General features: G+C 42.7%; 2 protein-coding genes, 1 non-coding gene and 1 pseudogene across 3 annotated transcripts; 1 reads left to right on the forward strand and 3 right to left on the reverse strand.

Moving 5' to 3' along the window:
* Positions 1–11,702: 11,702 nt before the first annotated feature.
* On the reverse strand, positions 11,703–12,649 carry LOC138092311 (olfactory receptor 5AN6-like; annotated as a pseudogene).
* A 19,145-nt stretch (positions 12,650–31,794) lies between these two features.
* LOC138092856 (olfactory receptor 5AN6-like) lies at positions 31,795–32,739 on the reverse strand. The gene has a single exon (XM_068988912.1). It carries the CDS (start codon positions 32,737–32,739, stop codon positions 31,795–31,797), a length of 945 nt encoding a protein of 314 aa, XP_068845013.1.
* A 2,462-nt stretch (positions 32,740–35,201) lies between these two features.
* TRNAG-GCC (transfer RNA glycine (anticodon GCC)) lies at positions 35,202–35,274 on the forward strand. Its single transcript has one exon. It is a non-coding gene; the product is annotated as a tRNA-Gly (tRNA).
* A 15,297-nt stretch (positions 35,275–50,571) lies between these two features.
* Positions 50,572–51,513, reverse strand: LOC138092987 (olfactory receptor 5AN1-like). Its single transcript, XM_068989070.1, has one exon. It carries the CDS (start codon positions 51,508–51,510, stop codon positions 50,572–50,574), a length of 939 nt encoding a protein of 312 aa, XP_068845171.1. The 5' UTR covers positions 51,511–51,513.
* Positions 51,514–72,089: the final 20,576 nt, after the last annotated feature.

Here is a 72,089-nt window from a genome sequence, read left to right on the forward strand (position 1 = left end):
AGTGAGCAGCAGCAGTGAGAGGGACAGAGTGGATCTGAATTAGTTGACCTTCTTGGTTCTTTAAAATTTTAAACTCTATGATTTTGTACAATAAGGAGGAAGAGGAAAGAAGACCAACAGGTACTACCATTTCTGGCTGTGTGGATCGCACCTTTCATACCCTTTCTTTTGCAACATCCTCATAGTAGCTCCCAGTGAAAAGCATCCTTAAGGCACTTTCAGATGTGAAGGTGGCATTTGGGAGAAGTGCCTGACAAGGTCTGCGGAGAGGCTGTGGTAGGGCTGGAATCTGCACCGAAGTCTTCCAGAATCCAAAGTCCACGTTCAGCCCTCCACACCCCACGGCTGCGGCCGCCCCCGGCCCATCCGTCCATCCGTCCATGTTCAGCCCTCCACACCCGACGGCTGTGTGCCGCCCCGGGCCCACCCGTCCACGTTCAGCCCTCCACACCCCTGTGCACCACCCCGGGCCCACCCGTCCACGTTCAGCCCTCCACACCCCATGGCTGCGTGCCGCCCCTGCCCCATCCCTGCCCTGCCAACATGAGGACTTGAGAAATGGATGGCAATGGCGAGCATCACTTGATAGACTTCATTTAAAAAAGGGAGTTTCATGCAAAAATAATAGTTTGGTGTTTGACTAAGACCAGACTTCCTTCATGTCCCTGCCTTGTTTATGGTTTATGGAATGTCCCACTTGGAAAGATCTGCAGTCTATTTGTGTGTCTGGTAAAAGAACATGCCAAAAAAAAAAAAAAAAAAACCAGAAGGAAGTGGGTATTGTGCAAACCCATGGGGCCCTGTGGCCTCGTTTGAGGGTTTGGGCAAGATGGCAGCTGCACCCTGTTTTTGCTGGCAGCTCTTCAAGCTGCATCCAGATGAGAAAAATCTGCTCTCTTTTCCTGTCTCCACTCCCAGACCCCACCCACTGCTCTTTTTTCAGGGTCAAAACCTCCCACTGTGAAGTTAAAAAAGAAATCACGCCCCTTCCCGACATTCCCAGCTCTTAGCCTACGACCTACATTCTCGGGGACCCTTCGGGGCTTAATTCTGGGGCAACGCAGTAGTCTGTACGCAGTTACTCTTTTCTAGATTAAAAAGATATGTGAATAAAATCCCCAAACCCCTCTAGCCTTTCACTCCTCGTTGCAGAGTGAAGGGTATAAGGATGAAATACTGGAAGAGTGTGGCGTTTTTAAAAATCCCTGCCTATCTCCCTCCCTCCCTGTCAAGGCAAAATTTCAGAAAGGACTCCTTTTCTTTTTTGATACTTGCAGAATAAGCAGATCATCAATAGAAGCAAATTCTTCTCTCAAGGCATCTCCGTACCAGCCCCTTTGGGTCAGACCATTTGAACCTGACTGTTCATGGTCTACCAAAGTCTTCCAACTGCCTTCTTTTTCCCTTCAGACTCTCTCTAGTTCACCCTTTCCTGCTTAACCTGAAGAAGGGCCTCCCTAAACACAGGTCCAATCATGTCATGCCTTGCCCAAGAATACTCATCAATACTGCTGTTCATTAATAGCCTGATGACATTCAAGTTTCTTAGCCTGATTCTCCCAGTGATGCTTGGGGAACCTGTCCTGGAAGTCAAATAAAAAATATAGATGAAAGGCCTTTGGATGGGGCAAGAAGAAAGTGGTAATCTTCCAAGCACAGTCTCAATAGGAGCCTATCAATCCCAGATGGGGTGTCTAGAGTGGGGTTCCAGAGGGGCTTTGAGTAAAGCCATGTGTGGAAACGAATGAGATCCCAGTTCAGCGGCAAGAGAAGAGAAAGGAATGGGAAAGCAGGAGCCACAGCTGGCAATGTCAAGGGAAAGAATTCTCAAGGTGGAGAAACTGGAATAGATTTGCAGATTGAAGCAAAGACCTTGGAGAGGAATTCTCTGCAGCAGTGGTCCTCAGTCGTGGCTGCTCACAGAACAGCTAGTCATGGGCAGAACCAAAATTTAAGCCTGTGCCTCCAATCATGAGAGACACAGAAAGGCTGGGTGAGAACCACAGAGGCAAGCATGGTGGGAGGAACAGGGGCCCAGAATCAGGAAGGGAGGGACTTAAACAGGGAAGAGGTGGCACAGAGGGCACCATGATAGGACTCTACGTTTTTGCTTAAAACTGGTCTTGTCTGCCTTTGCCCATAACTGTTTTAGCTCATTGAAAATAATATGCATGTGTGCGTGTGGGCCTCCTCAGCTGTGTCCAACTCTTTGCATCCCCATGAACTATAGCCTGCCAGGCTCCTCTGTCCCTGGAAATTTCCAGCTAAGAACACTGGGGCAGGTTCCCATCTCCTTCTCTAGGGTCTCTTCTGGACCCAGGGATTGAGCCTACAGTCTCTTGCATGTCATTCATTGGCAAGCAGGCTCTTTACAGCTGAACTGCCAGGAAGCCCTCAAAATAACATAGAAGTTTATTCTGGGGGGATCCGGGGTAAAGGGAGAAGGTACTCTCTGAAATCCATTTTGCAGTCTTAGAATAGACCTATAAACCAGCATGGTAAAACCTAGACAATAGTTTCCCAACTCCATGTGTCAGGCAGATGTGGCCCTTCAGACACACACAGCGTCTATTGTCTATTCTCTTAGAGGCTCTGATCCTGTTTGGAGCGCTGGCAAGGATGGAGGCTCTTCTGGGAAGCCACATTGCTGTGGTATCCCCTGCTGAGAGAGCCCACCCCCAGACTTCCCTAAAGAAGTTTTTCTGGGATGCAGAATTCACACAAGCATGGAGCCACTAGAAATCACGCATCCGGTTAACTGTGTATTGCCACGTGGAGCTGTCCCTTAAAAACAGAACTTAAAATGACCCAGAGCTGATGTTGCTTGGCAAACGTACAACCTCTCTGAATTTGCTTGAGTTTAAAAGTAGCAGTTTGTCAGTGGGCTGAATTTCAAGGAGCAAAGACAGCTGGGATTGGATTCGGGCAGTCAGGCTGATAGATGTTCTCTGGAGAGGGCTCTCCAGCTGGAGCCCAGATGGTGGGAAAGGCCTTGTCTATGAAGCCATAAAAAACCCAGATGAATAGGGAACATTTTAGGCTACGTGGATGTTGATGGTTTGGAGAGGGAGAGGAAATGAGGAGACAGTGGGACATCGAGCGTCTGTTTATTTTACTGAATCATTCATTGGTCTTGAAAATCTAGAAGTGGTCTTCATTCTCTCTACCAGAACCTAGAGAGCTTATTAAAAAGCAAAGACATCACTTTGCTGACAAAGGTCCATCTAGTCAAAGCTATGGTTTTTCCAGTAGTCGCGAATGGATGTGAGAGGTGGACCCTAAAAAAAGGCTAAGCACCGAAGAACTGATGCCTTCAAACTGTGGTGTTAGAGAAGACTCTTGAGAGTCCCTTGGACTGCAAGGAGATCCAAGCAGTCCATCCTAAAGGAAATAACACCCAAATACTCACTGGAAGGACTGATGCTCTAGCTGAAGCTCCAACACTTTGACCATCTGATGGAAAGAGCTGACTCATTGGAAAAGACCCTGATGCTGGGAAAAATTGAAGGCAGGAGGAGGGGGGAACAACAGAGGATGAGATGGTTGGACGGCATCACTGACTGGATGGACATGAGTTTGAGCAAACTCAGGGAGATAGTGAAGGACAAGGGATTCTGGCGTGCTGCAGTCCATGGGTTTGCAAAGAGTCGGACAGGACTGAGCGACTGGCCTGAGCTGGTCAAGGACAGCCACAAAGATAAGTCAGAAGGTTTTCAGGTTGGTGTCTTGACATTCTCTCGCTGCACTCTGTCTTGACCTCTAGATCTCCACTGACTTCCATCTCGAGGCCACCCCAGCAGCACCGTGTGGCAGCCCCAACCTAGACCTCACCATAATGGGAGACCACTAAGTTTTCTAATCTCAAAGCCTAAATTCCCCTTGACCTAAACGTCCTGCTTTTCTACTGGGCAACTCTCAGCGAGCCTACGCGTGGGGACTTCTTGTTCCTCAAACCCTCCCGGGTTCTTCAGCCCATCGCTGTGGCTCTAAGTGCCCCTACGACCACCCCCGTGATTTTCCTCTATTTCCCCTGTGCTATTCTCAGTCGTGGGGTGCTGATGAGATCAGCTATTTAAATGAGTATCGTTCAGTTCAGTGGCTCAGTTGTGCCCAACTCTTTGTGACCCCGTGGACTGCAGCACCCCAGGCCTCCCCGTCCATCACAACTCCCAGAGTTTACTCAAACTCATGTCCATCGAGTCAGTGATGCCATCCAGCCATCTCATCCTCTGTCGTCCCCTTCTCCTCTGGCCCTCAGTCTCTCCCAGCATCAGGGTCTTTTCCAGTGAGTCAGCTCTTTGCATCAGGTGGCCAAAGTATTGGAGTTTCAGCTTCAGCATCAGTCCTTCCAATGAATATTCAGGACTGATTTTCTTTAGGATGGCCTGGTTGGATCTCTTTGCAGTCCAAGGGACTCTCAAGAGTCTTCTCCAGCACCAGAGTTCAAAAGGTGCCAGCTTTCTTTAATGAGTACAGACGAACCTATTTGCCACGTGGGAATAGAGACTCAGATGTAGAGAACAAACATTTGGAAACAGAGGGGGAGGGGAGGTTGGGACGAGTTGGGAGATTAGGACTGACGTGCGTACACTGCCTTGTTTAATGTGGACAGCTGGTGGGGACCTTCTGAAAAGCTCAGGGAGCTCTGGTCAGTGCTCTGGGATGACCTACAGGGTGGGATGGGGGGTGGTGGGGGGAGGGAAGCCAGGATGTGCAGGAGTATGTACAGCTGACTCACTTCATCGTGCAGCAGAAAGGAACGCAACATTGTAAAGCAATTAGACTCCGATAAAAATAAATCACGACTGAGTGACTTCACTTTCACTTTTCCCTTTCATGCTCTGGAGAAGGAAATGGCAACCCACTCCAGCGTTCTTGCCTGGAAAATCCCAGGGACGGGGGAGGCTGGTGGGCTGCCATCTACGGGGTCGCACAGAGTCAGACACGACTGAAGCGACTTAGCAGAAGCAGCAAAAATAAATCAAATCTAAAAATAAAAAATAAATGAGGTCTACAACCCCACAAAGGTGTTCGCAGCTGCATAGAACCCTTCCCAAGTCTTTTGCTGACCGGCTGTCTTACTCCCCGCAGCCAGCCCCAGGCAGCCTTTCTTGTTACCTTTGCCTGGGTGTGGATTCTCCTTGTGCTAAACTCCCAGAGCTGCTACTTGCTAATCCCGCCTGGCACCCATCGCTTTCTGACTCAGATAACAGCTGCGTGTCTGCCTGTATTACTTCTCTCTGAGGCCCCTTGGGGTTTAAGCCTCCCTGCATCCCAGTGCCAGCGCCAAGCAGATGCTCGGAGACTGTTTTCTGAATTGAAAAGGACAATCTTTCTACACGGGAACTTTTAAAGCTTCATCAGGGTATCAGCTGCAAAGCTGAGAGGTGGGTAGTTTTCCAGAGAAGCAAACTAAAATTGAACGAAGACATTCGTTTCTCATTGTTGTGTAAATGAATTAACACAAACTTAGCAGCTTAAAATTATAGGCCTAGCACATTACCTCTCAGTTCTGTGGGTCAGACCCTGGGCACAGTGTGCCTGGGGTCTTTGCTTATCGTCTTCCTGCTGAACAGGGTGAGAGAAGACATTGTTTTTTTTGTTTTTTTCAGCTCTACCCACCAAATGGCAACCCATTCCAGTATTGTCTAGAGAACCCCCATGGGCAGAGGAGCCTGGTGGGCTAGAGTCTATGGGGTCGCCAAGAGTTGAGCATAACTAAGCAACTGAGCAGGCACACACCTCTTCGAATAGAGTGTCCCCACTTCTTGCATCTTATGAAGGAGGGTGGGAGACGCTTCAACATCCCTTTTGCAGATGAGAGGTAATAGGTTAAAGCTGCTTAGAAAGGTCTTGCTGCTTTGTTCAAGGAGAAATTTTCTCATAGTGAGAGTTTTCTTACCTTCATCCACAGGTGTAAGAGACTGAGAGGCTGTGGACCCTTGGAGTGAAGTGGAAGTATTCAAGAGAAACATAACTGTCTCCTAGACACAAAGCAGAGGCGGATGTGTTTAGCCTGTTTCAGACACGGCGTGCCAAGATATTTGAAGAGATAATTCCAGCTAAAGTGGCAACTATTGGGAGAAACAGTATCCTGTTTGGAGCACTGTGGGAGAAGGGGTAGTATTCTGTCGCCTTGGGTTTATACATATACATATATATACTTAGATGTTCCTGTTTAGAAAGTGAAAGTTGCTCAGTGGTGTCTGACTCTTTGCGACCCCATGGACTATACAGTCAGTGGAATTCTCTAGGCCAGAATATTGGAGTGGGTAGCCATTCCCTTCTCCAGGGGATTTTCCCAGTGCAGGGATCAAACCCAGGTTTCCCACATTGCAGGCGGATTCTCTAACAGCTGAACCAGCTGGGAAGCCGAAGAACACTGGAGTGGTAGCCTATCCCGTCTCCAGATCTTCCCAACCCAGGAATCGAACTGGGGTCTCCTGCATTGCCGGCAGATTCTTTACCAGCTGAGCTACTAGGGAAGCCACATCGGATTCGCGTGGCTGTACAGCAGACGCTAACAAGACATTGCAAAGCAACTATATTCCAGTAAGAATTAATGAAAAGTTCCGTTCCCTTGGATGACGTAGTTGCACACGCATGCCCTGTCCCTCGTCTGTTGCCCCTTTCCTGGCTCATCTTTGCAAACATGTGCTGAGGTCCTGCTTTTTCACCTGTAAAACGAGGGCTTCAAAGCCAAGCTGTCACGAAGACCAAACGTCTGTGGATACAAACTGCAAGCAGTTACACTGATGTCAGCATCCCCACTCTCTGGTCCAGGTCAGTCCGCGGCTCTCCCGGTCTTGCGTTAAGGCCTCCGTGACAGCAGAGTCTTGCGATGGATCGCCCTCTACTGGTTAATGAAAGCCTAACCGGACATCTCCGGGGTGGCTCAAGCAGTGAATCCACCTGCCAATCAATTCGGAAACCGCGGGTTCGATCCCTGAGTAGGGAAGATCCCTTGGCGAAGCCTAGCCCTCCAGGCTCCTCTGTCCATGGGATTCTCCAGACAAGAATTCTGGAGTGGGTAGCCATTTCCCTCTCTAGATCTTACTGACCCAGGAATCGAACCTCAGAAGGGCAATTTCTTTTGTACGGTCGCTTTACTCCGAAACAGAGATAGGTTAGCATTTTGCTTGATTTAAAATTTTTCCTTAGGACCTTTAATTTCCCTGCTCACTCGCTTTTTCTCTTTCGTTACCCACTCTTTAAGGAATACCCACCACCGAAAGAGTGTCTTCCCAAGAATGCCGCCTTCGGTCACGTGTACTTCCCAGCCTCTTTCTTTAAAAAACAAGCAAACAAATGCAGCCTTACTGAGGTCTATTTCCCATATTATAAAATTCATCCATTTAAAGCATTCAGTTCAGTGACTTTCAGTATATCCACCGAGATTCCAACCATCCCCACAATCTAATTTTCATCAAATATTTTCACATATATTCACTAGGATTCACCTCCCATTCCTCTCCATCCCCTTATCCCTAGGCAACCACTGTTTATTATTATTATTATTATTAGATTATTTCCCCATAATCCATTTTCTGTCTTATAGATCTGCTCGTTCCGAAAATTTCACTGAAACAGAACCACCCAGCACATGGTCCGTGGTAGCGGTTCTTTCAACTTGTCACGGTGTTTCCAAGGTTCATCTACGTGGTAGCGAATGTCAGTGCCTCACTCCTTTTTGTGGCCAAATAACATCCCACTGCATGGATATATCAACCCCCTTTCGCTGTTTTTGGAAGCATCATTGACATAACATACTCGTTTTGGTGGTACAGCATAACGATTCAGCGTTTGCATACGTGGTAAAGGGCTCACCCCAGCGCCCAGTTAACATCGAAGACCACATAGCTATAGTTTCATTTTCTTATGATGAAAGCTTTTTTAATGGTTTTAATGCATTTCCCGTTGACTGTCTGGGGTCTTTGCTGCTGGGTGGGCTCCATCCAGCTGCAGCGAGTGGATGCCACTCTCCAGCTGGGGTCCGCCGGCTCCCCCTGCAGCGGCTTCTCTCCTCGCAGAGCAAGCTCCAGGGTGCGTGGGCATCAGTGGCTGTGGCACACGGGCTCCGCTGCCCCGTGGCATGTGCAGTCTTCTCGGACCAGGGGCCAAACCCATGTCTGCTGCGCTGGCAGGTGGATTCTTTACCACTGGACCACCGGGGAAATCTGTGCTGAAAATTTTTAAGATTTATTCTGTTAACAATACTTTAAACATACAGTGCAGTCATATAGTCATTGGGCTGCGCACTCTCTCTCTCTCTCTCTCTCCTCTCTCTCCCCAGCTGCTCAGCCGTGTCCGACCCTTTGCCACCCCATGGACTGTAGCCCGCCAGGCTCCTCTGCCCGTGGGATTCTGCAGGCAAGGACACTGGAGAGGGTTGCCATGCCCTCCTCCAGATGCTGTGCTCTGCACCCCATAATTTATTTATTTTAAAAGTGGAATTTCATACTTTTCAATTCTCTTTACCCGTTTGCCTACTCCCACTCCCCGCCTCAGCAACACCAATCTACTGTCTGTGTCTGCAGACACTTGTTTTTAGAGTCCCCGCAGTGAGACCACATGTGCTTGTCTTTCTCTGACTTCCTCGCTCAGCACGTGCCTTCGTGCTCCTCCCATGTTGCGGCAGATGGCAATCCTCTGCCTTTTAATCCCCCAGCTTTCAGTGCTCAGAGTCACCGGGTGTCTGACCTGTTCTCAGTATTTCTCCCTTTGAAGAGGGACTATCTCTTTTGAGGGGAGATTTCATCTGTGTCTCACCGTGGCTAGTCCTAACTGCCTCATCCTCTTTACCAAGAAGGCCAGTATCTGAAGATGTTGCAGTTCTGTTTATTGGGCTGTAGTCTGCCAGGCTCCTCTGTCCATAAATTTTTCAGGCAAGAGTCCTTAAACATGTTGCCATTTGCTCCTCCAGGGGATCTTCCTGACCCAGGGATCGAACTTGCATCTCTTGCACCTCCCGCATTGACAGCGGATTCTTTCCCACTGCGCCACCTGGGAAGTCTGACTGATACTGAGTCTGTGTTTGGCCATGGCTAGTCCTGCCTGACTTATCCTCTTTACCCATAGTGCCAGCATCTGAGGATCCTGCAGGTCTGTTTTATAGGGACTATTCTCCCCCCGCCAGTTCTCAGTGTTAGGGGTTTGACTCTGTATAGAGGTCTGTGCTTGGGCTTTATTTTCCCCCTGAACTGCTCTCTTTGTTCTTGGACATAACCTGTGGGATCCTTGCCACTTTATCCTGAGGGTGTAGCCTTCCAGTTCACCGTGGACGTGAGCTGAGTCTTCTGAATCCTCAGCAGCCTCGCAGTCTCTGTGGCAGAAGTCAGGGCCAGCTCTTAGTGGGCTCTCCAAGGTGAAAGCTATTTTTAGTGCTTGTTTACTTTCCTGGGTTCCTGGTTTCACTTCATCTGAGGGCTTAGCTTATTCCTCCTTTTCATGAAGTTAACTGGAAGTTCATTTAAAAGATGATTTTATTTCAAATTCAGCATTTCAGTTGTTTTACTTACGAGGGTCATTCTAGTATATAATTCAGCACATTGCCAGATGCAGAAATCCTCAGTTAGCCTCATTCTCCTGATCTTTAAAGATATTTTCAGTTCCCCTTCCTATCCTTGACCAGCCGTCTATAATTTATCTGTGTATTGATACAGTTGCCGTTCCTGACTTCACAGTTTTGACATGACCGACCATTAGGTCTTATTTCTTTGTGTACTTTAAGATTGGTGTGACCTGCTTTTCTTCAGAAAGTTGTTTGGGAGAATTATCTGAGCTTCGGTTTCAGATTTTCTCCTAAGAATCCTGAGAGAATTTGCATTTGCTTTTGATTGGTACTTGGGGGTACTAACAAGCTGAGGTTGCTCTAAAATTAATTCTCAGGTAAGGTTCCTTTATCTACACTGGTTGTGTAAATTCAGACCACAAACTTCCCTGAGAGTGTGTGATTACAAAGCCTCAGAAAGTTAAGATCTCTTTTTCCTGAGATAGGATTTTTTTTTTTTCCCCTTTATTTCCTCTCGTACCAAAGTCTAGTCTGCTGGACTCTCGTATGGATGTCTGGGTCTCCAATTAAATGCTCCCTGAGAGTTTGGGCTTGGTCTCTCTCTCTCTCCCCAAGTCTCTCTTGTGTGCTTATCGAAACACAGGCCAATTTGTAGTGACATGTACTGTCACACTGAATGAAGAAGTATGTCAGACAGAGAAGGAAAAATATCATGTTTCTTACATGCATAATCTAAAAATAAATGATACAAATGAGCATGCGTACAACACAGAAAGAGACTCACAGACTTAGAGAAAGAATTCATGGTTGCCAGGGAAAGGGCGGATGGGGGGAGGGATAGTTAGGGAGCTTGGGATGGACATGTACATACTGGGGTACGTATTTGAAAGGGATAACCCAGGACCTACCGTCTAACGCAGGAAACTGTGCTCCGTGTTATCTGGCAGCCTGGGTGGGAGGAGAGTTTGGAGGAGAATGGACAGATGTGAATGTATGGCTCAGTACGTTGCTGTTCACCTGAAACTATCACAATCTTCTTAACTGGCTGGCTATACGCCAGTAAAAAGTAAAAACAAACAAACAAGCCAAATATCATGAGAGTTCAGCAAATTCCCCAAAGTGAAAGTCATATGCAGGGCTGCCTTCACTCTCAGCATTCCTGATTGTTCTTTATATTTGAAAGTTGGAGATTTCCTTTTCTTTCCTTGCCTGCTCATAAGTGTATTTAAAAATAGTTTCTAAAACCATTCTGTCCGATGTCTTTAGTTGTTTCACAGTGGTGGGTACATCTATACCATTCAATCTGCCATAATAACAGAAATGCAATCTCTTCAATTGGGCTTCCCTCGCAGCTCGGTTGGTAAAGAATCAGCCTGCATGTGGGAAACATGGGTTCAATCCCTGGCTTGGGAGGATTCCCCGGAGAAGGGTAAGGTTATCCACTCCAGTATTCTGGCCTGGAGAATCCCATGGGCTGGATAGTCCATGGGGTCGCAAAGAGTCGGACACAACAGCGACTTTCCCTTTAGAAAGTATATTGAAAAGAATCTTGTCAATGTACTTCAGACTTCAAAAGATCACTTCTTTTCTTTGTATTTTAGCTCTCCTGGGTCAGCATAGTAGCATGGAAATCCCCTTGTTCATTCAACTGTTGACGTTAGGTGCTAAAAACAGTAACCCAGAAAACAAATTCTAGCCTACACTGCTCATGGTGTTTTCCATGGCAGGCAAGTTATGTCAAAGTGTAAAGTTGTGCTTCTCTCCACATCCGTGTTTTCATCACCTGGAATCGCGTAGGCCCCTGGAGAGTTTGTAGGCTGTGACAATGTGGTCATTGTTCTACTTGCAATGTTGTGTATGAGAAAAATTTTTTCCTGACCTTGTATTTACTCCCGCCCCCTCCAGCCTGCAGTCTGAAATTCTGAAAGAGTATGCAAGGGCCAAATACTGAGAAATTGAAGGTTATATGGACATAAAAATTAATACATTAAGTGCTTTGTGAAGTCATTGCTGATGTAAGAAAGGAGAGTCAATGATCAAGACTGAAAGAAACTCCAGGATTTGCACGGCACTGAGCCAGTGTGGATTTAGATGGACTGACTCACTTGAAACCCTGCTGAATAATGTTACATTCATTTCCCTTGCATAGTCTGGAAACTTCTAGTCGACAGGTCATGAGGCTCCCAGACCTTTAGCTAACCATGACAATGGGAAAACGTTCCCTTCTTCTTACACCTTTTAGAGCATCTTTGATTTCCTTGTTCCTCAGACTGTAAATCAAAGGATTCAACTTGGGGATCACCACCGTCCAGAAGACCGAGGCTATCTTGTCATAGCCCAGAGAACTGCCTGCTCTGGGGTGCGTGTAGACGAAGAGGCCTGATCCAAAGAAAAAGGTCGCTGCTCTCAGGTGGGAAGCACAGGTGTTGAAGGCCTTGGCCCTGCGTTCAACAGAGCTGATCTTCAGGATGGTGGCAATGACGTCACTGTAAGATACCATGATGATTAAGACGGAGATCACAGCAAAAATCGCTGCTCTCACGAATTTTATCACTTGTAGCAAGAAGATTTCAGAGCAGGAGAGGACTAATCGTTGAGGCAGGTCACAGAAGAAGTGATGGATAACATTTGGTCCACAGAAATGGAGCTGAAGTAAGGCACACAACTGAACGAGCGAGCCAAGGGATCCAGCTATACACGATCCTGCCACCGTCTGCAGGCAGAGGGAGGGGGACATGGTCGCTGTGCAGAGCAGAGGGCTGCAGATGGCGACGTAGCGAGCATGAACCAGGGCCGCCAGGAGACAGCCAGGCCCAGGCGAGAGAACAAGAGGTGCTGCATGGTGCACCCCGGAAAGGAGGTGAGTGCAGGCTTCCTGAAGAAGTCTGAGAGCATTCTGGGGGTTGTGGAAGTGACAGAGCAGGAATCTAAGAAGGGTCAGTTGCTGAGGAAGATGCACATGGGTGTGTGTAGGTGGGAGTCCGTCCTAATCAGGATGATGAGACCCAGGTTCCGGGCCGCTGTCAAGACGTAAGTCCCCATGAACACGGCACAGAGAGCAATCTTAAACTTGGGAGAATCCGAAAATCCCAAGAGGATAAATTTGGTGACTGTTGTATTGTTCCTTCCTGCAGCCATTGTCTTGAAGTTTCTTGAAACTGTGGAAAGATTCTTGGGTTGTAAAGATTGTCTATTTTAATATCATGAAATCTGTTTGTTTTGGATAAAGTTTCATATTTTTGGACAAAGATTATTCATAGTCAATATAAGAAACTATAAAATTAGTGAAAAAACACATTGAGGATCCCATTTCGCAGCACACTTGATAGTTTGTGATATATTTTTGCAATTTTTTCTGCACATACATGTGTGCACACATAAACACACAGATGTTGCCAAACTGTTGTCCGAAAACTGGTACTGCCGCTGCTGCTGCTAAGTCGCTTCAGTCGTGTCCGACTCTGTGTGATCCCAGAGACAGCAGCCTACCAGGCTCCCCTGTCCATGGGATTTGCCAGGCAAGAGTACTGGAGTGGGTTTCCATTTCCTCCAAAACTGGTACTAGTTTACACAAATTCAAGATTTTATGATAAAATTTTGAGAGAGTCATTTCCTAGGCAGGTTGATAAGAAGTCTAGGAGTCCCCAAGGAGAGAGAGGTCTGGAATTCTCAAGGAGGAAGGAAGGACAAACATTTTTTTCCTTCTCTACATTCCTTAGGATTATATAACAATAATGTATCCTGCCTGAGGACAGTCTCTGGATTAAACCTCCTGTAATTCTGTAAATTATGGGAGTAGACCTGCTCTTGACAAGGATTATATACCAATAACGTATTCTGCCTGAGGACAGTCTCTGGATTAAACCTTCTGGCTAATTCTGTTATCTTAAAATGTAAATCATGGGGGTAGGTCTGGTGAGGTCTTTACAACCTCCAGACACTCTTTGGATTCATTGGAGAGCATATAACTTCATCGCTAACACTAGCTAGGGGGTGCTCTTCTGCCCCCTTCTGATGCCCATGTCAGAAGCTTTCTCTATCTCCTTTATACTTTAGTAACACTTTATTACACAAAAGCTCTGAGAGATCAAGCCTGGGTCTCTGGCCCTGGATTGAATTCTTCTCCTCCAGGGGCCAAGAATCCTGGCATCGTGAGTCAACAACCTTTCAGTATCTTACCGTCCCATTCAACACTGCCCATAATTATTTAGCTTTACTCTTTGACAATCTTGCAGGTTAAAAACATTCTCATTGGTTTTATTTGCTTTTGCTTCTTGACTTGCTTGTATGTATGTTTTACCCTTTTGTTTAGTAGGTTGTTCTTGATTTGCAGGAGCTTTTAACATATCAAGGATCATAATTCTTTCTCCCTCATATATTTTCCTAAATCTTTTCCAAGTGTATCATTTAATATCAATATTTTTTATGTTGGATTTTGCTATATGGATTTCTTTTATTTTTAGGTGCTCAATTGTGGCTCAGACAGTAAAGAATCAGCCTTCAATGCAGGGGATCTGGGTTCAACTTCTTGGTTGGGAAGATCCCCTGGAGGAGGAAATGGCAACCCACTCCAGTAGTCTTGCCAGGAAAATCCCAAGGACGGAGGAGCCTGGTGGGCTACAATTCATGAAATCGCAGAGTCAAACACCACTAAGCGACTAACACTTTCCCTTTTTTCACTCAATTTTCTATGATATTTATGGTACCTGACTTTGGTATTACACACAAAAAAATATTGTTTTACACAATCCAAAAGTCTTTTTAATATTTTCTTTGAATTCACTTGTATTTTTATATTTACATTTAAAACTTCTGGAGTATTTTAGTACACAGTGTCAAGTATAATTATGAGATAATTTTTCTTTTGTTTTTCCAAACTCTCCCAACACAATTAACTGAATGGTTTCTCCACTGATTAAAGTCACTTCCATCATGAAGTTGTTTATAGAGTTGCTGTTCTGCCCAATTTTTAAGCTAATAGTCCATGTACTATGTGTCCAGTCCTGCACATTTTAAAACTGCTTATGACTATATTTTATTTAAAATAATAGAACATTTTGATAAGTGATAAAAAAAATTCCTCACTTTTTCACTCTGAGATCGTTTTGATGGTTTTCATAGTTATGTCTTCAAAAGACCTTTATGATGAACTAAAAAATAAAATGACATTTTTACTGTGTTTCATTATTACATTAACTTGGGAGAAAATAACAGATGATTTTTCTTTGCTAAGCTGTTTCTATAAATAACCAAAGAAACACTGACAATTTTAATAAATATTATAATACTAAGATTATTAAACTTGAGTGAAGCACTTGGGTCACTCCAGGCTCTGCCCCTCCGCTGTCACCGCTTCTCTGTGTCATCAGTTTCCTCATCGTAAAACGAGGTAATTTTAGCTATTCTCCTTATATGATAGGGACCATGCTTTCCAAATAAGGGAGCAGTAGTCATGGTAGAAAAACACTGAAAGAAAAGTAACCTAATATTCTAAGACATTGTTTTTATTCCTGAAAGAGGGTCATTTGAATACTAGGAAAGGGAAAATTGTATTGACTCAATACCGTCCATCAATGTCCCCAGTGAGAGCACAAGATCCAGACTATGTCCCTACAGTCAGACCTGAATCATAAGTTGATGTCTTTAGAACACCTTCAGTAGAGATCGGATGAGTGCGTCAGCTGCATTTATAACATGTTTATATCTCAAGAAGTTAAACAAAGGTTTCTTTGGGAACACTAGTTACTGCGGTATTTCTATGGTTTATGTTGCCATCTTTGTCCTGAAGGGACTGGTACTCTGGAGATCTTGAGGCCATAAGATTATGTTTGAAATTTTAGAAAATACTTTCAGTGAAGTTGATTGTTTTTTTGCTTTGTTTTAGTTTTATTTTTAATTAATTCTCATTGAAGCGTAATTGCTTTACAATGTTGTGTTAATTTGTCCTGTGCAGCAAAGTGAATCAGTCATTCATGTACACACGGCCCCTCTTTTCCTTCCCATGGAGGTCACTCCAGAGCCATGAGTGGCGCTCGCTGCGCTGTGCAGGAGGTTCCCATTAGTTACATGCGCTTTTTGCATAGTGTCAATACCGTACGTATACCAAGCCCAGACTCCCAACTCATCCCATCCCTCCTTTCCCTCGTGGTATCCATACATTCGTTCTGTACATCTGTGTCTCTGTCTCTGCTTTGCAAATAAGATCATCTCTACCATTTTTCTAGATTGCACGTATATGCATTAGTGTAGGGTACTTATTTTTCTCTTTTTGACTTACTTCACTCTGTGTAGTTTTTCATTGTATTATTGATGCATTTTAAATAAAAAGTCTTTTAATGACAAGGTAGAAATGATAAAGTGAAAGTCACTCACTTGTGTCCAACTCTTTGCAGTCCCATGAAATGTAGCCTGCCAGGCTCCTCCATCCATGGGATTCTCCAGGCAAGAACACTGGAGTGGGTTGCCATTCCCTTCTCCAGGGGAATCTTCCCAATCCAGGAAACTCAGGTCTCCCACACCGTAGGCAGATTCTTCACCATCTGAACCACCAGGGAAGCCCAGAAATGATAAAGTATTGTAACCTACATTTTCTAATTTAGTGGCAAGAGAAAACGAAGTAAAGTTTTAGATAATGATGATGATGATAATGATTAAAACTCCCAGAAGCAGAGAAAGCTCACACAACTCGAAAAGTAAGTAGAAACTTCATAGTCATTCCTCAGTTATTTTTATGTCGCTTCCATTTGTTATCTGCATTCTCTCCCCATTGTTAATTCAAGACCAAACATATAGCAATCAGAATCATTGGTTTTGATTAAGAATAAGAGGTTCAGAATAGAATAAATACTGCTTCCTCGCTTACCTTAAAGCATGTGAAATGGGTGGACTGGCCAAGCAGCCCTGGTGCAACCCTGCCACCTGTGACGTCACAGGGTGGCCTTGAGATCAGCAGAGTGAGCCTTTTAAAGGGCAAGCTTACCATTCTTCCAGGATTCTTTTATTATGGAAACTTGCTGCATATACAGTGTTTTCAGAATCCCATATGAAAATAAAATTTATGGGAAAACAGCTTAGAAGTTTGAGAATCAAAGTGGATGAGCAGTCACTCAACATGGAAATGCCATTTCTAAGATTTTGGAGAACAAAGAGCAGAATAAATTACTCATCTGCTTAGTATTAATACACTTACCAAGAGTAGCTTAACATTCAGTCAAGAAACAAAGTCATTCTCGTATTCTTGCTTTCTTTCTCTCTTAATTTGATATAAGAAAATGTTATATTACCAAAATAAAGTTTACATCCCATGAACTAGGTGTTTTTATTTCCTTTTAATAGCAAAGCCCAAATTAATTAACTATTTATAAGTCACAGAAAATGTTTCTCTGTTCGGCAAATAATCTGATGTTGTTGAATATCTAACCACTTCCAGGCGCCAAGTAAAGCCATCATTTGGGAAACAGGTAAAGGAAGATTGAATAAATATTTGAAATGGCTCCTGGGCTGGTTCACTATTGCTTTTCACGTATTTTCAAGGAGGAATGCAAGAAAGTAGGTGATTGAATATGAAGAGGGAAACACACAGTGTAAAAAGGTAAGCATATCTTCCCTGCCTCCCCTGGTAATCTGTCCCTCTTATGAACATGAAGCTCCTTCTTCTATGCTCCCTCAGCCCCTTCACGTTTTTCTAGTTCGGTAAGAATCTCGTTGTCCTTATTTTTACGAGTTTTCCCAATACGCCTTAAACTGTGCTTTTAGGCAAGATGAAATGTATTTTTAATATTCCTTTAACACCTAATACGGACTTCCCTGGTGGCTCAGTGGTAAGAGAATCCACCTGCACTGCAGGAGACGTGGGTTCAATCCCTGGGTCAGGAGGATCTGCTGGAGAAGGAATGGCAACCCACTCCAGTATCCTTGCCCGGGAAGTCCTAGAGACAGGGCAGCCTGGGGGCTACAGTCCGCAGTGCCGCCGAAGGATCAGACAGGACTTACCTACTAAGCAGCAGCAAAAAATATCTAATGTATCAGTTATGCACTGATGTGTAACAAACTGCTTCAAGCTTATTGACTTGAACACCAACAGTTCATCATCTCTCACGTTTTTTCTTGGCGCATCTGTGGGTTTCACTTGGAATTCTAATGTGGCTGCATTCATCAATGGCCGGGATGGTCTGAGATGACCTCACATGTTTTGGGGCTCACCAGGGATGGCTGAATGGTTGAGATGGCTGAGATTCTCTCTCCACCTGCCTTTCACCCTAGACTCTTCTGAGTGTGACCTCAGGATTCCAAGAGAGCCAGTCCCAAGGACAAGCACTCATCAGGCCTCCTCTTGTGTCAAATGTGGTGATGCTGCCTTGATCAAAGTCAGTCACATGGCCAAGCAGTGACTCACTGTGGAAGGGGACTATGCAAGGGCATGGGAATAAGGCATTGTGACTCACTGGTGTCCATTAACGTAACAGTGTACCACCCTGAGGTTTAGTTTAGTGGCTGAACCAAGCAATGTAGCAATAACAAATATTTGTGGACTTGTAATTTATTCAACTATCCCTTCTGAAACTGTGTACAAAAATTGCTTACTCTCTGAAATGGGAATTATATTCTCCAAACAAAAAGCTAGGATGTGCCTTCAGTTAACAGGGAATAAGGAGATGTGTCTAGAGTCTACCAAAAACTCTTAGAACTAATATGCATTCAAAAAGTTTACATGCTATGAGATCAATATGTCAATATGTTATATCAATATATAAATATGCATTTCTATAAACTGGCAGAATACATAAAAATCCAAATTAAAAATAAATACTATATATACATATATATTTGGTTTTCTCCTCATTTTATTTTTGATTCTCTAACTCATTGTAAGTTCGCAAAAGTTGTTTCCTATGATTATATCACAGCAATGTACCTGAAAACACAGCTCCATTATCCTGCATGGATATCATGAGTGGTAGTAGGTCACAGTAAAGATAGCATGAGTTCGTATACCTATAGTTCCCTACACAGTTCTTGGAACAGGGTAGAAAATTGCTTTATTTTGGTTACTAATAAATATTATTATTAAATTATCTTGGACAGAATACTCTTTCAATAAATGTTCCTTTATTTACCTCTTCTCCATGACTCAATTTATATTAAAACTCCAGGAATTTTTTATCTTGCCTTTTTAATGACAAATAGATAACATACAATGATTTCCCAAGCTAGGCTTTAATTTCCTGAAGACCACAGATATTTTCATGCACTTCTGCCCCCTAACCATGAATACTGGTCCCTAGACAACAATGAATGTGCAGAAATTGATGTAGTTGAATTTTTCTATTATTTTATGATATGATGATCACATGTATTTTAAACTCATAAAATGTGCTTAACTATTTCAAATGACTTAGGAATTACCTTTTTTGAAAATGAGGTAAAATCTTATGTGTCCGGCAACAAATATTTCATTTCTATTCTCGCTTCTACTGTTAATTAGATGAGTTTAGAAGTCTCATTCTCTATAGGCATATCCACTGAGAATCAAATGCTCCCAATGAAAATTCACCAGCATTTTCTGAAGTGAATAGGGTTGATGATAACATTTTGTAGCTGTGAAGTCATTGTTCTAAAACCTGTAGACAATCAGTCTATTCCGGAAAAAGAAGTCAATCAAATTAAATATTTGGTATCATTGTAGACTAGTTTTTAATTGAGTAAGCCATTTTATTTTTCAACTAGGCTTTGTAGAATGATTTAGTGAGTCTTGGTAAAAGTTATTATACGTTACTATCATTTAAGTTGATACTGTGGGTTCTTATTATTGTTGTTAATCATAATTAAAATTACTGTTTAAAAAGCCTTTCTTAAAGGCGACGTCACTGACTCGGTGGACGTGAATTTGAGCAAACTCTGGGAGATAGTGAAAGACAAGGAAGCGTGGCATGCTGCAGTTCACGGGGTCGCAAAGAGTCAGACAAGACTTACCAAATGAACAATGACAACAAAGATTTTCTCTTAGAGGAGAAATAAACGTTCCCTGAATACTGTCACTCTCCCTGATATTTTTTTTCATGTTCTAAACAACCAGAAGAAATAAGAAATCATGTAAATGGTTGTTTGAGACACAAGCAAGTTGATCTTGCTAAGCCAGTGTCTTAAGAAATGGTGACTGATCACAAAGTGATCAGTTTCCTCTGTGTGCTAAGGACATGAAGAGGAGGAAAAAACGTTGTCAGATTAGAAACGCAAATAAATTTTTCCAGTTAGAATAGCGATCGGGGATTCTGAAGAAGTAAGAACTGAAAGGGTGCCTAAGCATATCGGAGCCACTCCCGCTGATTATTTCCAAGCATACCATGAATGCTGTGGGCTTGTGGACAGTAGGACTGCACAGCTATCCTCGATGCCAGCGTTTTAGGCAGGACAAGAATAACGCAGGATCGCTGAGAGCTCAGGAGTCTTTCTTTGGGCTAGAAGTACATTACCTCGTGGTGCAGTTGACCTTTTATTATGTTAAATGGACGGGGATTCCAACTCCTGACCTCTGGACCCTAGACTGCCTGCCTGCCTAACCGCTATGCTACCGCGACTCGTTTAAAGCATAAAGGTTAGGAGTCTGAGTGAACTCCGGGAGTTGGTGATGGACAGGGAGGCCTGACGTGCTGCGATTCATGGGGTCGCAAAGAGTCAGACACGACTGAACGACTGAACTGAACTGATGGTAAATGGTCTCTTATCCACTCACACCTCATTTACTCTCACCCAGCCCTCTGGGCCTGTTTCTTTAATACACTTTCGGGAAGACTTGGTGTGGAGAAGCCAAGTAACTTGTCCAAGGTCGGGCAGCTAGTGAGTGGCAGTGCTGTGAATTTGGACCAAGTCTTGTAAACTCTAAAATCCTTGCTACTGAGCTCCAGTGCTAAGGGAATGGGAAATAAACTATCGTTTTAATTATATTACAGTGAAAGTGTCAGTCGCTCAGTCCTGTCCGACTCTTTTCGACCCCGTGGACTGTAGCCCACCAAGCTCCCCTGTCCATGGAATTCTCCAGACACAAATACTGGAGTGGGTTGCCATTCCCTTCTGCAGGGGATCTTCCCAACCCAGGGATCGAACCCAGGCCTAAGTGAATTAATTATTACTTAATACACGCACACAGCTTATTTTTTTGGCCATGCCCTGTGGCACACAGGATTTTAGTTCCCCAGCCAGGGATGGAACTCACACCCCCCCATAGAGAGGCATGGAGTCTTAAACCCTGGACCACCAGGGACATCCTCATGCAGCTCTTGACAAACACCAACTTTTCAAAACATGACATTGGGCATCAGGTAGTAAAAGAAATTACAGTAAACTCTCCATACAACAGCAAGTTCCCAATGCAAGATATTATTCAGTTAGCTGCATAGTCTTGTTTCTGTTAAAATTCTCCATTGAAGGGAAACATATTACTTCCTAGTAGAAAGGACCTGAGCTCTGAGCAAGTTTGAAGCAGAGAGAGAGACAGGCCGATAGTGGAAGACATGGCTTTGTAAAGGAAGAAGGCTTCCAAACCAGGAGTCGGGGTCACTGAGCACCATTACCCTGTGCCCCAGGCTGCCAGTGACCACAATTCCCACCCAGATGTTTGTGAAGAACAGGTGGCCACTGGTGGCTGTTTATTTCACTGGCATCTGGGAAATCTGGCAGAGCTCGCTGCCCCTTCCTGGTCTGGACACTTTCTAAGCCCTAGATTCCTAAGAAAGGCATTGAACACTTATTATCAACCGTCTTCTAAAGGAACATTCCTACGGGAGGACCATCCCCCTCCAGACTTCTTTGTCCGTGCAGTCTCCTGGCCAGCCTTGATAAGAGAGGCACTTTCACCGGGAGTTCTCTTAAATGCCGCCTTAGGATCCAAAGTGGAAAGAGGACGGCTGATTAACCTGTCCAGGTAATTGTTCCCTGGTGCATGTGGCAGTGGAGATCATGGCAGATTCTCCTGCTGATTCCACCTCCTCTTCATGGGTGATTCATGCTTAGAAAGCTTTTTTAGGCCAATGAATCACTAGAATAGGAATGCATCTTACATCACCTTAATCTAAAACCTTTCTTTATGGATGGATTTCTGCTGTCTTTTCTGAATATTGTGTTTTCAGAATATTATATGTATATATATGTCTTACTCAGCTTGTTATAATGCATATTTAAGTGATTTACAATCATCACCGTAAACATAAGTATTGTATAATATTTCTCTTTACTAATTAATTATTGAAATATAATTGATTTACAATATTATTTTAGTTTCAGTTGTACAACATAATAATTTGCTCTTTTAAACACTGCAAAATGATCACCACTATAAGTCTAGTTACCACCTGTCACCATGCGAAGTCATTACAATGTTAATGCCTACATTCCTAATGCTGCACGTTACATAGCATGACACTTATTTTATAGCTGAAAGTTTACACTTCTTAATCTCCCTCATCTATTCGGTTCATCCCCCTCCTATGGAAACCACCAACTTGTTCTCTGTATCTATGAGTCTTTTGTTTGTTTGTTTTCTTACATTTGTTCATTTGGTTTTTTTAGGTTTTATAAATCAGTGAAATTATATAGTATTTGTCTTCCCCTGACTTATTCCACTAAGTGTAATACCCTCTAGGTCCATTCAGGTTGTCGTGAAATGAAAGGTTCATCTTTTTTGTGACTGAGTACTATTCCATTACACATATTTGCATATATATGTCACACTTCTATCCATTATATTTTAGATATATCTAGTATATCCAAATTTGGGGATATATCCAATATATTCAATATATCCTGTATTTTGATGGACTCTTAGCTTGCTTCCGTATCTTGGCTACTGTAAATAATGCTGCCATGAATTTTGAGATACATGCAACATTTTGACTTAATGTTTTTGTTTTCTCATAAAAATGCCCAGAACTGGAATTGCTAGATCTTTTGGTAGATCTGTTTTTAATATTTTGAGGAACCATCATATGTTTTCCATAGTGGATTTCACCAACTTATGTTCCCACCAACAGGGCACAAATGCTCCCTTCTCTCCACATCGTCATCAACACTTGATATTTGTTGCCTTTTTTTATAAGAGCTATTCTGACAGGTGAGCTCACTCAAACTCATGTCCATTGACTCTTGGATTCCATCCAACCATCTCATCCTCTGTCATCCCCTTCTCCTCCTGCCCTCAATCTGTCCCAGCATCGGGGTCTTTTCCAGTGAACCAGCACTTTGCATCATGTGGCCAAAGTATTGGAGTTTCAGCTTCAGCTTCGGCTTCAGTCCTTCCAAAGACTATTCAGGACTGATTTCCTCTAGGATTGACTAGAGGATCAAGTTAAGTTGATCAACCAAGGTCAAGTTGGTTGGCTCTCCTTGCAGTCCAAGGGACCCTCAAGAGTCTTCTCCAACACCACAGTTCAAAAGCATTAATTCTTCAGCACTCAGCTTTCTTTATGACCCAACTCTCACATCCATACATGACTACTGGAAAAACCATAGCCTTGACTAGATGGACCTTTGCTGGCAAAGTAATGTCTGCTTTTTAATATGTTGTCTAGGTTGGTCATAACTTTCCTTCCAAGGAGCAAGGATCTTTTAATTTCATGGCTGCTGTCACTATCTGCAGTGATTTTGGAGCCCCAAAAAATAAAGTCAGCCACTGTTTCCACTGTTTTCCCATCTATTTCCCATGAAGTGATGGGACCGGATGCCATGATCTTCGTTTTCTGAATGTCGAGCTTTAAGCCAAGTTTTTCACTCTCCTCTTTCACTTTCAACAAGAGGCTCTTAAGTTCTTTGCCTTCTGCCATAAGGGTGGTGTCATCTATGTATCTGAGGTTATTGCTATTTTTCCTGGCAGTCTTGATTCTAGCTTGTGCTTCATCCAGCCTGGCAGTTCTCGTGATGTACTCTGCATATAAGTTAAATAAGCAGGGTGACAATATACAGCTTTGACTTTCTCCTTTCCCAATTTGGAACCAATCTGTTGTTCCATGTCCCATTCAAACTGTTACTTCTTGACCTGAATACACATTTCTCAAGAGCCAGGTCAGGTGTTCTGGTATTCCCATCTCTTGAAGAATTTTCCAAAGTTTGTTATGATCTACATAGTCAAAGACTTTGGCATAGTCAATAAAACAGAAGTAGATGTTTTTCTGGAACTCTCTTGCTTTTTCAATGACCCAATGAATGTTGGAAATTCGATCTCTGGTTTCTATGCCTTTTCTAAATCCAGCTTGAACATATGGAAGTTCATGATTTATGTACTGTTGAAGCCTAGCTTGGAAAATGGGTTTTTTTTAATTAATTTATTTTTTTTATTGAAGGATAATAGCTTTACAGAATTTTGATGTTTTCTGTCAAATCTCAACATGAATCAACCATAGGTATACATATATCCCCTCCCTTTTGAAACTCCCTCCTATCTCCCTCCCCATCCTACCCCTGTAAATTGATACAGACACTATGGAAGATGGTATGGATGTAGCTTGGAGAATTTTAAGCATTACTTTGCTAGTGTGTGAGATCAGTGCAATTGTGTGGTAGTTTGAACATTCTTTGGCATTGCCTTTCTTTGAGATTGAAATGAAAACTGGCCTTTTCCAGTCCTGTGGCCACTGCTGAGTTTTCCAAATTTGCTGGCATATTGAGTGCAGCACTTTCACAGCATCATCTTTCAGGATTTGAAATAGCTCAACTGGAATTCCATCACCTCCACTAGCTTTGTTCCTAGTGATGCTTACTAAGGCCCACTTGAGTTCACACTTCAGGATGTTGGGCTCTAGGTGAGTGATCACACCATCATGGTTATCTGAAGATCTTCATGGTCATGAAGATCTTTCTTGCATAGTTCTTCTTTGTATTCTTGCCATCTCTTCTTAATATACTTAAAATGCTTCTGTTAGGTCCATGCCATTTCTCTCCTTTACTGAGCCCATCTTTGCATGAAATGTTCCCTTTGTATCTCTAATTTTCTTAAAGAGATCTCTAGTCTTTCCTATTCTATTGTTTTCCTCTATTTCTTTGCATTGGTCACTGAGGAAGTCTTTCTTATCTCTCCTTGCTACTCTTTGGAACTTTGCATTTAAATGAGTATATCTTTCTTTTTCTCCTTTGCCTTTTGCTTCTCTTCTTTTCTCAGCTATTTGTAAGGCCTCCTCAGACAGCCATTTTGCCTTTTTCCATTTCTTTTCCTTGGGGATGGTCTTGCTCCCTGTTTCCTGTACAATGTCACGAACCTCTGTCCATAGTTCTTCAAGCACTCTGTCTGTCAGATCTAATCCCTTGAATCTATTTCTCACTTCCACTGTATAATCTGTAAGGGATTTGATTTTGGTCATACCTGAATGGTCTAGTGGTTTTCCCTATTTTCTTCATTTTAAATCTGAATTTTTCAATAAGAAGAAGAGTGGAGAAATAACTCCAGAAAGAATGAAGCTGCTGCTGCTGCTGCTAAGTTGCCCCAGTTGTGTCCGACTTTATGCAACCCCATAGATGGCCTCCCACCAGGCACCTCTGTCCCTGGGATTCTCCAGGCAAGAACACTGGAGTGGCTTGCCATTTCCTTCTCAAATGCATGAAAGTGAAAAGTGAAAGTGAAGTCGCTCAGTTGTGTCCAACTCTTAGCGACCTCATGGACTGCAGCCTACCAGGCTCCTCCATCCATGGGATTTTCCAGGCAAGAGTACTGGAGTGGGGCGCCATTGCCTTCTCCGAAAGAATGAAGAGACAGAGCCAAAGTGAAAACAATGCCCGGTTGTGGATGTGACTGGTAATGGAAGTAAAGTCCGATGCTGTAAAGAGCAATATTGCGTAGGAATCTGGAATGTCAGGTCCATGAATCAAGGCAAATTGAAAATGGTCAAACAGGAGATGGCAAGAGTGAACATTGGCATTTTAGGAATCAGTGAACTAGGATGGACTGGAATGGGTGAATTTAACTCAGATGACCATTATATCTACTACTGTGGGCAGGAATCCCTTAGAGGAAATGGAGTAGCCATCATAGTCAACAAAAGATTCTGAAATGCAGTACTTGGATGCAATCTCAAAAAATGACACAATGATCTCTGTTCATTTCCAAGGCAAACCATTCAATATCATGGTAACCCAAGTCTATGCTCCAACCAGTAACGTTGAAGAAGCTGAAGTTGAATGGCTCTATGAAGATCTACGAGACCTTCTAGAACTAATACCCAAAAAAGTTGTTCTTTTCATCATAGGGGATTGGAATGCAAAAGTAGGAAGTCAGATCCCTCGAATAACAGGCGAGTTTGGGCTTGGCAGAAGCAGGGCAAAGGCTAATAGAGTTTTGCCAAGAGAACGCACTGCTCATAGCAAACACCCTCTCCAATGACTCAAGAGAAGACTACACGTGGACATCCCCAGATGGTCAATATGGAAATCAGATTGATTATATTCTTTGCAGCCGAAGATAGAGAAGCTCTATACAGTCAGCAAAAACAAGACCAGGAGCCGACTGTGGCTCAGACCATGAGCTCCTTGAACATCACAGGCAGGATTCAAAACTGTCACGTCCTTTACATGTACTATTAATTTTGCACTTTATCACATCGCATTGAAATTATCGCATTGAATAGTACAGTGGATTGCCATTTCCTTCTCCAGGGAATCTTCCCAACCCAGGAATCGAAACCCAGTCTCCTGTAAGTCTCCTGCACTGGCAGGTGGATTCCTCTCCACCGAGGCCCCAGGGAAGCCCCAGTGTGATTACCCATTCTCTCTCATCGCTTAGCCCGTTAGGAAGTGTCCACTAAATGCTGGCTAAACAGAAGAATGTGTGAATACCTGTCGGGCCTGCTGACTGAAGACTTATTCTAAGCTCATTTCTGTGGTTCAGAATAGAACAGGACATTGTCACAGTCTTTTAACCAGGTCTTGCTTCAAGAAATTTATTTTTTTCTTCTCATTTTATTTTTATTTTCAAGAGTTTTCTTAAAGTATAGCTCACAAATCATAAATCCATCCATTTTAAGTGTGCAATAATTTTAGTAGACTGGCATCATCCCCACAATCCACTTTTAGAACATTTCCATCACTCAAGAAAAGATCCCTTATGCACACTGGTGGTTTCCTTGCATTCCCACTGTAATTTTGGACAGTGTGCTGCAGTCTCTAAGCATCAGTCCTTCGTCTATTATTTGGGATGATATGTGTCCTTGATCCCCCACAGAGAGACACAAGTGTCACAGCTGTGAGAATAAAGGAGAGTAACACATGCTTATGAAGTTCAGGGTTTTGTATTTTTCCCCCAGGTACCTGTGGTGACGGAGACAGCGTCAGGGAAAACCTAGAACAACAGGCGCTGCTGCAGACGGTGTACAGAGTCTTAATTCTGCAGTTCTAGACTGGAGCACAGGTATTCCTCTTAATGGTTGCCTTTACCATTGTTTTCCATGACAATCAAGTCCCTTAGGCTTATTCCGGCTCCTAAGTTTATCAGTACCGGCACTCATTCTTACAACAGTCATGCCTATTTCAAATAAATAATTTATCTTCCCTTCCAAGGATAAAGCTATTCACCTGCAATCTCATCAGGGTGTGGCTCCATCAATAACTCCTTTTCTGCTATTTACTTTCCAAGGCTACCTGTCAAGTCTTGCTTCTCTCTGTTTATGAATATACCCATGTCACGGACTTCCTTTTTATCTTTATCCATCCATTCTGGATGGGACAGTCCTCTCTTCCAATGGTGAGATCAGACAGAATGATCTAAATAAGAGAGCACCTTTATTACTGCAGTCACAAGGCATGTGTGTTCATGGAATGAGCCTTCGTGGTCCTGCTTTACATGGTTTGGAGGCTTTTCTTCAACTATGTATCAGAGGTTATTTTCATCAACTCCAAATATAAATCTCTCTGGTGAATTTATAAGACATAGTCAGAAGATGCTCTTGGCAACTTTTGAATGGCTAAAAGAAATCTGAACGTCCTGTCTAAGCACAGTACAGCAGCCAGCGGGTAGATAGTAGGCAAGGCTTCAGGGGCTTGTTTTTCTAGCTCCACTCTACCCTTCTCAGGCACTTCTCTGCCCTTGATTCTTTTCAACTTAATTTAAAATAAATACAAGGGAAGCTAGAAGAACACAGAAGAGTGTAATTAAAAAAGCACAAAATCCTGGCACCAGAAGCAGCTGCTAATAATACCACTGACTTTCTAGGGGAGCTCAAAAGTGATCTTCCATTATCCATTCCCTAAGGCTCTGTGAGAACTCTGCACCTCATTCACCAAGGAGAGGAGCTGGTCAGTGCTGCTGGGCTGGACAAAGTGCTTGTGAAATCTCTCTCTGGGGAGTCCACGTGCTAGGCTAAGCATAGACTATAAGGGTCTGAAACTCATACATTTCATTTATTGAAATATAGTTGATTTACACCACTGTGTTAATTACTTCTGAACAGCAAAGCAATTCTGTTATACATACATATACATTTTTGGAATATTCATTATGGTTTCTCATAGGATTTTGAATTTAGTTCTCTGTGCTAAAGTGAGCTTCCCAGGTAATGCTGGTGGTAGAGAACCCACCTGCCAATGCAGGCAGACCTGAGGGACGTGGGTTCCACTCCTGGGTTGGGAAGATCTCCTGGCGGAGGGCACAGCAACCCACTCCAGTATTCTTGCCTGGAGAATCCCATGGACAGAGGAGCCTGGCAGGCTGCAGTCCACAGTGTTGCAGACAGTCAGACATGACTGAAGCGACTTAGCATGCATGCCTTGTGACCCCATGGACTGCAGGACTCCAGGCCTCCCTGTCCTTCACCATCTCAAACTCATGTCCATTGAGTCGGCGATGCCACCCAACCATCTCATCCTCTGTCGTCCCCTTCTCCTCCCCCCTTCAATCTTTTCCAGCATCAGGGCCTTTGCCAATGAGTCAGTTCTTCACATCAGGTGGTCAAAGTATTGGAGCTTCAACTTCAGCCTCAGTCATTCTAATGTATATTCAGGACTGATCTCCTTTAGGATGGACTGGTTGGATCTCCTTGCAGTCCAAGGGACTCTCAAGAGTCTTCTCCAACACCACAGTTCAGAAACATCAGTTCTTTGGCTCTCAGTCTTCTTTATGGTCCAACTCTCACATCCATACATGACCACTGGAAAAACCATAGCTTTGACTAGACGGAACTTTGTTGGCAAAGTAATGTCTCTTCTTTTTAATATGATGTGTAGGTTGGTCATAGCTTTCCTTCCAAGGAGCAATCTTTAAATTCCTCAGCTGTAGTCACTGTCTGCAGTGATTTTGGAGTCCAAGAAAATAAAGTCTGTCACTATTTCCATTGCTTACCCATCTCTTTGCCATGAAGTGATGGGACCGGATGCCATGATCTTCATTTTTTGAATGTTGAGTTTTAAGCCAGCTTTTTCACTGTCCTTTTTCACTTTCATCCAGAGGCTCTTTAGTTCTGTTTCATAGATAGGCTCATCTGTGTCACATTTAGATTCCACATATCAATGACATCACAGGGCATTATTCCTGACTAACTTTGCTTAGGATGGTGCTCTCTGGTTGCACGCATGTTCCTGCAAGTGGCGCTGCCCTGTTCTTTTCATGGCAGAGTACTATTCCAGGGTGTATCTGCACCACGTCTTCTTCATCCGGTCCTCTGTTGATGGGAATTAGGTTGTTTCCATGCCGTGGCTATTGTGTATAGGGCTGCTAGGCACATAGGAGTCCATGTGTCTCTCTTAATTATAATTTTGTCTGGATATATGCCCAGGAGGGGGATTTCTGGATCATGTGGTAATTCTAGTTTTAGTTTTCTGAGGACACCCCATACTCTTTTCCACAGTGGCTGCACAAACTTACATTCCCATCAACAATACAGGAGGGGGTCCCTTTTATCAACATCCTTCTCAGCATTTGTTATTTGTAGACTTTTTAATGATGGCCATTCTGACTGGTGGTACCTCACTGTAGTTTCGATTTGCCTTTCTCTCCATTTTCAGTAAAGAATCCACCTGCAATGCAGGAAAGCAAGTTCAATCCTTGGGCCAGGAAGATCTCCTGGAGAAGGAAGTATTGGAACTTCAGCTTCAGCAGCAATCCTTCCAGTGGATATTCAGTATGGATTTCCTTTAAGCAATACTGATTTGATGTCCTTGCAGTCCACCAAGGGACTCTCAAGAGTCTTCCCTAGCACCAGAGTTCAAAAGCATCAATTATTCAGTGCCCAGCTTTCTTTAAGCTCCAACTCTCAAATCAGTACATGACTACTGGAAAAACCATAGCTTTGACTATACAGACCTTTGTTGGCAAAATGATGTCTCTGCTTTTTAATATACTGTCTAGGTTTGTCATAGCTTTCCTTCCAAGGAGCAGGCGTCTTTTACTTTCCCCTAGTACAAATTTATGAAAACTATCCTGGTTTCTTTAAAAAGATCATCAAGACAAAAAATGTTCATCTCATGTAGTTACAGAAAAACAAGAACAGAGTACTGCTTAGGAATTCATCTGATTACTCAGCTTCTGTCATGATTGATTAATCTCAGAACCTTTATCATTCTTGAGAAATTCCTGCACAGGGATTCTATGTCCTAAACACCTATGTCTTTTGGTAATTTGAAGGTCAGAATAAAAGGTACCCAGGTATTCTGTGTAAATAGGCTCCTCTTATTTAAGGACCTTATCACTCTTTCATGAAGATCATGTTTTTTGCAGTTGAAGCAATTTGAAATTTTACATAATGAAACTTCTCTGCTGGCTGTGACATTGATTTTAAGCAGGTATATCAGAGATCATAATTATATTTGGCCATAAAAATGTTAAGGATCCAACTGGGAAAAATATGTGGCATTTCAGGAGTTACTTTTCTTTGTCAGCTCCAGTCTAGTCTCAACTCCAGTCCAGTCTTGGTCATTAGGCTAAAGCTGAGGAAAATCTGAATGGGATACTAATAGATGTTAGTGCTGAAAAAGACATTAGATCAAACCTATGTCCACCATCCTATATATCTAGCTTGCCTTGACAAAATCCTATCCAATAACTGTAACTCAGGAACACGGAGTTTTCTGGGACTCAGGAACATGGAGTCCTAGAAGCAGAAACTTTAAGCTGTACTGCCTACAGGTGTCCAACACTTGCTTTTAGTTCTTACCACATGAATATTCCTGGGGATTTTGAATTTTCCCTTCTGAACATAAAAGGAAAAATGAACAGAATGCCTTTTACCAAGAATAGTCTCCTGAATTAGATTTTTTATTTCTGGCCTAAAGATTATGAAAATCAGAATCCTACCAGAAAATAAACAAGAGTGCTTTCTGTCCCAGCCTCAGTACTTGAGTATTTCTCTGCACCTTGTAACAATTCCAACCAAGGTCATGAGGGAAATAGACGAATCTAGACTTTCTCAAGCACCAGAGTGCATCTACCAGACTTTTCTCATGTATCAGCTTCTTATAGCTAATTTTACCAACCACTTTCCACTTGTTAATTATTGGGAAAACAACTTCCTAGTGGAGACTTGGTCTACTCAAAAAGCAAAAACAACAAGAAAAGTAACATAAAGACATTGTTGGATGTGCCAAAATCAGGCACTAGATCATCTCACCAGCAAAGGGCCATGTTCTGATTCCCTTTTCCAGTTACACAGTGAAGAAGGAAGAACAGAGATGACTGTATAGCAATAACAGATTAAAAATTGTCTGTGTCTGTAACAAGCCAACTGATCAACCAAATCCCAAATATGACAGACCTGTTGAGCATGCTTATTGCAACAAATTTATTTTTGTATGAAGTTAACAAATCTTTGATTTCTTATGTTTATTTTTGCTTTGAACAAGTCCATAAATGAAGTAATGAATTCATGATTTTCAGAGGGGAAAGAATAGGTTAAATGAGAGAACTAACAGAATGAGTTAGGAAATTCTTTCTTAAAAGAGCTCAGTACTAATAGTAATTCTTGTCCTGCCTAAAGTGAGATGCTATGGGGAGGCTTGCTGGTCTCCTGGCAACCTTGATCGACTTGGTCCACTGGCACCATTGGTCCGTGAAGCAGTACATGCTAAGGAATGGAACATTGGAGTGGAAGAGTCACATCGCCAAAACTTCTTGGCCTATTGATATATTAGGCCATCACTGATGAAGCATGGAGATAATGAACTTCCAGATACTTCTCACGTGTTGTCCTCTCCTTGCACCAGCCGTGGGTTTACATCAGAAGACGATAGTAATTATAACTCACTCTGCAGTTAGGAGAGTTGTGGATCAATGTTTCAGTTGACATTTCTCCTACAGCGTGCAGCTGAAATAAATCCCATAGTCAGTAACACCAGGAAAAGAGTTTCTTCTTCCACACGTTTAGGGCATCTTTGATTTCCTTGTTCCGCAAGCTATAGATCAATGGATTTAGCATGGGGATTATAACAGTGTACAAGACAGACGCCAGTTTGTTCTGGCTCGAGGAGCCGCCAGAATCCGGGTACATGTAAACAAAGATGCCCGAGCCGAAGAAGAGGACCACTGCTGTCATGTGGGAGGCACAAGTGCTGAAGGCTTTGGACCGGCCTTCAGCTGAAGTGATCTTCACAATGGTGGCGACAATGTAGCCATAGGATATCATGATAACCAAGACAGACATGAGCCCAAAGATGACTGTGAGCACAGACGTCATGACTTGAAAGAACACGGTGTCCGAGCAGGATAAGGCTAGCAGTTGGGGCAGGTCGCAGAAGAAATGGTTGATGATGTTTGGTCCACAGAAGTGGAGCTGAAGTAAGGCACAGAACTGAATGAATGAGCCAAGGAATCCAGTTACACAAGATCCTGCCACCATCTGCACGCAGAGAGAGGGGGACATGGTTGCTGTGTAGAGCAGAGGGCTGCAGATGGCGACGTAGCGATCATAAGCCATGGCTGCCAGCAGACAGCACTCAGTCAGACCCAGGCTAGAGAACAAGAGGTACTGCACGGCGCAGCCCAGAAAGGAGATGAGTTTATGCTTCCTGAAGAAGTCTGAGAGCATCCTAGGAGCTATGGTGGAAACATAGCAAGTGTCCAGCAAGGACAGGTTACTGAGGAAAAAGTACATAGGCGTGTGCAAACGGGAGTCCATCCTGATGAGGACGATGAGCCCCAGGTTCCAAGACACTGTCGCCAGGTAGATCCCTAGGAATATTGAAAAGAGGACAGCAGTGAGCTCTGGAAACTCAGAGAACCCCAAGAGAATGAACTCTGTGATTGTTGTACTGTTCTTTCCTCCAGCCATCGCCCTGGGGGGGTGGTCCTCAGATCTGTAGGAAAAGGATAAATCTTTAAGTCAATTGTTACCCCAGTGTCCATGGGAAGAAACTGCCTTCAACCCACACTGAACACAGAATCGAGGGAAATAGTGAACAATTTTAAAAGCAATAACCCCGGTTAACTTTGCCCCTAACTGATTGTTCTGTGTGCCAGAGTTCCCACATGTACAAGAGGGCAGCCCAGGGAGCTCAGCCTGGCGCTGTGATGGCCCAGCAGGGCGGGGTAGCAGACGGCTGGGGAGGCTCCGGAGGAAGGGATGTATGGACACAGACGGCTGAGAGCTGCTGTGCAGCAGAAATGAAAACCGCATCGTGGAGCAGTTATGCTCCAATTAACTTTTTTAAATTTAAAAAGAGGATGTTACACTTTTCAATATTAAGCCACCTACCTATCACAAAGACAAAAGAACGTATGGTAACGTTTGGAAAGCCCTTCTTAAAAGATGGTTGATTTGGTGGCTCAGACAGTAAAGCGTCTGCCTGCAATGCAGGAGACCCGGGTTTGATCCCTGGATGGGGAAGATCCCCTGGAGAAGGAAATGGCAACCCACTCCAGTATTCTTGCCTGGAAAATTCCACAGACAGAGGAGCCTTGTAGACTATAGTCCATGGGGTCGCAAAGAGTCGGACACGACTGAGTGACTTCACTTCTTCTTAAAAGATACTTGGGAAATTTTAGGATATTATTAATGAGATTATAACTCCTGTATTTAGTTTAGTGACTAAAAACACGGTCTTAGATACTACATAGGTGTTCTGGAGTGTGACTCTGCCAACTGTGAGCTTTATGACTCCAAACAGATTGGTCTCCTTCTACTTAATTGACTTCATCGGAAAGCTAGAAAAATAATTATATAACTTATAATGTAATAACTTTATAATAATGTAACTTTATATAATGTAATAACTTATTTATTATAAAAATAATAAATAACTTATCTCATAAGATTTACTTGAAGTTAAATTAGGTCTGTTTACATACAGTAACTGCTGTAGATAAAGTAGAGTACAAAGCAGAGTCAACACGTAGTATCTTCTTAATATCATTTTGAAGTATCCATTTGGTTTGTGAGAAAGTTTTTTCAGTATTTATTTTTATTAATTTGGCTGTACCGGGTCTGAGTTGCAGTACGTGGGCTCTAGTCCCCTGACCAGGGGTCAAACCCAGGCCCCCTGTGTTGGGAGCGTGGTGTCTTAGCCACTGGACCGCCAATGAAGTCCCTGGGAGAAACTTTTAAAGTGCGAATTTTAAAAGGCTGGTCACACAGATAAGACTCAGACTACAGTGTGGTTAATTTGAAATCAGTAATAAAATTATGATAAATAACATAATTGGAAATTAATTACATATTTGTAAACTATTCAGGAGTCAAATAATAAATTGTAATAAAAAAAGGCAGGGCAGGGACTGACATGCACAGGCTTCTCTCTAGTCTTTCTGCAGCTCAGTCTTCCCAGACTGAAAATGATTCCTCTAAAGCAGAGCTTCAACCCTGTGGCTGTCCATTACAACCATCTGGCACACTTTCTAAAGCCCCATTGATCAAACCGATTAATTCAGCATCTCAGGGGCTGGAAGCCAAATATCAGTATTTGCTAAACCTCCACAAAAGATTTCAATGTGTAGTCACACTTCAGTGTGCATAAGACAGTGAACTGTTGGGTTTGTTTTTTTTTTCAAACTTTAAGCTTTTTACTTTGTATTAAGATATAGTGGATTAACAATGTCGTGGAACTTTCAGGTGATCAGCAAAGGGCCTCAGCCATGCATATACATGCATCCATTCTCCCCCAAGCCCATCCAGGATGGCATGTAACACTGAGCAGAGTTCCCTGAGCTGTACAGTAGGTCCTTGTTGGTTATCCACTTTAAATGTAAGAATGTAGCTCTATCTTAGGAAAGCAAAACCATAATCGACACCTATTTTTTGTAGAACCTCCAGCGGCTCAGATACTCAAGGGCACACATTTGTTGAAGGAATCCCATGGCTTTTGTAAGAACCTGATGCTTCCAAATAATATGTTATCATTATGTCCATTGGTGCATAAATCTTCAAATGATGTAAAACCATGATAGATTTTCTTTAACATTGGAAAGCAATCACACTTGTGGGACAAATAAGGATTTTAAGAGGCTCTTTTATTCACTGAAATGTCATCAGTCCATTATAAGGGGAAATTATATATGTGGGGAAAATGTCTATTATAGAATGAGAAGCAGAATTTGATTTTGTCTAAGATGATAGATGGAATTAAGGTGGGAAAAATACCCAGAGTATTTATGTGGGCAGCTACTACTTGTCCTTTTGACCTTTGCTAAACCAGCCTTGGGAACCAGGGGATTCAGAAATCTTGAGACTAGCATAAGCTCTTGGAATCTGAGGGTGTTGCTCTCAAGGAGGTTGATTTATGATGGGATTTTCGAGCTTCCCTGGTGGCTCAGAGGGTAAAGCATCTGCCTGCCATGCAGGAGACCCAGGTTCGACCCCTGGGTCAGGAAGACCTCCTGGAGAAGGGAACGGTGACACCCTCCCACCTCCTCCCACCTCCTCCCACGGACTGAAGAGCCTGGTGGGCTCCAGTCCCGGGGGTTGCAAAGAGTCGGACATGGGATGGGCCTAATGTAGCCTGTCTTAAGTTAGCAAAGAAACTGTGTCCTGCCTTTAATAGCTATTTTCTCTTTATTATTCCTTGCACTCAGGGAAGGAAAAGAGAAGGAAGAAAGAGAGGAAGGGAGGAAAGAAGGGCAGAGGAAGGGAGGGAAGGGCAGAGGAAGAAAGAGGAGAGAAGGCCATACTGAGAAAATTCAAAGAACAAACTGACCCACTTACATGCAGACTCACAATGAGGAATATTTAGCTCACTGAGTCCTCATATTTGAGGTAGAGAGTATATTGTACCCTTTAAGCCCTGCTGCTGCTGCTGCTGAGTCGCTTCAGTCGTGTCTGACTCTGTGTGACCCCATAGACGACAGCCCACCAGGCTCCCCCGTCCTTAGGATTCTCTAGGCAAGAATACTGGAGTGGGTTGCCATTTCCTTCTCCGATGCATGAAAGTGAAGAGTGAAAGTGAAGTCGCTCAGTTGTGTCCAACTCTTAGTGATTCTAAACGAAGTTAGAAACAAGAGCCTTCAAAGTGTGAAATAAATGTTGATTCTTACTGAAATCCTTAGGCAATGTCAAATGAGCTATGCTCATTTTAATTATGACAAGAGTTCAGATATTGACAGACGTAGAAAATCAACGACAGCTTTTAGAATGGTAGAGTTAGTGCTGGTCGCTCAGTTGTGTCTGACTCTGCAATCCCACGGTCTGTAGCCCGCTGAGCTCCTCCGTCCATGGAATCCTCCAGGCAAGAGTACTGGAGTGGGTTGTCATTCCCCTCTCCAGGGGGTCTTCCCGACCCAGGGACTGAACCTGGGTCTCCTGCATTGCAGGCAGATTCTTGGCCTTCTGAGCCACAGTTTCATAAATATCTACCTTTTTGTCTCTGTCTTCATTAATGATAATGATAGTAGATACTTATTGAACACTTACTGTCCCAGTCATTCTTTTAAGACACATATGAACCCATTTAATCCTCACTACAACTCTATTTTAACATGAGATGCACAAAGTTAGGAATTTGTGCAGGACCCCAATGCTAATAAGCAGCAGACTTGGAAACCCACTCAGGTAGGCTGGCTCCAGGGCTGGTAATTTAAAAATCATACTATTCTGCAAATTTTGTGTCTCCTTCCCTACAATTGTTATACTAAATGAAGTAAGTCAGAAAAAGAGGGACAAATACCATGTGACATCACCTATATATGGAGTCTAAAATATGATTCAAATGAATTATTTTATGAAACTGAAACAGAGTCAGACATAGAAAACAGTCTTATGGTTACCAAAGGGGGGTGGGGTATAAATCAGCAGATACAAACTACTGTGCCCAAAGAATAGATAGATAAGGCCCCACTGTGCAGCACAGGCAATATATTCAATATCCCATAATAAACCATAATGGCGAAGAGCTTGTCTATATGTATAACTGAATCACTTTGCTGAATTGTTTTGCTAACACGTTATAAATCAACTACACTTTAGTAAAAAATAATAAAATAAGTAAATAAATAAAACTTTGTGTCTCTATCTTAATTTTCTAGTGATTTTTATAGCACTGTTTAATTAAATTTATAAGTTGTTTACTGTTTCAAAATCATTTTAAAAGTATAAACAAAGAAAATCAGAAGAGTTGGGTCAAAAAGCCACACTGGCTCAGTATAAATTCGAGCTAAAGTAAGTCATTTCCCACTTCAGCTATTGCAATGATTAATACCCCTCAGGTCTGCAAATATGGCAGCCAAGAATAATTTTTGATATTTTTAAAGGTGGGTAAAATTGTATATTTATGCAAAATAACACCATCAAATTGCTTTGGAATAAAATCACAGCAAGCCCTCTGGAAGTGAAAGTCGCTCAGTCTTGTCTGACTCTTTGCGCCCCCATGGACTATACACTCCATGGAATTCTCCAGGCCAGAATACTGGAGCGGGTAACCTTTCCCTTCTATAGGGGATCATCCCAACCCAGGGATCGAATCCAGGCCTTCTGCCCTGCCAGCAGGCTCTTTATCAGCTGAGCCACAAGGGAAGCACAAGAATACTGGACTGGGTAGCCTATCCCTTTTCCAGCAGATCTTTCCAACCCTGGAATCGAACTGGGGTCTCTTGCACTGCAGGCCGATTCTTTACCAACTGAGGCACTGGGGAAGCCCCTCGAGCCCCTCTGGCTACTCTCTTTCAGACTAAGCAACAGTTTCAACTTTCGCTGATGAATATAAGCAGAATTAGGGAGAAGCACAGTACATTTGGCTCCATCATTTACCAACTTCGTGATTTTTGGCAGATCATTTTATCTCTGTGGCTCTATTTCTTCATCTGTCAGGGAGAATTTATCACTACACAGGGTGCTTGTGAAAACCTACTAGGTATGTTATACAGGGCTTCCCTGGTGACTCAGTGGTAAAGAATCCACGGGCCAATGCAGGGAACATGAGTGTGATCTCTGATCCAGGAAGATTCTACACACTGGAGAGCAGCTAAGCCTCTGCACCGCAACTATTGAGCCTGTGCTCCAGAGCCTGGGAGCTGCAACTTCTGAGCTCACGGGCCACAACTACCGAGCCCACGGCCACAATTTCTGAGCCCACGTGCCCTAGAGCGCGTATTCCACAAGAGAAGCCTCTGCAACAAGGAGCCCGCACGTGGCAGCTAGAGAGTAGCCCCCACTCACCACAACTAGAGAAAGCCCTACAGCAACAAAGACCCAGCATGGCCAATAAACAAATACAATTAGTTTTTAAAACATGTAGTAGAGTGCTGGGCTTCCCTCATAGCTCAGTTGGTAAAGAATTTGCCTGTGGTGCAGGAGACCCGGGTTCGATTCCTAGGTCAGGAAGATCCCCTGGAGAAATAAATGACAACCCGCTCCAGTATTCTTGCCTGGAGAATCCCATCCACAGAGGAGCCTGGAGGGCTACAGTCCATGGGGTCTCAAGAGTCGGACATGACTTAGCAACTAAACCACCTACAGAGTGCTGGTCACACAGTAAGCTCTCCAAAACTGGAGTTGTTACATTAATAATGAACAACCATAATGATTATGCCCCCCAAAGTATTTACTAACTGAAAATCTTCGACAAGGGAAGACGGCGTATTTGGTGGTGACAGCCTGGGGCTCCTCAGCCCAGCTTGGAGGCGTCTTATCCTACCTTGCTCTCCCCACTCACTTGCTAATATCTGAGATCCCACATCAGACGCTCTTCCTTAGGCTTAAACACCTCAGTTTCTGTTATAATTCAAATAATCCCATTGGGATAAGGGAGAAGAAGCATGGTTACTGCGAAAAAATAAAAACAGCCGCTGCACCTGGGTATGCGAAGTCTCTGGGTTGAGTGCGTAGGAGAGCAAGGTTGCAAGAAGGAAAACAGAACATGCCAGATGGTCCCATTCTGATGTTACCCACCCAGATATTCTTGTAGATTTTCTGCCAGGCGTGTCTTGGCAGAACCTAGGAGATGCTGCTGCTACAGCGGCCTTTTCTTGGACCTGTATCTTGATGACACTCTAGATGCCCAGACATGCAGAGTTCTCTCAGGAATCAGAGGACATGAATGGAATATGAACATTCTGGATGGAGAGGTTGGCTTCCCTAGGCTCCATGCTTTCAGCCTTGGCTCCTGCTAATCATTGCTGTAAGAGAGGCACTTCCAGCTCAAGATTCCCTTAAATGTTTCCTTAGGGTCCAGTGTGAAGAAAGAGGAAGCAATTAACAAAAAAACAACACTCTCAGTTAATTATTCTCTAGAGTGCCGGATGGAAGAAGAAATGGAGAAATGATCCCAGCTGATTCCGTTCCTCCATATTAGCACAGACACCTCACAACCTTATGGAATCAAGCTCCAATTTTCCTTTCTAGATTTTTAGTCATGAGATCTGAAAGGGGCTCTCAATGCAGGGTGATCTTATTATTCACTATTAAAACTGGATCACCTTGGTCATGAGAAGGAGTTACTAATAATCATATAGGGACAACAAGCATTAAGCAGCATTGACCCAGGCAAACCAAACTGTATGGTCATCCAACATTTGCATGCCTTATCAGAAGAGTCATTCAGTGTAGTTGTGGTGATTATGTTCTCCGTCTCTGGGTGGAACTGCTTGGATTGAATTCTGACTTAGTTACTTACAAGGTCTGTGACCTTGATTCTTTGACTTAATCTTGCTGTGTCTCAGTTACTTAATCAATAGAATGGTTGCAAGCCCGGATGGGAGGGGAGTTTGGGGGAATGTATATGTATGCCTGAGTCACTGTGTGTAACTAAACTATGACAGCATTGTTAATTGGCTCTACAACCTCTATAACCCAGAGGTTATATTGCCTATTCCCTTTTAATACCCAGATTTAGAAGGCACAAATGTATCCAACCTGTGTCCAGTGCTTTACCTGGCTCGCCTTTCCAAGTACTTATAGAGAGCTGTGAGAAATGCTTACAGGTCCTACAAATTCCTCCTGGTTGTTACTTGCTACTCGGTGGGTTTTCAAAGGAATTTGTCTGCTTCTACTTTCCTCTCTAGTGAGTGAATCCCACTGGGGTTTGCGCTGCTTGTTTAAACATGGCTTCTAGTTTTAAGTTTGTGCACCTGCCATATGAAGGGTCCTTTTTCTCTCTCTCCTTGCCCTAACACTGTTCACTGCAACAAGACAAGACGGCTCTTGCTGGAGAATGTATTCGTACCTGTTCTAATAACAGAACAAGGCGGCAGAACAATTACTTAGATATTTATTCTCTCCTAGGTCACAGACACAGTCACCATTTTGCGTGGAATAGCGGGAGTGAGCAGGGCTCCCCTGGTGGCTCAGCGGTAAAGAACCCGCCTGTAATGAAGAGGCGCAGCAGACAGAGGAGGGTTGGGGCCCCGGGTGGGGGCCGCCCCCTGGAGGAGGGCATGGCAGCCCACTCTGGTATTCCTGCCTGGAGAACCCCACGGAGGGAGAAGCCTGCGGGCTGCCTCCCACAGGGTCGCGAAGAGCTGGGACACTACTGAAGCAACAGCGTGCACACACAGAGGGAGTGAGCACGAGGCAGGATACAGTCAGACCCTGCCCAAGTGAGATGCATTCGAAGCCTTGCAGGTTGGCTGTAACAGCAACAACTGAGTCTATAACAAAAACAAACAAAAACCAGAAATAGGTGCATCCCAGCATATCTGAAGTGAGCTATCTGAAATTGATAACAATTTCACTGCTCATCCTCCTTCAATGTGGGAGATCTGGGTTTGATCCCTGGGTTGGGAAGATCCCCTGGAGAAGGGAACGGCTTCCCACTCCAGTGTTCTGGCCTGGAGAATTCCGTGGACTGTATAGTCCATGGGGTCACAGAGTCAGACGTGACTGAGTGACTTTCACCTTCACTGCTCATATCTGTTCATACCTCCTGTAGTTCAGTCGTTAAGTCGTGTCTGACTCTTTGCTACCCCATGGGCTGCAGCACACCAGGTTTCCCTGTCCTTCACTGTCTCCTAGAGTTTGCTCAAACTCATGTCCATTGAGTCAGCGATGTTATCCAGCCATCTCATCCTCTGCTACTCCCTTCTCTTCTTGCCCTCAGTCTTTCCCAGCATCAGGGTCTGAAAAGAGTCGGCTCTTCCTTTCAGGTGGCCAAAGTATTGGAGCTTCGGCATCAGTCCTTTCAGTGAATACTCAGTGTTGATTTCCTTTAGGAGTGACTGGTTTAATCTCCTTGCTGTCCAGGGGACTCTCAAGAGTCTTCTCCAACACCACAGTTCAAATTCTTTGGTGTTCGCCTTCTTTATGATCCATTTCTCACATTCGTACATGACTGCTAGAAAAATCATAGCTTTGACTCTATGGACCTTTGTCAGCAAAGTGATAATACACTGTCTGGGTTTGTCATAACCTTTCTTCTGAGGAGCAAGCATCTTTTAATTTTGTGGCTGCAGTCATAGTCTGCATTGATTTTGGAGCCCAAGAAAATAAAATCTGTCACTGTTTCCACTTTTTCCTCCTCTATTTGCCATGAAGTCATGGGACTGGAGGCCATAATTTTAAATTTTTTTTAATATTGAGTTTTAGGCCAGCTTTTTCACTCCCTCTTTCACCCTCAAGAAGCTCCTGAGTTCCTCTTTGCTTTCTGCCATTGGAGTTGTATCATCTGCATACCTGAGATTGTTGATACTTCAAGCAATCTTGATTCCAGCTTGTGAGTCATCCAGCCCAGCCTCTGACTGTGTCCAGTTCCACTGTTACAATACGGAGGCTCTACTTTGTCAGGAACGAGATGCCATCCCTTCCTCCCAAGAGGGGAGGTACAGTCAATAGGGCTAAGAAGCAAGTAACCTTCCTTATCCCAGCAGCTAGATCTGAGGTTCCATATAAGGAATCTTATCCCTCCTCAACCAGTTTCAGATTTCCTGCACTCTTAGCCATTATTTCAGATGGTCTAGGTTGCTTATCTTTATCGGGCCCATCTTTGCATGAAATGTTCCCTTGGTATCTCTAATTGTCTTGAAAAGATCTCTAGTCTTTCCCATTCTGTTGTTTTCCTCCATATCTTTGCATTTATTCCCGAAGAAGGCTTTCTTATCTCTTCTTGCTATTCTTCGGAACTCTGCATTCAGATGCTTATACCTTTCCTTTTCTCCTTTGCTTTTCACCTCTCTTCTTTTCACAGCTATTTGTAAGGCCTCCCCAGACAGCCATTTGGCTTTTTTGCATTTCTTTTCCATGGGGATGGTCTTGATCCCTGTCTCCTGTACAATGTCACGAACCTCATTCCATAGTTCATCAGGCACTCTATCTGTCAGATCTAGGCCCTTAAATCTATTTCTCACTTCCACTGTATAATCATTAGGGATTTGATTTAGGTCATACGTGAATGGTCTAGCGGTTTTCCCTACTTTCTTCCATTTCAGTCTGAATTTGGTAATAAGGAGCTCATGATCTGACCCACAGTCAGCTCCTGGTCTCGTTTTTGTTGACTGTATAGAGCTTCTCCATCTTTGGTTACAAAGAATATAATCAATCTGATTTCGGTGTTGAGCATCTGGTGATGTCCATGTGTAGAGTCTTCTCTTGTGTTGTTGGAAGAGGGTATTTGCTATGGCATTTCTTGGCAAAACTCTATTAGCCTTTTCCCTGCTTCATTCCACATTCCAAGGCCAAATTTGCCTGTTACTCCAAGTGTTTCTTGACTTCCTACTTTTGCATTCCCGTCCTCTATAATGAAAAGGACGTCTTTTGGGGGTGTTAGTTCTAAAAGGTCTTGTAGGTCTTCATAGAACCATTCAACTTCAGCTTCTTCAGCATTGCTGGTTGGGGCATAGACTTGGATAACTATGATATTGAATGGTTTGCCTTGGAGTGAACAGAGATCATTCTGTCGTTTTTGAGATTGCATCCAAGTACTGCATTTGGGACTCTCTTGTTGACCATGATGGCTACTCCATTTCTTCTGAGGGATTCCTGCCTGCAGTAGTAGATATAATGGTCATCTGAGTTAAATTCACCCATTCCAGTCCATTTTAGTTTGCTGATTCCTAGAATGTCGACGTTCACTCTTGCCATTTCTTGTTTGACCACTTCCAATTTGCCTTGATTCTTGGACCTGACATTCCAGGTTGCTATGCAATATTGCTTTTTACAGCATCAGACCTTGCTTCTATCACCAGTCACATCCACAGCTGGGTATTGTTTTTGCTTTGGCTCCATGCCTTCATTCTTTCTGGAGTTATTTCTCTACTGATCTCCAGTAGAATATTGGGCACCTACTGACCTGGGGAGTTCCTCTTTCAGTATCCTATCATTTTGCCTTTTCCTACTGTTCAAGGGGTTCTCAAGGCAAGAATACTGAAGTGGCTTGCCATTCCCTTCTTCAGTGGACCACATTCTGTCAGACCTCTCCACCATGACTCACTCGTCTTGGGTTGCCCCGAGGGCATGGCTTGGTTCATTGAGTTAGACAAGGCTGTAGTCCTAGTGTGATTAGATTGACTAGTTTTCTGTGAGTATGGTTTCAGTGTGTCTGCCCTCTGATGCCCTCTTGCAACACCTACCATCTTACTTGGGTTTCTCTTACCTTGGGCATGGGTATCTCTTCACGGCTGCTCCAGCAAAGCGCAGCCACTGCTCCTTACCTTGATGAGGGGTATCTCCTCACCACAGCCCTTCCTGACCTTCAACGTGGGATGGCTCCTCTAGGCCCTCCTGTGCCCGTGCAGCCACCACTCCTTGGACGTGGGGTTGCATGCAAAGCTGGGCTCGATAAAGGACAGAAATGGTATGGACTTAACAGAAGCAGATGACATTAAGAAGAGGTGGCAAGAATACACAGAAGAACTGTACAAGAAAGATCTTCACGACCCAGATAATCACGATGGTGTGATCACTCATCTAGAGCCAGACATCATGGAATGTGAAGTCAAGTGGGCCTTAGAAAGCATCACTACAAACAAAGCTAGTGGAGGTGATGGAATTCCAGTGGAGCTGTTTCAAATCCTGAAAGATGATGCTGTGAAAGTGCTGCACTCAATATGCCAGCAAATTTGGAAAACTCAGCAGTGGCCACAGGACTGGAAAAGGTCAGTTTTCATTGCAATCCCAAAGAAAGGCAATGCCAAAGAATGCTCAAACTACTGCACAATTGCACTCATCTCACATGCTAGTAAAGTAATGCTCAAAAATTCTCCAAGCCAGGCTTCAGGAATATGTGAACTGTGAACTTCCTGATGTTCAAGCTGGTTTTAGAAAAGGCAGAGGAACCAGAAATCAAATTGCCAACATCTGCTGGATCATGGAAAAAGCAAGAGAGTTCCAGAAAAACATCTATTTCTGCTTTACTGACTATGCCAAAGCCTTTGACTGTGTGGATCACAATCAACTGCGGAAAATTCTGAAAGAGATGGGAATACAAGACCACCTGACCTGCCTCTTGAGAAATCTGTATGCAGGTCAGGAAGCAACAGTTAGAACTGGACATGGAACAACAGACTGGTTCCAAATAGGTAAAGGAGTACATCAAGGCTGTATATTGTCACCCTGCTTTTTTAACTTATATGCAGAGTACATCATGAGAAACGCTGGGCTGGAAAAAACACAAGCTGGAATCAAGATTGCTGGGAGAAATATCAATAACCTCAGATATGCAGATGACACCACCTTTATGGCAGAAAGTGAAGAGGAGCTAAAAAGCCTCTTGATGAAAGTGAAAGAGGAGAGTGAAAAAGTTGGCTTAAAGCTCAACATTCAGAAAATGAAGATCATGGCATCCAGTCCCATCACTTCATGGGAAATAGATGGGGAAATAGTGGAAACAGTCTCAGACTTTATTTTTGGGGGCTCCAAAATCACTGCAGATGGTGACTGCAGCCATGAAATTAAAAGACGCTTACTCCTTGGAAGAAACGTTATGACCAACCTAGATAGTGTATTCAAAAGCAGAGACATTACTTTACTGACTAAGGTCCGTCTAGTCAAGGCTATGGTTTTTCCAGTGGTCATGTATGGATGTGAGAGTTGGACTGTGAAGAAGGCTGAGCACTGAAGAATTGATGCTTTTGAATTGTGATGTTGGAGAAGACTCTTGAGAGTCCTTTGGACTGCAAGGAGATCCAACCAGTCCATTCTGAAGGAGATCTGCCCTGGGATTTCTTTGGAAGGAATGATGCTAAAGCTGAAACTCCGGTACTTTGGCTACCTCATGCGAAGAGTTGACTCACTGGAAAGGACTCTGATGCTGGGAGGGATTGGGGACAGGAGGAGAAGGAGACGACAGAGGATGAGATGGCTGGATGGCATCACAGACTCGATGGACATGAGTCTGAGTGAACTCCGGGAGTTGGTGATGGACAGGGAGGCCTGGCGTGCTGCAATTCATGGGGTCACAAAGAGTCAGACACGACTGAGTGACTGAACTGAACTGAGGTTGCTTATCTAGAGGGTTAGACCATCCCTACATTCCTAAAGAGGCTGAGCCCTGAGTTACCTTGCTCTCCATAGCTTTTGGTTTCCACAATTGCCTGTCAACCCTTCTCTAGGCCCAGAAACATCATGATATGCCCCAGTGAATTCCATAGGTTCCATAAATACTCCTTCCAGCCCTTGCTATACAGCAGTGCTCACTGCTAATCCGGTGAGACCCTAACTTTCTTGTTTATTCAAGTGATAATTTTATAAAATTTCCCTTCCTAAGAAGTGAGTTTAACTCACACACACACTACATCTTTTTAAATTTTTTTTTGGTTTGAGTAGCATTAGTTAATGTTTTGTTTTGTTTTTTAAGTTATTGAAGTTCTCCTGATTATTCCTCAGCTCACGTCTACTCAGTGCTATCCCCTCTCTAAATAGAGGAAGTCAGTAGAGAATTTACAAAGCGTCACTTTCTGCCACATAAGATGCTTTAGTCCCATACAATCAGTAGAGTGACATTAGAAATTACTCAAATTTCCTGACGGATGGACTCTCATTATCTCTCACTTCAGTCGTAATAAGGATAATTCACTATATGCAAGTTTTGCCCGCCGTTTCAGTGCAATGTAATTGGGAATGAGCAAAATGCCAGGGCAATATAACATGGAAACTTACGTTACCGTACGGAAAATAGATAGTCGAAGAGAATGTCCTGTATGCCTCAGGGAACTCAAACACCGCTCTGTATCAACCTAGAGGGGTGGGATGGGGCGGGAGGCGGGAGGGAGGTACAAGAGGGAAGGAATATATGTATACCTATGGCTGATTTATGTTGAGGCTTGACAGAAAACAGCAAAATTCTGTAAAGGAGTTATCATTCAATTAAAAAATACATAATGTAAACAAAAAAGATGCCAGGGTAAAATCTGCTATCTTGTCGAAAATTTCACGTTTTTTTTCTTTTTAAATACAGCATATTTGAAGCTTTAAAAACTTACAAAACAACAGAGTGAGTCAGCATTATTGTGTCATGACATTCCTTCTTTTTATTCCCCCTTTCAACAATGGAAAAGCAGCATCTCTCTCCCCTGGTGGCTCAGCAGTAAAGAATCCGCCTGCAATGCAGGAGAGACAGGAAACGCGGCTGCGACCCTGGGTCGGGAAGACCCCTAGAGAAGGGAATGGCGACTCTGTCACTGATCCTGCTCCTGATGCCAGTTGTCTTGCTGTCCTCACTGTCAGCACTGTTCACTGAACCCAGGGCAGGCAAGGTGAGAGCTGAGAGGCTGGAAAGAGACTCGAGGTGCCCTAGGAACTGCAGATACGGTTATTCTCGCCTGTTTGATCAGCAGCCGCAGCAGTAGACATGCTGCATTCTCTCCTCTCTGGCTGACCCAGCGGACACGGCGGGAACACAGCAGTAATGCGGCAGGTTGGTTTGGGTGGAGCCCGCATATGCCTACAGCACAAAGCAGCTCCCGACCAAGCCAGTACCTCCTGAGCGCATGCGCAGTGCTGTAAATGAGCTCAGCTGTTGCAAAACGTGGAGCGAGAGCCTGACCACGCCACCTTGGGTAAATTGCCCTCTCCCTACATCTACCTGTTCCAGCATCCTTGCCTGGGAAATCCCATGGACAGAGGAACCTGGTGGGTGGGCTATATCCATGGGGTCGCAAGAGTCAGACGTTACTTAGTGACTAGACCACCACCACCATCCGCGAATAAAAGCACCTTTGAGGAGTTGTGGGATCCAGCACTATATGCCAACAGACCTGAGCAGAGTCCTTCCCACCTGTGCGTCGGATAATAGGCATACAGATCTTGGCATGGCTGCAGAACCAACAGCCAGCCAACTGGCCCTGACCCCTCTTGGCTGTGACTGGGGAAAACTGCAAGAATGATAGGGTTGGTCTGACATCCATGGATGAGAGAGACTTTGCAGAAGTTCAGCATTCCCAAGGAGAGATTTTAGTATCCCGTTGATGTGCTGATGTGTGCTCTGCTAATGTGCTGAGTCACTTCAGTCCTGTCTGACTCTTTGCCACCGCATGGACTGTAGCCCGCCAGGCTCCTCTGTCCTTGGGATTCTCCAAGCAAGAGTACTGGAGTGGGTTGTCATGCCCTTCTCCAGGAGATCTTCCCAACCCAGAGAATGAATCTGAGTCTCCTGCAGCTTCTGCATTGAAAGCAGATTCTTTACCACTGAGCCACTGGGGAACCCTGACTCCATTGGAGCAGGGGAAAAAAAGACTTTGTGTCCATTAGAAGAAGCAGGACCTTGCCACCCATCCAACAAGGCAACAGAGCACAGAGCTGAACTAGCTGGCAACAGTGTCTCCCAGGAAGCAGAGGGGTAGGGTGATTGTACGTCTGTAGAGTTCTGTAGAGGAATGTGTTTCTCTGTCACAGCACCCAGAGTCCTAAGGCAGGATCTTCGTGACTGGGGGAGGGAAGAGATAGGGAAAGAGGAAGATAAGAATATCATTAAAAGGATTTGTTTTCTGCTGTTTTCATGACTCCTGCAGGAAGCCCAACCATGACTGTGAGAACTTCATCTAAGGATGCTCACATCTGGCCTGAAGTGAACTCAACGCCCCAAGTTCTAACACATGTGTTCCCCAACTGCATCAGCTCATTGTGCACATTCTCAGGTGTGACAGGAGAATGAACTTTGGTAAACAATAAACACACTCAGAAAACTGGACCATGCTCTAGGGACAAGGGAAAAACCACAATTTGAGCTATATTGCCACACTGCAAAACGAAAGAAAGGTTGTCAGTAGCCAACCTGGTAAGCTGCAAGAACCAGAGAAGACATACAAGCTGAAGGTATCAGTTGCAAGGGGAAGCAAGTGTGTGGAGTTGGCATAGTTACACGAGATTGGAGAAAACTCCAGACATTACAGTAAAATGCGACTGAACTTTTTGGCCAACCTAATAGTAACATGAAAACATATGCAAATATATAACACAAGATAAATGATAACTCCTGCTGCTGCTGCTAAGTCACTTCAGTCATGTCCGATTCTGTGCGACCCCATAGACAGCAGCCCACCAGGATCCTCCGTCCCTGAGATTCTCCAAGCAAGAATATTGGAGTGGGTTGCCATTTCCTTCTCCAGTGCATGAAAGTGAAAAGTGAAAGTGAAGTAGCTCAGTCGTGTCTGACTCTGAGACCCCATGGACTGCAGCCCACCAGGCTCCTCTTTCCCTAGGATTTTCCAGGCAAGAGTATTGGAGTGGGGTGCTATAGTCAGAATTACAACAATGTGATCTGAAGGATGAAGGAGGAAGTAAACTTGTCATTAACTACAGATGATATAATTCCACCCAGAGAAAATCTTGAAGACTCCCCCAAAAAACTGGCATAAGTAATCAATAAATTCAGTAAACATACAAGATATAAAATTGATGTACAGAAATTAGTTGCATTTCCATGCACTAACATCTAACAGAGTTCTGTCTCCTAAGGAAGTCATCATGGCCCCTTAAGAACAGACTCTTACATCAATGCTTCAGAAAAACCTATATATATCTGATGCTGGGAAAGATTGAGGGCAGGAGGAGAAAGGAGCAACAAAGAATGAGATGGTTGGATGGCATCACCAACTCAATGAACAAGAGTTTGAGTAAACTCTGGGAGATAGTGAAGGACAGGGAAGCCTGGCATGCTGCAGTGCATGGGGTTGCAGAGTCAGACACGACTTAGCAACTACACAGCAACCACAAATACCTGAATGGGAGGGCAAAACATCCTTTATTCGTATTACAGGTTCCTTATCATAGGATAAGCCCCACCCACCAGAGTTTCAACAATCCCCCCTTTCTAAATCTTATACATGTGTAAACTCATGGAAGATTTGGCAAAGACTTCAAATACACCTGCCTTTACAGTCCTTAATTAAACAGAATAGTTCATGCAGCTCATTGAAAATGAGACCTCCCAAACATTCATTAAGAGCCCAGTGAATCTCCAAGGGTAATATGTAAATGTAAATGACATCTAGTTTATATCAGTTTGTTCAAGTTTCAAATCAATAGTGAATGCTGCTACACCTGCTGTTCCTCTTTTGAATGAGACCTCAATGACCAAAATCTTTATGCCTTTCTTCAACAATGGAACCGATGGAACACTGCCCATCCCACTACTTTGTCTCCTGGCCCCTGAGGATTTCTGGGAATAAACAGCATTAAGCCACACTATCAATTCTACTCCAACCAACATGTCACCCCGTGCAGCCATAAATCTCTAGGAGATAAAACACGGCACACACACGGGAGGAAAAGACGTATACCAATTTCCATATTTGTTTCAATTTCCATATTTGTTTTTACTCCCTGCAATATTGAATATTCAGTAGTGCTATTATTACAATAATTTCCCACACAAGTCTCCTCACATCAAATTTTAATAGATCCTTTTGCGGTCAGAAATAATTGGGTGATCCGATCCCATTGGCTATGTCAAACAGAGTAATTTTCCAGGCTAAGGAGGGTGGAAGAGAAAGAAAAGTTGGAGTCCCACAGTGGCAGAAATTGCTATTGGCTGTGACATGGATTTTGAATATCATCTCCCATCAGAAATCCCCACTGGATACCAGTTGCAAGAAATTACATCATCAGACTCATGAGTAAACGATACTGAAGGGACCACGTGCGTCATTCCATTTCTCTTTATGATTCAAATCACCTGCTCCTTCCTTAGATTACAGCTGGTGGAAACTAGGATGTAATCAAAATTTTAGTAGATATTAAGCCCCCAAAGAGGCTTTGCACAAGCATAAACTATCTCAGACTGATCTTCCCAGGAGGCACAACTAAGCCAATTGTATACCTTGTTTCTGTCCAAAGACACATTTCTCCTCTGTGTTCCATTTCATTTTTGTCAGACGCCCAGAATGGACATCAGTGAGCACCACGTCTGGATTATGCTACATCCAAATATTTGAGGGACAAGGTTTCCTCAGTCCTGGGGCCTCTGTCAGATCTCTCCTTCAGGGTCAGAAGGCTGGGATGGAACAGGGCTCCCTCTCACAAGCAAAAAAGAAGCAGCAAGGTTCTAAACCTTAATGTTTCACAAATACATATATATTAATAAATGTTGAGGCCACTCCTCATGTAGGATGAAAACTATGAACCTCCAAGACGTAAAGATATCGTGTTCATATGGCAACAAGTCAGCTGTTGGTCCATATTGGCATGTTGCATATCGAATTAAGCCCTCTTTGTCAAAGGCACCAGGAATTTTATAGTCCATTCATAGGAATATTATTGAGGGTTAAGATGATTCTAAAAAGACAAATCTATCAAAAATCTCAACCTATGACTTTAGCAACACAGTCTCTTCTTTTGCAACCTCTTCAAGGCATCTTTGATTTCTTTGTTTCTCAAACTGTAAATCAAAGGATTCAGCATGGGAATCACCACCGTATAGAAGACTGATGCAAATCTGTCAAAGCTGGAGGAACCACCAGTGCTGGAACTCAAATAGACAAACATACCTGAGGTATAGAAGAGAGTGACTGCTGTCAGGTGGGAGGCACAGGTGCTGAAAGCCTTGGACCTGCTGCTTGCTGTCGTGATCTTCATGATGGAGATGACAATGGAGACATAGGATATCATGATAATGGAAACATTTATTACCCCAAAGATCATTGTCGATAAAGCAGTAAAGAGTTGTACAGAGAATGTGTCAGTGCAGGAGAGAACTAACAGCTGGGGCAGGTCACAGAAGAAGTGGTTGATGACATTAGGCCCACAGAACTGGAGCTGGAGCATGAAACACAATTGGAATATAGTAGACGAGAGTCCAGCCAAGTAGGATCCCAGCACCATCCGACCGCAGAGAGTGGGCGACATGACTGACGAATAGAGGAGCGGGTTACAAATGGCGGCATATCGGTCATAAGCCATGGTGGTCATGAGGCAAGACTCACTCAGCCCCATGGTGGAGAACACAAAGTACTGAGCAGCACAACCCACTAAGGTGATAGTTTGCCGCTCCTGGAAGAAGTCGTAGAGCATCTTGGGGGCTGTGGAGGTCACGTAGCAGATGTCCATGAAGGACAGGTTACTGAGAAAGAAGTACATGGGGGTGTGGAGGTGGGAGTCCATTCTTATTAAGATGAGGAGTGACAGGTTCCAAGTCAGGGTCAAAATGTATATCACCAGGAATACGACAAAGAGCACTACTATGATTCTGGGGAAATCTGAGAATCCCAAAAGGATAAATTCAGTGATCTCTGTGATATTTCCTCCTCCAATCATTGGCTTGATGCTCCTAAAATCAGAAAAGAGACAAGAGAATACATTGCCTACTCATGAAATGATAGCATTACAAGTCTCATACACAACATGTTTTCCCCCATTGAGCACTGGAAAAGTCGAAATGCTCCACTGTCTTAGGGAGAGACCCCAGCTTTTCATCTTGAATTGTCAAGAAGTACCTTCTCAATGTTCCATGGAATACAGAGTCCATGGAGTTCTCCAGGCCAGAATGCTGAAGTGGGTAGCCTTTCCCTTCTCCAGGGGGTCTTCCCAACCCTTGGATCGAAGCCAGGTCTCCCGCATTGCAAGCAGATTCTTTACCAGCTGAGCCACCAGGGAAGCCCAAGAAGACTGGATTGGGTAGCCTATCATTTCTCCAGCAGATCTTCCCAACCCAGGAATTAAACTGGTGTCTCTGCAGTTGCAGAATTGCAGGCAGATTCTTTACCAGCTGATCCACAAGGGAAGGCAATTTATTTTATGAGGTCTCACAAAAATTAAAAGGCTATTTTTTAAATTGACTGAAACTTTGAAATAAAGCAAACTCTATCTCTGCCAAAGCAATTGAAATTCTGTGCTTGTGTATAATGAAGAGACCTTTGGTTAAAACAAGAGGGATTTTAAAGGCCTCTGATGATTTAATATACGTGACTGTTGCTTTACAATAATAAAAGGATAAGCAGCATCATTTCAGGATAAATTTGAACTAGCCCTTCTTCCCATGATGGTCACCGAAATAGGTTTTCAAAAATTTCTTCTTTCCCCATAAAAAATTACACTGTTTATGGAGCTGGTGCAGCCCCTGGGATTGGGGGAGGCATGCCAAGGGTGCCCCAGATGGAGACCCGACGGTCATCTGATTTCCTGCAACCCAAATGCAGAGGGGCTAGTGGGCCGTGCAGAGGCAACCTAGATGATTTATCAATGGTGCAGTATAGATGGAGAAGTCTGGAGGCTACTATAAAAATAAGACTGAAAACCAGAGGCAGGAGGCTTAAGTCCGAATCCTGAGAACACCAGAGAACTCCTGGCCCCAGGGAACATTAATTGACAGGAGCTAATCAAATGCCTCCATACTTACACTGAAACCAAGCACCTTCTGAGGGCCAACAAGTTCCAGAGCAAGGCAAATTCTCCAGCAACACAGGAACACACCCCTGAGCTTCAATATACAGGCTACCCAAAGTCATTCAAAACCCACTGACATCTCATAACTCATTACTGGACACCTCATTGCTTTCCAGAGAGAAGAAATCTGGCTCCACCCACCAGAATACCAACACAAGCTTCCCTAACCAGGAAACTTTGACAAGCCACCCATACAACCCCACCCACAGCAAGGAAACTCCACAATAAAGAGAACTCCACAAACTGCCAGAATATAGAAAGGCCACCCCAAACACAGCTATATAACCAAGATGAAGAGACAGAGGAATACCCAGCAGGTAAAGGAACAGGAGAAATGCCCACCAAACCAAACAAAAGAGAAAGTGATAGGGAATCTATCTGATAAAGAATTCCGAATAATGATAGTGAAAATGATCCCAAAACTTGAAAACAAAATGGAATCACAGATAAATAGCCTGGAGACAAAGATCGAGAAGATGCAAGAAAGGTTTAACAAGGACCTAGAAAAAATAAAAAAGAGTCAATATATAATGAATAATGCAATAAATGAGGTCAAAGACACCCTGGAGGCAACAAATAGTAGAATAATGGAGGCAGAAGATAGGATTAGTGAGGTAAAAAATAGAATGGTAGAAATAAATGAATCAGAGAGGGAAAAAGAAATGAGGACAATCTCAGAGACCTATTGTATTCAGGAAAATATGAAATATTCAGGAAAATATGAAACACCCCAACATTCGAATCATAGGAGTCCCAGAAGAAGAAGACAAAACGAAAGACCATGAGAAAATACTTGAGCAGATAATAGTTGAAAACTTCCCTAAAATGGGGAAGGAAATAATCACCCAAGTCCAAGAAACCCAGAGAGTCCCAAACAGGATAACCCCAAGGCGAAACACCCCAAGACACATATTAATCAAATTAACAAAGATCAAACACAAAGAACAAATATTAAAAGCAGCAAGGGAAAAATAACACACAAGGGGATTCCCATAAGGATAACAGCTGATCTTTCAATAGAAACTCTTCAGGCCAGGAGGGAACAGCAAGACATACTTAAAGTGATGAAAGAAAATAACCTACAGCCCAGATTACCGTACCCAGCAAGGATCTCATTCAAATATGAACGAGAAATCAAATGCTTTACAGACAAGCAAAAGCTGAGAGAATTCAGCACCACCAAACCAGCTCTCCAACAAATGCTAAAGGATCTTCTCTAGACAGGAAACACAAAAAGAGTGTATAAATTCGATCCCAAAACAATAAAGTAAATGGCAATGGGATCATACTTATCAATAATTACCTTAAATGTAAATGGGTTGAATGCCCCAACCAAAAGACAAAGACTGGCTGAATGGACACAAAAACAAGACTCCTATATATGTTGTCTACAAGAGACCCACCTCAAAACAAGGGACACATACAGAATGAAAGTGAAGGGCTGGAAAAAGCTATTCCACACAAATAGAGACCAAAAGAAAGCAAGAATAGCAATACTTATATCCGATAAAATAGACTTTAAAACAAAGGCTGTGAAAAGAGACAAAGAAGGACACTACATAATGATCAAAGGATCAATCCAACAAGAAGATATAACAATTATAAATATATATGCACCCAACATAGGAGCACCACAATATGTAAGACAAATGCTAACAAGCATGACAGGGGAAATTAACAATAACACAATAATAGTGGGAGACGTTAATACCCCACTCACACCTATGGACGGATCAACTAAACAGAAAATTAACAAGTAAACCCAAACTTTAAATGATACAATAGGTCAGCTAGACCTAATTAATATCTACAGGACATTTCACCCCAAAACAATGAATTTCACCTTTTTCTCAAGTGCACAAGGAACATTCTCCAGGATAGATCACATCCTGAGTCATAAATCTAGCCTTGGTAAGTTCAAAAAAATTGAAATCATTCCAAGCATCTTTTCTGACCGTAATGCATTAATATGAGATCTCAACTAGAGCAGAAAAACTATTAAAAATTCCAACATATGGAGGGTGGACAACACGCTGCTGAATAACCAACAAATCACAGAAGAAATCAAAAAAGAAATCAAAATATGCATAGAAATGAATGAAAATGAAAACACAACAACCCCAAATCTGTGGGACACTGTAAAAGCAGTGCTAAGGGGAAAGTTCATAGCAATACATGGCATACCTCAAGAAACAAGAAAAAAGTCAAATAAATAACCTAACTCTACACCTAAAGCAACTAGAAAAGGAAGAAATGGAGAACCCCAGAGTTAGTAGAAGGAAAGAAATCTTAAAAATTAGGGCAGAAATAAATGCAAAAGAAACAAAAGAGACCATAGCAAAAATCCACAAAGCCAAAAGCTGGTTCTTTGAGAAGATAAATAAAATTGACAAACCATTAGCCAGACTCATCAAGAAACAAAGAGAAAACTCAAATCAATAAAATTAGAAATGAAAATGGAGAGATCACAACAGACAACACAGAAATACAAAGGATCATAAGAGACTACTATCAGCACTTATATGCCAATAAAATGGACAACTTGGAAGAAATGGACAAATTCTTAGAAAAGTGCAACTTTCCAAAACAGAACCAGGGAGAAATAGAAAATCTTAACAGACCCATCACAGGCATGGAAATTGAAACTGTAATCAGAAATCTTCCAGCAAACAAAAGCCCAGGTGAATTCTACCAAAAATTTAGAGTAGAGCTAACACCTATCCTACTCAAACTCTTCCAGAAAATTGTAGAGGAAGGTAAACTTCCAAACTCATTCTATGAGGCCACCATCATCACCCTAATACCAAAACCTGACAAAGATGCCACAAAAAAAGAAAACTACAGCCCAATATCACTGATGAACATAGATACAAAAATCCTTAACAAAATTCTAGTAATCAGATTCCAACAACACATTAAAAAGATCATACATCATTACCAAGTGGGCTTTATCCCAGGGATGCAAGGATTCTTCAATATCCGCAAATCAATCAATGTAATACACCACATTAACAAATTGAAAAATAAAAGCCATATGATTATCTCAATAGATGCAGAGAAAGCCTTTGACAAAATCAACATCCATTTATGATAAAAACTCTCCAGAGGCCAGGAATAGAAGGACCATACTTCAACATAATAAAAGCTATATATGACAAACCCACAGCAAACATTATCCTCAATGGTGAAAAGTTGAAAGCATTTCCCCTAAAGTCAGGAAAAAGACAAGGGTGTCCACTTTCACCACTACTATTCAACATAGTTTTGGAAGTTTTGGCCGCAGCAATCAGCAGAAAAAGAAATAAAAGGAATCCAGATAGGGAAAGAAGAAGTAAAACTCTCACTGTTTGCAGATGACATGATCCTCTACATAGAAAACCTGCAACACCAGAAAATTACTAGAGCCATTCAATGAAATTAGTAAAGTTGCAGGATATAAAATCAACACACAGAAATCCCTTGCATTCCTATACACTAATATTAGGAAAACAGGAACAGAAATTAAGGAAACAATTCTATTCACCATTGCAACCAAAAGAAGAAAATACTTAGGAATAAATCTAAATCTACCTAAAGAAACAAAAGACCTACATATAGAAAACTATAAAACACTGGTGAAAGAAATCAAAGAGGACAGAAATAGATGGAGGTATATACCATGTTCATGGATTGGAAGAATCAATATAGTGAACCTGAGCATACCACCCAAAGCAATCTATAGATTCAATGCAATCCCTGTCAAGCTACCAATGGTATTTTTCACAGAACTAGAACAAATAATTTCACAATTTGTATGGAAATACAGAAAATCTTTAAAACCAAAGCAATCTTGAGAAAGAAGAATGGAACTGGAGGAATCAACTTGCCTGACTTCAGGCTCTACTACAAAGCCACAGTCATCAAGACAGGATGGTACTGGCACAAAGACAGACATATAGATCAACTGAACAAAACAGAACATTCTGACAGAATGTGGTCCACTGGGGAAAGGATGGCAAACCACTTCAGTATTCTTGCCTTGAGAACCCCATGAACAGTAGGAAAAGGCAAAACGATAGGATACTGAAAGAGGAACTCCCCAGCCCATTATGCTACTGGAGATCAGTGGGAAAATAACTCCAGAAAGAATGAAGGGATGGAGTCAAGGCAAAAACAATACCCAGCTGTGGATGTGACTGGTGATAGAAGCAAGGTCTGATGCTGTAAAGAGCAATATTGCATAGGAACCTGGAATGTCAGGTCCATGAATCAAGACAAATTGGAAGTGGTCAAACAAGAGATGGCAAGAGTGAACACTGACATTCTAGGAATCAGCAAATTAAAATGTACTGGAATGGGTGAATTTAACTCAGATGACCATTATATCTACTACTGTGGGCAGGAATGCCTCAGAAGAAATGGAGTAGCCATCATGGTCAACAAAAGAGTCCCAAATGCAGTACTTGGATGCAGTCTCAAAAACGACAGAATGATCTCTGTTCGTCTCCAAGGCAAACCATTCAATATCACAGTTATCCAAGTCTATGCCCCAACCAGCAATGCTGAAGAAGCTGAAGTTGAATGGTTTTATGAAGACCTACAAGACCTTTTAGAACTAACACCCAAAAAAGATGTCCTTTTCATTATAGGGGAATGGATTGCAAAAGTAGGAAGTCAAGAAACACCTGGAGTAACAGGCAAATTTGGCCTTGGAATGTGGAATGAAGCAGGGAAAAGGCTAATAGAGTTTTGCCAAGAAAATGCACTGGTCATAGCAAACACCCTCTTCCAACAACACAAGAGAAGACTCTACACATGGACATCACCAGATGGTCAACACCAAAATCAGACTGATTATATTCTTTGTAGCCAAAGATGGAGAAGCTCTATACAGTCAACAAAAACAAGATGAGGAGCTGACTGTGGCTCAGATCATGAACTCCTTATTGCCAAATTCAGACTGAAATGGAAGAAAGTAGGGAAAACCACTAGACCATTCAGGTATGGCCTAAATCAAATCCCTTATGATTATACAGTGGAAGTGAGAAATAGATTTAAGGGCCTAGATCTGATAGATAGAATGCCTGATGAACTATGGAATGAGGTTTGTGACATTGTACAGGAGACAGGGATCAAGACAATCCCCATGGAAAAGAAACGCAAAAAAGCCAAATGGCTGTCTGGGGAGGCCTTACAAACAGCTGTGAAAAGAAGAGAGGCAAAAACCAAAGGAGAAAAGGGAAGATATAAGCATCTGAATGCAGAGTTTCAAAGAATAGCAAGAAGAGATAAGAAAGCCTTCTCAGCGATCAATGCAAAGAAATAGAGGAAAACAGTAGAATGGGAAAGACTAGAGATCACTTCAAGAAAATTAGAGATACCAAGGGAACATTTCATGCAAAGATGGGCTCGATAAAGGACAGAAATGGTCTAGACTTAACAAAAGCAGAGATATTAAGAAAAGGTGGCAAGAAACACAGAAGAACTGTACAAAAAAGATCTTCATGACCCAGATATTCATGATGGTGTGATCACTAATTTAAAGCCAGACATCCTGGAATGTGAAGTCAACTGGGCCTTGGAAAGCATCACTACGAACAAAGCTAGTGGAGGTGATGGAATCCCAGTTGAGCTGTTTCAAATCCTGAAAGATGATGCTGTGAAAGTGCTGCACTCAATATGCCAGCAAATTTGGAAAACTCAGCAGTGGCCGAAGGACTGGAAAAGGTCAGTTTTCATTCCAATCCCAAAGAAAGGCAATGCCAAAGAATGCTCAAACTACCGCACAATTGCACTCATCTCACACTCTAGTAAAGTAATGCTCAAAATTCTCTAAGCCAGGCTTCAGCAATACATGAATCCTGAACTTCCTGATGTTCAAGCTGGTTTTAGAAAAGGCAGAGGAACCAAAGATCAATTGCCAACATCTGCTGGATCATGGAAAAAGCAACAGAGTTCCCGAAAAACATATATTTCTGCTTTATTGACTATGCCAAAGCCTTTGACTCTGTGGATCACAATAAACTGTGGAAAATTCTGAGAGAAATGGGAATGCCAGACCACCTGACCTGCCTCTTGAGAAATCTGTATGCAGGTCAGGAAGCAGCAGTTAGAACTGGACATGGAATAACAGACTGGTTCCAAACAGGAAAAGGAGTACGTCAAGGCTGTCTATTGTCACCCTGCTTATTTAACTTTTATGCAGAGTACATCATGAGAAATGCTGGACTGGAAAAAACACAAGCTAGAATCAAGATTGCCAGGAGAAATATCAGTAACCTCAGATAGGCAGATGACACCACCCTTATGGCAGAAAGTGAAGAGGAACTAAAAAGCCTCTTGATGAAAGTGAAAGAGGAGAGTGAAAAAGTTGGCTTAAAGCTCAACATTCAGAAAACGAAGATCATGGCATCTGGTCCCATCACTTCATGGCAAAGAGATGGGGAAATAGTGGAAACAGTCTCAGACTTTATTTTGGGGGCTCCAAAATCACTGCAGATGGTGACTGCAGCCATGAAATTAAAAGACGCTTACTCCTTGGAAGAAACGTTATGACCAACCTAGATAGTGTATTCAAAAGCAGAGACATTACTTTGCCGACTAAGTTTCTTCTAATCAAGGCTATGGTTTTTCCAGTGGTCATGTATGGATGTGAGAGTTGGACTGTGAAGAAGGCTGAGCAATGAAGAACTGATGCTTTTGAACTGTGGTGTTGGAGAAGACTCTTGAGAGTCCTTTGGACCTCAAGGAGGTCCAACCAGTTCATTCTGAAGGAATCAGCCCTGGGATTTCTTTGGAAGGAATGATGCTAAAGCTGAAACTCCACTACTTTGGCCACCTCATGCGAAGAGTTGACTCATTGGAAAAGACTCTGATGCTGGCAGGGATTGGGGGCGGGAGGAGAAGGGGACGACAGAGGATGAGATGGCTGGATGGCATCACTGACTCGATGGACATGAGTCTGACTGAACTCCGGGAGTTGGTGATGGACAGGGAGGCCTGGCGTGCTGCAATTCATGGGGTCGCAAAGAGTCGGACACAACTGAGCGACTGAACTGAACTGAACTGAACTGAACAAAACAGAAAGCCCAGAGATAAATGCATGCACCTATGGACACCTAGGCAAACCATACAATATCACTGTAATCCAAGTCTATGCCCCGACTGAACGGTTCTATGTAGTTGAAGTTGAATGGTTCTATGAAGACCTACAAGACCTTTTAGAACGAATACCCAAAATAGATGTCCTTTTCATTATAGGGGACGGGAATGCAAAAGTAGGAAGTCAAGGCAAATTTTGCCTTGCAATACGGAATAAAGCAGGCAAAGGCTAATAAAGTTTTGCCAAGAGAACGCACTGGTCATAGCAAACACCCTCTTCCAACAACACAAGAGAAGACTCTACACATGGACATCACCAGGTGGTCAACACCAAAATTAGATTGTTTATATTCTTTGCTGCCAAAAATGGAGAGGCTCTATACAGTCAGCCAAAACAAGAGTGGGAGCTGACTATAGCTCAGATCATGAACTCCTTATTGCCAAATTCAGACTTAAATTGAAGAAAGTAGGGAAAACCAAAAGACCATTCAGGTATGACCTAAATTGAATCCCTTATGATTATACAGTGGAAGTGAGAAATAGATTTAAGGGCCTAGATCTGATAGATAGAATGCCAGATGAATTATGGACAGAGGTTCATGACATTGTACAGGAGACAGGGATCAAAACCATCCCCATGGAAAAGAAATGCAAAAATGCAAAATGTCTGTCTGTGGAGGACTTACAAATAGCTATAAAAAGAAAAGAAGTGAAAAGCAAAGGAGAAAAGGAAAGATATAAGCATCTGAATGCAGAATTCCAAAGAATAGCAAGAAGAGATAAGAAAGCCTTCCTCAGCGGTCAGTGCAAAGAAATAGAGGAAAACAACAGAATGGGAAAGTCTAGAGATCACTTCAAGAAAATTAGAGATACCAAGGGAACATTTCATGCAAAGATGGGCTCGATAAAGGACAGAAATGGTAAGGACCTAACAGAAGCAAAGGATATTAAGAAGAGATGGCAAGAATACACAGAAGAACTGTACAAAAAAATCTTCATGACCAAGATAATCAAGATTGTGTGACCACTCACCTAGAGCCAGACATCCTGGAATGTAAGTCAAGTGGGCCTTGGAAAGCATCACTACGAACAAAGCTAGTGGAGGTGATGGAATTCCTGTTGAGCTATTTTAAATCTTGAAATATGATGCTGTGAAAGTGCCCCACTCAATATGCCAGCAAATTTGGAAAACTCAGCAGTGGCCAAAGGACTGGAAAAGGTCAGTTTTCATTCCAATCCCAAAGAAAGACAATGCCAAAGAATGCTCAAACTACTGCACAATTGCACTCATCTCACACTCTAGTAAAGTAATGTTCAAAATTCTGCAAGCCAGGCTTCAGCAATTCGTGAACCATGAACTTCCAGATGTTCAAGCTGGTTTTAGAAAAGGCAGAGGAACCAGAGATCAAATTGACAACATCCGCTTGATCAGCAAAAAAAGCAAGAGAGTTCCAGAAAAGCATATATTTCTGCTTTATTGACTATGCCAAAGCCTTTGACTCTGTGGATCACAATAAACTGTGGAAAATTCTGAGAGATGGGAATACCAAACCACCTGACCTAACTCTTGAGAAATCTGTATGCAGGTCAGGAAGCAATAGCTCAAAATGGACATGGAACAACAGACTGGTTCCAAGTAGGAAAAGGAGTATGTCAAGGCTATATGTTGTCACCCTGGTTATTTAACTCGTACACAGAGTACATCATGAGAAATGCTGGGATGGAAGAAGCACAAGCTGGAATCAAGATTGCCGGGAGAAATATCAATAACTGCTGATATGCAGATGACACCATAAAGTGAAGAGGAACTAAAAAGGCTCTTGATGAAAATGAAAGAGGAGAGTGAAAAAGTTGGCTTAAAGCTCAACATTCAGAAAACAAAGATTATGGCATCCGGTCCCATCACTTCATGGGAAATAGATGGGGAAACAGTGGAAACAGTGTCAGACTTTATTTTGGGGGCTCCAAAATCACTGCAGATGGTGATTGCAGCCATGAAATTAAAAGACGCTTGCTCCTTGGAAGGAAAGTTATGACCAATGTAGATAGCATATTGAAAAGCAGAGACATTACTTTGCCAACAAAGGTCCATCTAGTTAAGGCTATGGTTTTTCCAGTGGTCATGTATGGATGTGAAAGTTGGACTGTGAAGAAAGCTGAGCACCGAAGAATTGATGCTTTTGAACTGTGGTGTTGGAGAAGACTCTTGAGAGTCCCTTGGACTGCAAGGAGATCCAACGAGTCCATCCTAAAGGAGATCAGGTGTGGGATTTCTTTGGAAGGAATGATGCTGAAGCTGAAGCTCCAATACTTTGGCCACCTAACGTGAAGAGTTGACTCGTTGGAAAAGACTCTGATGCTGGGAGGGATTGGGGGCAGGAGGAGAAGGGGATGGCCGAGGATGAGATGGCTGGATGGCATCATGGACTCGATGAACATGAGTTTCGGTGAACTCTGAGAGCTAGTGATGGACAGGCAGGCCTGGTGTGCTGCAGTTCATGGAGTTGCAAAGTCAGACACGAATGAACTGAATTGATGGCCACCTTATCTTTGACAAAGGAGGCAAGAATATACATTAGAGAAAAGACAATCTCTTTAACAAGTGGTGCTGGGAAAACTGGTCAACCACTTGTAAAAGAACAAAACTAGAACACTTTATACACCATACACAAAAAGAAACTCAAAATGGATTAAAGATCTAAACATAAGACCAGAAACTATACAACTCCTAGAGAAGAACGTAGGCAAAACATTCTCCGACAGAAATCACAGCAGGATCCTGTATGGCCCACCTCCCAGAATATTGGAAATAAAAGCAAAAATAAACAAATGAGACCTAATTAAAATTACAACTTCTGCACAACAAAGGAAACTGTTAACAAGGTGAAAAGACAGATTTCAGAGTGGGAGAAAATAATAGCAAATGAAGCAACTGACAAAGAATTAATCTCAAAAATATACAAGCAACTCTTGCAGCTCAATTCCAGAAAAATAAAAGACTCAATCAAAAAATGGGCCAAAGAGCTAAACAGACATTTCTCCAAAGAAGACATACAGATGGCTAACAAACACATGAAAAGATGCTCAACAGCACTCATTATCAGAGAAATGCAAATCAAAACCACAATGAGGCACCATTTCACACCAGTCAGAATGGCTGCGATCCAAAATTCTACAAGCAATAAATACTGGAGAGAGTGTAGAGAAAAGGGAACCCTCTTACACTGTTGCTGGGAATGCAAACTAGTACAGACAGCTCCTATGGAGAACAGTGTGGAGATTCATTTTAAAACTGGAAATAGAACTGCAATACAACCCAGCAATCCCGCTGCTGGGCATACACACTGATGAAACCAGAATTGAAAGAGACACGTGTACCCCAACGTTCATCGCAGCACTGTTTACAATAGCCAGGACATGGAAACAACCTAGATGTCCATCAGCAGACGAATGGATAAGAAAGCTGTGGTACATATACACCATGCAGTATTACTCAGCCATTAAAAAGAATACATTTAAATCAGTTCTAATGAGGTGGATGAAACTGGAGCCGATATACAGAGTGAAGTAAGCCAGAAAGAAAAACACCAATACAGTATACTAACGCATATATATGGAATTTAGAAAGATGGTAATGCTAACCCTGTATGCGAGACAGCAAAAGAGACACAGATGTACAGAATAGTCTTTTGGACTCTGTGGGAGAGAGTGGAATGATCTGGGAGAATGGCATTGAAACATGTATAATATCATATGTGAAACAAATCGCCAATCCAGGTTCGATGCATGATACAGGATGCTTGGGGCTGGTGCACTGGGATAACCCAGAGGGATGGTATGGGGAGGGAGGTGGGAGGGGGGTTCAGGATGGGGAACACATGTACACCCATGGCAGACTCATGTTGATGTATGGCAAAACCACTACAATATTGTAAAGTAATGAGCCTCCAATTAAAATAAATAAATTTATATTAAAAATAAAGTTATTGGATATGTAAAAAATTACCCTGTTTCTAATAACATCTCAATTTTTTACATATATATTCAACACATCATCTCGAAAATAATCTGGAAATTGTTCTTAATTTATATTCCCGATATAATTTGGTAGAGCAAAGCATGTGTGCCCAATAGTTACAAAATCAGTCTTCTTAGGGAAGCCTCGTACAAACTGTTCTAAAAGGAGCCTAGCACAACTCACTAATAGCCCAACTATTGTCCTAATATTCGAATATTCTGCATGTTAGGCACCATCAGTTCAATGGACATGAGCCTGAGCAAATGCCAGGGGACAGTGAAGGACAGGGAGACCTGGCGAGCTGCAGTCCATGGGGTTGCAAAGAGTCAGACACGACTGAGCGACTGAACAACAACAAGGAAACAAAAAGTTCCAACTCAGAGATTTAGTTCTCGGGGACATAATCAAAATGACAATATAGGTCATTCCTGACTTCAGTTCCCCTCACCAGAAAAAAGAAAAGTGAAAGTCGCTCAGCCATGTCTGACTCTCTGTGACCCCCTGGACTGTAGCATGCCAGGCTCCTCTATCCGTGGAATTCTCCAGGCCAGAATACTGGAGTGGGTAGCCTATCCCTTCTCCAGAGGAACTTCCTGTCCCAGGAATCGCAACAGGGTCTCCTGCATTGCAGGTGGATTCTTTCCCAGCTGAGCTACCAGGGAAGCCCCAACAGAAAAAATAATGAGCAGTTATTTATCGGCAGGGTACCAAAGAAAAAATCCTAAAGGACGGGAATGAGGCTGAACTAGAGAGATGGAGAAAACCCACATTAGAAGGGTAGAGGAGCAGATCCATTTGATTGCATTGCCCCTCCCCTAGCTACGCCAAGAGGACCCTTCTCGGGCTATGGCTTCTTTATGGAAAAGAGAGACAGCCCAGTGTGGGCCTCCAGCTTCCCCGGCTTTACAGGTCACTCCTTAGGGAGGCCCACTCTGGTCTCATATCCTAGAAACCATGCAGGAATCTGCGGGGTATGGCCACTGAGAGTCACACTGAGACAGAGAAGGGAGACAGGCCGTGGAACCGTCAGGGCTTGGATCTTGGCAGACTGAGTTCCAGCAGTTTTGCCTGACTTGGGACCCCGAGAAATGAGCCTTGCCATCGTGGGAGCCTCTTCCCCTGCATCTATGATTCATAACCCCATCTACTACTGAGGTTACTCAAGCATGGCTAGAACACTCAGAAAATTCCATCACCCAGGAGCACTTGAGTCGTGTCCAGACAGGAGCTCTGCCCATTTGCATGGCTCCATCTGGCCAGAGAACTTTGTGTGCAGTTCTTCCTAATTTGTTTCCCAAACAAGGAGGCTTGCCAGTCTTGGGCCTGTTCTGTGGTCGTGTCCAGGCAAGATGGATAATGTGTAGCCCTAACCACTGTTGAACACAACCTTCAGCCCCACCGTCCAGGAGAACTAACTGAAGCACGTGGGAAACTGCATAGCCCATCCCTCAGCCCTGCCTACAGTAGCATTTGAGCAGAGAGCCCGACCTCTGCAGAACAAAGCTCTGCCCCCATGTGACAAAGGCACTCGGTGTGCAGTTCTTCTGATTTGAGTCCCCAGTTAGTGGGTCACGACAGCCTTGGCGTCTGCAGCCCTGTCCAGGTTGTGAAGTTAAATCCCAGCCCTGCCTCCTGCTGGATAGAGTACTCAGTCCTGCTCAGCTCAGAAGCCTGGACTGAGAATCCAGGTAAGAAGAGAAGCCGTCCTAATGCTACTCTTGGCCAAGAAACCAAGGCAGCAATCGTATCAACTCCTCCCGGCCAGCAGCATCTGCACCCCAGCCTCAGAGCCTGGGCAATGTCCTCACCCCAAAACAGACTTTGATCAGTATCAGTCTCAGTTCAGTTGCTTGGTCGCATCCGACTCTTTGCGACCCCATGGATTGCAGCATGCCAGGCTTCCCTGTCTATCACCAGCTCCCAGAGTTTGCTGAAACTCATGTCCATTGAGTCAGTGATGCCATCTAATCATCTCACTCTCTGTTGTCCCCTTCTCCTGCTGCCTTCAATCTTTCCCAGCATCAGAGTCTTTTCAAATGAGTCAGCTCTTCACATCAGGTGCCGGAGTATTGGGGTTTCAGCTTCAACATCAGTCCTTCCAATGAATACTTAGGACTGATTTCCTTTAGGATGGACTGGTTGGATCTCCTTGCTGTCCAAGGGACTCTCAAGAGTCTTTGCCAACACCACAGTTCAAAAGCATCAATTCTTCAGTGCTCAGTTTTCTCTATAGTCCAACTCTCACATCCATACATGGCTACTGGAAAAACCATGGCTTTAACTAGATCTACCTTTGCTGGCAAAGTAATGTCTCTGCTTTTTAATATGCTGTCTATGTTGGTCATAACTTTCCTTCCAAGGATTAAGTGTCTGAATTTCATGGCTTCAGTCACCATCTGCAGTGATTTTGGAAGCCCCAAAATAAAGTCTGTCACTGTTTCCATTGTTTCTCCATCTATTTGCCATGAAGTGATGGGACCGGATGCCATGATCTTAGTTTTCTGATGTTGAGTTTTAATCCAGCTTTTTCACTCTCCTTTTTCACTTTCACCAAGAGGCTCTTTAGTTCTTCTTCACTTTCTTCCATAAAGTTGGTGTCATCTGCACATCTGAGGTTATTGATATTTCTCCCAGCAATCTTGATTTCAGCTTGTGCTTCATCCAACCCAGGTTTTGATAGCTAGCCCAATTGATCAAGGTCACTGCCAGATGATCTATCTAGAGCTCCAAGCTGAGCTGACTGGGGAAGGGCTGTCTCTCCTAAAGCAAGCCTGGGAACCTGGGAGTAGAGATCGTGTACTCAGACGTGCAGACACTGACAAAGGCATTAAGGACCATGAAGAATTAGGTGAATATGACACCACTAAAGGAAACTTATAAAGCTTTAATAGCTTTATAAGAATCTGCTGGCAAAGAATCGCCTGCAATGTGGGAGACCTGGGTTCGATCCCTGGGTTGGGAAGATCCAGTGGAGAAGACAAGAGCTACCCACTCCAGTATTCTGGCCTGGAGAATTCCATGGACTGTGAAGTCCATGGGTCGCAAAGAGTCAGACATGACTGAGTGACTTTCACTAAAGGAATAAAAATCTATAAATGGTCTGACAAAGAATTCAGCATAATTCTCTTTTAAAAGTTTGGTGAAATATAAAACCCATAAACAGACAACAGGATGAAATTAAGAAAACAATATATCAGCAAAATGAATAAAATGTGTTTAACAAAGAAAACCATTAAAACAAAACAAAACAAAACAAAAAACCCAGAAATCCTAGAGCTGAAGAAATCAATAGAGACTTTCAACAGCATACTCAATAAAGCAGGAGGGAAAACAATGAAAAAGAGTTAAGAAAGCCTAAGAGATCTATTATAGGACAACATCACCATCAAGACAAAAGATATGTACATTAGCTAATCTCTCTCTCTCATGCACACTGCGTGTGAACTAAATACAATGCCAAAAGTAATGAATGGCATGGGTTTTATTTTCTCCTTTACTTGTATATTGTTTTTTAACTTGCTGCAACTCCTATATTTATAATAAGAACAAGTTACTGAGATATATGCATCTCTAATCCTTAATAGCAAAGGGAGATACAGAGACAGGGAGACGGGAAGTGACAGAGAGAATAGGAAGAATGCCAGAGACGATAGAACTTCCTAACTTTTACCTACTGGCTGTGCAACACTTAGCTAGTTAGTAAACTCCCAGTTGCCTCATCTATAAATGGGGCTAGTAATCCTTTACCACCTCATTGGGTTGTTGCAGGGACTGAATGACATAAAGGGCTCAAAACAGTAAGAGATGAATAAATGTTAGCGGTTGTCATTTCCACAATCATTCCTCACCATAAAGGGAAAAATAAGGCAGGACTAATCTGGAAGTAGCAAGGAGTTCCTCATAAAATTATTCCCTAAATTAAATGACTTCTAAACCTAGACTCTAGAATATTGTTAATAAGTGATTATATTTATTTCTATATTGTATTATTTCCCAATCAGTGAAATCGTAAGGTTCGATTTCTGCTTTTTATGTTCCACCAACACCAAGTAGAGTGGAACTTGTGATATTCACTATAGACAGCATGCAGACTAGTGGAGAGCTTATGTTATATGCATCTCATATGCTAATATTTGTGTTACTCAATAAACATATGCTGGATATGTTAAGAAACAGTTCTTTTACCCATTTTTGGATATGAAAGTATAAATATATTTGTTTCATTTCAGTTTATAGTTTTATGAACTTTAAAATCTTTCTGTTTACTCTTATAATAGAGTAATGCCAACATATTTCTCAGCCATTTTGTCCAAGATGTGTAGGATTCCATGAAAATATTTTGAAAGTATAAACTCTCACCCACATTCCCAGTATGTCAACACAATTAATCAGTTCAGTGAAAATAAGTCCAACTTTTGACCAATCACTGGCAGTGAAATCTTTCATCTTCCCAGTACATTCTACAAACAGACTCAGCCTCAACTAAAGCTATCTATGTTACCCATCACTGCCAGAAAAGAATGATGAGCTGTGTGTGGTTTTACTTATCCTGATACAATTTATCCTAAAACTTTATGTTGTTAAAATTTGGTAAACTGCAGGAAAAGCACAGATATTGTGAATATAGTCACTCCCTTCAAATGAATCTTCTGTGTGTGTTCACCAGCTTTCAAGACGGTTTGTACCAGAAAAGGTGACTGACGTAAATATTGGTTGGAGACTTTCACTAGGGAGATATAGCCTATTAAAACTTTTTCCAAATCTTATCTGCTAAGGACATGGTCATTTTCCAGGTTGTGCAGAGCACAAAGTCAGGTAAAGAAAGCCAAGAATGTTGCTGGATAAAGAAGGACAATGCAAGGAAGAAAAGACTAACAGTGACGGTTAAGCCAACACTACCTGTACTTGCAGTGGGGAATCTCTGATGTCTGTTTCATCCAAGCTCCTGCCTCCAAAGCCCCAAATTAATCAAGATAATAGTGGACAGCTACTTAACGTATTTCAAAAGCCCAGTGGAATGGTACTTGAGGACTTTTCCATATCATTATGGCATGACCAGCTGGACTTTTGTTACACAGAAATAATGAATCGAAGCTGTATATTGAAGTAAAATTCAAATTCATTATTATTTTTTACAACCATTCTCAGCAAGGATAAATTTAAAGGGTCCTTGGGATGGATAAAGTTGGGAAACAGAGGCAAGCATTTCTGAGCTTAGGAAATTCCCCTGAAATTCAGCAACTTATTAAATTCAGCACTCAGCTAACTTGTACAACGTGTTGGGCTTCACAGGCATCATTTCATTTGAGTCTCAGTGATCTTATTACCCCAATTTTACCAGTGAAAAAGAGAAGGTAACAGAGTTAAAAATTATATCCTTGGGAAATTGCAGTACTAGATCTCAACAGCTGTCTCTCACCATAGAGTGAAACCTGAAATTTTAAGTTAGAGATTATCCTTATCACTGAAAGTCAGAGAATTTAGGTGAGGAGAAAGGGAACCTAAGGACAAGCTTAGGAGGAGGTCATGGACCTGTGGGAGGGGGAAGAGTTGAAGAAAGAAAGAAACAGGACTAAAAACCGTTCTCTCTGAAGAATCACATAGCTATAGAGATAGCACAAAATCCACTCTTCTCTATAAATCTTGCCTTCTCACCTTGACTCAAATCCCTCAGAATGATAGAGTTCTTGCCAAAGATTGAAATTGTCTATTTCTATCTCCCCAAAATTATCAGATGGAACCTATTGCTGTCAAAGATGGAACCTTTTGTCCATGAGCTGGCTGTTCAGTCACAGCCAGAGAGAATGCCACATGGGGGATACTTTTGAATGTGTTAGTAGTGACAGAGGTGAAACGGAAAGGACAATTAGGAAAAGAAAATTCTCCAGCTACTTGCTCTCTGGAGTCATGGTTGTCACGGAGTCTTTGTCCCTGCTAATTTCATGCTCGATTTTACTCTGTCCCTTCTGGATCCATTCCCTGCTTCCCCACAGTCCAATCATGACCGTTTGATTATAACTTTTCTTTTAATGAACTTGGAGTCATTAGAGCTGGAGATCCCTGGACCTAGGGATTATCTAGTTTAATGCATTCAGTTTCCAGGTGAGGACCTGAAGCCAGTGCAGCTAAGGGATTTGCTCAAGATAACATAACCCATCAGTAAATTGCGTGAAATAAAAAACCAAAAACAAACAAACAAAAAAAAACTACGTGTGCTTTCTGTTAACAAAGTACTTTATTTTAGATATATGAATACATGTATTTTTTCAATTGCCTTAACTGAATCAATCATCATAGCAGCCCTGTGAGGCAGTCAAGATGTCATTTTCTATGCATAAGTGAGGAAATTAAGGCAATAAGGAAGTCAAAAAATTAACAGATGACAAGGCCACGAATTATTGTGATTACAACCATGAACATTGGTATCAGCAAATCTAAGTTCGTATCATCTCTTCCACTTGAAGATTTCATAATTTTTTGCAAATTAACCTCCCTAAGCCTCAGAATTGTCACCTCAGTGTTATTATGGAGCTGACAATAGTAGCTATCTCATAGAGTAGCTCTTCATGTTTGCTTAATCTCACAAGATTTTTTTAAGCAAGATAAATTATATAAACATAAGAAAAGCATTAGAAAAATTAATAAAATCAAGGATAATTTTCGGAGGGATAACAAAGTGACAAAGCTTTAGATAGACTAAGAAAATGAGAGAAATTAATTCGGACTTTAACCCTAAATGAAACTATAAGCCATGCCATGTGGAGACATCCAAGACTGACAGGTCATGGTGGAGAGGTCTGACAGAATGTGGCCCACTGGAGAAGGGAATGGCAAACCACTTCAGTATTCTTGCCTTGAGAACCCCATGAACAGTATGAAAAGGAAAAATGATAGGATACTGAAAGAGGAACTCCGCAGGTCAGTAGGTGCCCAATATGCTACTGGAGATCAGTGGGAAAATAACTCCAGAAAGAATGAAGGGATGGAGCCAAAGCAAAAACAATGCCCAGCTGTGGATGTGACTAGTGATAGAAGCAAGATGCTGTAAAGAGCAATATTGCATAGGAACCTGGAATGTCAGGTCCATGAATCAAGGCAAATTGGAAGTGGTCAGAAAAGAGATGGCAAGAGTGAACGTCAACATTCTAGGAATCAGTGAACTAAAATAGACTGGAATGGGTGAATTTAACTCAGATGACCATTATATCTACTACTGTGGGCAAGAATCCCTCAGAAGAAATGGAATAGCCATCATGGTCAACAAAAGAGTCTGAAATGCAGTACTTGGATGCAATCTCAAAAATGACAGAATGATCTCTGTTCATCTCCAAGGCAAACTATTCAATATCACAGTAATCCAAGTCTATGCCCCAACCAGTAACACTAAAGAAGCTGAAGTTGAACAGTTCTATGAAGACCTACAAGACCTTTTAGAACTAACACCCAAAAGATGTCCTTTTCATTATAGGGGACTGGAATGCAAAAGTAGGATGTCAAGAAACACCTGGAGTAACAGGCAAATTTGGCCTTGGAATGTGGAATGAAACAGGGCAAAGACTAATAGAGGTTTGCCAAGAAAATGCACTGGTCATAGCAACACCCTCTCCCAACAACACAAGAAAAGACTCTACACATGGACATTACCAGATGGTCAACACCGAAATCAGATTGATTATATTCTTTGCAGCCAAAGATGGAAAAGCTCTATATAGTCAACAAAAACGAGACCAGGAGCTGACTGTGGCTCAGATCATGAACTCCTTATTACCAAATTCAGACAGAAACTGAAGAAAGTAGGGAAAACCAAAAGACCATTCAGGTATGACCTAAATCAAATCCCTTATGATTATACAGTGGAAGTGAGAAATAGATTTAAGGGCCTAGATCTGATCAATAGAGTGCCTGATGAACTATGGAATGAGGTTTGTGACATTGTACAGGAGACAGGGATCAAGACCATCCCCATGGAAAAGAAATGCAAAAAAGCAAAATGGCTCTCTGGGGAGGCCTTACAAATAGCTGTGAAAAGAAGAGAAGCAAAAAGCAAAGGAGAAAAGGAAAGATATAAGCATCTGAATGCAGAATTCCAAAGAATAGCAAGAAGAGATAAGAAAGCCTTCTTCAGGGATCAATGCAAAGAAATAGAGGAAAAGAACAGAATGGGAAAGACTAGAGATCTCTTCAAGAAAATTAGAGATACCAAGGGAACATTTCATGCAAAGATGGGCTTGATAAAGGACAGAAATGGTATGGACCTAAGAGAAGCAGAAGATACTAAGAAGAGGTGACAAGAATACACAGAACAACTGTACAAAAAACTTCTTCACGATCTGAATAATCATGATGGTGTGGG

This window comes from Capricornis sumatraensis, chromosome 16 (assembly GCF_032405125.1).
Source record: "Capricornis sumatraensis isolate serow.1 chromosome 16, serow.2, whole genome shotgun sequence".
In the NCBI taxonomy this organism is placed as follows: Eukaryota; Metazoa; Chordata; class Mammalia; order Artiodactyla; family Bovidae; genus Capricornis; species Capricornis sumatraensis.

Coding starts and splice junctions, on each gene's coding strand:
- LOC138092856 (XM_068988912.1), bottom strand. CDS start 32,739: ATGGCTGGAGGAAAGAACAGTACAACAATCACAGAGTTCATTCTCTTG.
- LOC138092987 (XM_068989070.1), bottom strand. CDS start 51,510: ATGATTGGAGGAGGAAATATCACAGAGATCACTGAATTTATCCTTTTG.